Consider the following 72,089-nt stretch of genomic DNA (forward strand, 5'->3'; position numbering starts at 1 on the left):
ACCCCACCAAGAATGACAAGGCTGCATTACTCAAGGCTAGGGCCAAAGAGGCTAAAAAGGTTGCTTGTTTCCTAGAAAGCGCCAAAGCCTGCAGCAAGGGAAAATAGGTGTGGAGCACACCGAGGAGCACACCGAAGAGGGTGCTGATGAGCATGCCGAAGGAGATGCTGGAGAATGTGTGGGAGAGCACACTGATACGTCTCCAATGTATCTATAATTTATGAAGTTTTCATTAAATTATATTATCATTCTTTGATGTTTTACAATCATTCTATAGCAACTTTATATCATTTTTGGGACTAACCTATTGACATAGTGCCCAATGACAGTTGTTGTTTTATGTTTGTTTTTTACATCGCAGGAAATCAATACCAAACGGAGTCCAAATGCAATGAAACTTTTTGGAGATTTTTTTGCACCAGAAGACATCCGGTGGGACAAAGAAGTGCCAGAGTGGAGCCCCGAGGGGGGCACAACCCACCAGGGTGTGCCTGGGGCCCGGGCGTGTCCAGGTGGGTTGTGCCCACCTCGGTGGCCTCCAGCACCGCCTCTTTGCCCTATAAATTGCCAAATATTTCAAAAACCCCTAAGATAACCCTAGATCAGAAGTTCCGCCACTTCAAGACTCTGTAGCCACAAAAAACCAATCTAGACACCGTTCCGGCACTCCACTGGAGGGGGAAATCATCACCAGTGGCCATCTTCATCATCCCGGCGACCACCACGATGAGGAGGGAGTAGTCCACCCTCAGGGATGAGGGTTTGTACCAATAACTATGTGTTTAATCTCTTTCTCTCTTGTGTTCTTAAGATGGCACGATCTTGATGTATCACGGGCTTTGTTAATAGTTGGTCATATGGTGTTTTCCCCTCTCTATCTTGTTGTGAATTGAGTTTCCCCTTTGACATTTCATTTTATCGGATTGAATACTTTTATGGATTTGAGAACACTTGATGTATGTCTTGCTATAAATACCCATGGTGACAATGGGGTATCATATTGATTCACTTGATATGTGTTTTAGCACTCAACTCGCGGATTCTGGAGGTGACATTAGGGTAATCTATGCATAGGGGTTGATGCATGTTCTCGTCTTTGTTTCCCGGGTAGAAATCTTGGGGCACTCTTTGAGGTTCTTTGTGTTGGATTGAGTATTATGAACTAAAATTGTTTGATGCATATTGTATAATCATCTCACAGATACTCGCGATGACAGTGGACTATCTAGGTGACATTAGAGTTGGTTGATGTGTATCATATGGTGTTATTTTAGTATGAACTCTTGGTTAGATCAGTTAGAATGAATAAGTTGGTGTTATTTTAGTACGAACTCTAGGATAGATTGATCGGAAAGAATAGCTTTGAGGTGGTTTCGTACCCTACAAACAGTTTCTTCTCATGTTCTCCGCTAGATAAGAACTTTGGAGTGATTCTTCATCGCACGTGAGGGATGGTTATATGATCCAATTATATTATCATTGTTGAGAGATTGCACTAGTGAAAGTACAGACCCTAGGCCTCATTTTCAAGCATTGCAATACCGTTTGTTCTCCCTTTTATCAATTGCTACCTTGCTGTTTTTTATTGTTCTTATTACAAAAATCAATATCTACTATCATTACTATGCTTTTATTACCATCTCTTCGCCAAACTAGTGCACCTATACAAATTACCATTGTATTTGGTGTGTTGGCGACACGAGAGACTTTTTGTTATTTGGTTGCAGGTTTGTTTGAAACAGACCATCTTCATCCTATGCCTCCCGCAGATTGATAAACCTAAGGTCATCCACTTGAGGGAAAATTGCTACTATACTACAAAACGCTACGCTTGGAGGCCCAACATAAGTCTACAAGAACAAGTTGTGTAGTAGACATCACACACTGGTGAGACCACATAGGATGATGAACACTCTGCCGATCACGATGCTAGTGACACGGAGCACGCCGGCGGAACCGAAGGGGGTGATGAGGAAGAGGAGGATGAACTTTATGTTAATCCTTCCTGCACCAAGGCCGCCATCGTGAAGAAGCCGAGCAGGAAAGAAAGTAGCGCCCATTGATCCAGCAGGAAGCGATCTTGTCATAACAAAGGCGGCTGGCAAGGCTTCTCGGGTCTAGCCCACTAAATGTCAACCTCCTCGCGTTATCGCCTCCCGAAAAAACAAATTGTCAGCCACTAAAGAGGCGGGTGCTTTGTAGCCCCCAGCTTCTTCGAGGACAAATTGGGCTAGGAGCACTCTGCCACCATCTACCACCCCGGAGCTGAAGAGATGGTGCTCTATGACTTGTCTGTCCTCGGCGAGTCCAATGAGGAAGAAGAGTAAGCACTCCATCCTTGCATCATCAGATTTTCAGTCTCTATTGTCAATTCTGACTGCCTTGAATAACTTGGCCTTGCAGGGATGAGGAGTTGTTGGTGGAAAGGCACCAGAAGAAGGCTCGGGTCGCCGAAGAGAGTGAGGCGGCAACAAACATGAAGAAGACCCGACCCATTTAGATGTTGCCGGATCTAGCTCCAAGCTCCTGCCTGCAGGCTCCACCAATGGAACTACCATCATGGAGGATGACAAGGGGGCGGGGAGCAATCTTCCGAAGGGAGAGCATCAAGGATTGGACCCCTTAGTGACTCCCTCGACCTCTGCTCGTCCGCCAAGCGGCTCGCCAACAAGATCTACTCCTCCTCCAGAAGGGTGCCATGGTGAGCTTGTCCGCATCAAGGGTCCACTGGAACTAATGTTGCCCGAGACTGAGCAATGGCAACTGAGGTTGCCGGAGAAGAAACAAGGTCTCCACCGCAAGCCCATCAAGGTAAACCTTAGTCGAGTGATGTTTCATCCTTGTTGGCTTTTCTTTTTCGTCTTCTTAAACTCGATCAGAATCTTGAATTCTTTTTGTTCTTTGTTTTTTCCTTCTTCATCCTGTAGACTCAACACTATTGGAAGAGGAGGATCCCATGATAGATATGCCGAAAATTGCAAAGGGCACCGCTGATGAGGCCGTCAAGATTGCTGTTGAGGAGGCCACAATATCTGAGGCTAAGGAAACCAGGAAGGCTGCAGGAGGAACCCATGGGGCTCCGAGCAACACATCTGCTTCCCATCAACACGATGACAACCCACAAGTATAGGGAATCTCAACAGTTTTCAATGGTAGAGTATTCAACCCAAATTTATTGATTCGACACAAGGGGAGCCAAAGAATATTTGCAAGTATTAGCAGCTGAGTTGTCAATTCAACCACACCTGGAGAGTAATTATCTGCGGCAAAGTGATTAGTAGCAAAGTAATATGATGGTTTTGATAGTAGTAGCAACAGCAATAGTAACGACAACAGTGATAGAAATGATTTTGTATCAAGTGTAACAGTAACAATAGCAGTGGTAACTTAGCAAGAACAATATAAGAGAAATTTACAAAACTAGGTCCAGTTCATAAATATAATGTAGGCATGTATTCCGTAAATAGTCACATGCTTATGGAATGAACTTGCATGACATCTTTTGTACTACCCTCCCATGGCTGCGGGGTCCATATGGAAACTAAGGGATATTAAGGCCTCCTTTTAATAGAGAACAGGAACAAAGCATTAACACATAGTGAATACATGAACTCCTCAAACTATGGTCGTCACCGGAAAGTATCCCGAACACTACCTGAGGGAGTCCTAGATTAGGGGGTGTCCGGAGCGCCGGACTATACCTTCAGCCGGACTCCTGGACTATGAAGATACAAGATTGAAGACTTCGTCCCGTGTCCGGAAGGGACTTTCCTTGGCGTGGAAGGCAAGCTTGGCGATACGGATATGTAGATCTCCTACCATTGTAACCGACTTTATGTAACCCTAACCCTCTCTGGTGTCTATATAAACCTGAGGGTTTTAGTCCGTAGGACAACATATAGAACGACAATCATACCATAGGCTAGATTCTAGGGTTTAGCCTCTCCGATCTCGTGGTAGATCTACTCTTGTACTACCCATATCATCAATATTAATCAAGCAGGACGTAGGGTTTTACCTCCATCAAGAGGGCCCGAACCTGGGTAAAACTTCATGTCCCTTGCCTCCTGTTACCATCCGGCCTAGACGCACAGTTCGGGACCCCCTACCCGAGATCCGCCGGTTTTGACACCGACATTGGTGCTTTCATTGAGAGTTCCTCTGTGTCGTCACCGTTAGGCTTCATGGATCCTACGATCATCAATAGCGATGCAGTCCAGGGTGAGACCTTCCTCCCCGGACAGATCTTCGTCTTTGGCGGCTTCGCACTGCAGGCCAATTCACTTGGCCATCTGGAGCAGATCGAAAGCTATGCCCCTGGCCGTCAGGTCAGATTTGGAAGTTTAAACTACATGGCTGACATTCGCGGGGACTTGATCTTCGACGGATTTGAGCAACTGCCGAGCGCGCCGCACTGTCACGACGAGCATGATCTAGCTCTGCCGCCGAACAGTGGCCTGGAGGCCGCACCCGCATCGGCTTCGACCCTTAATTCGGAGCCAACTGCGTCGATCGAGGATGTGTGGTTGGACGCCGCCTCGGGGGCTGCGATCCCAAAGGTGATCGAGACGAACACCAGCCCCGCACTCCGCGAGACTCGTGACTCCAAGGAGCCGGACTCCTCTCCGGACTCCGAACCCTCCGCGCCCCTGCCGATCGAATCCGATTGGGCGCCGATCATGGAGTTTACTGCCGCGGTCATCTTTTAGCACTTGCCTTTCAGCGATATTCTGAAGACACTAAAGTCTCTCTTTATCAGGAGAGCCCTGGCCGGACTACGGTCGGCAAGGTTGGGATACGGACGATGAAGAAATTCAAAGCCCACCCACCACCCACTTTGTAGCCACTGTTGACGATTTAACCGACATGCTCGACTTCGACTCCGAAGACATCGATGGTATGGACGCCGATGAAGGAGACAATGTAGAACCAGCGCCTATTGGGCCCTGGAAAGCCACCTCGTCATATGACGTATACATGGTGGACGCACCAAAAGATGACGACGAGGAGCGGAAGGACGCACTGAAGGCTTGTTCCCTCGAGAAGCAGTCAAAGCGGCGACGCAAGCGCCGCCCCAAATCCCGCCTCAACAGAAATAACGATCACATAGACCCAGCGCTGGAGCAGGGCGAACTGCTGCTGGACAACGGCAATCCGGATAATCAAACCAAACAAACAAATTCTATCAAGGATAATGGTCCGGACAACATAACGCCAGACAGGCACCCGGAGCAGCAGAATGCCCGTAAAAGGCTTGTTGCCACCGCGAGGAGTCTTAAAAAGCAGAAGCAAAGGCTCAAGGCTGCACAAGACACACTCCAAATCAGATGGAGTAAAATACTCAACACAGCAGCGAGGTACAGCGACAATCGCCCCTCCAACAGCTACCCAAAGCGGAAGCTGCTACCTGAATTTGATGAGGAGGCCTCAGACCCCCCACAACCAAATATCAAAGCAGCCACCTGGCCGGATAGACGACCCCTCTACCCAACACAAAGCGGCATACAACGCCACTCACAATACAACACGTGACCCATGCGAGGGCTCGCACCCAAAGGACGGCGCAACAAGATCCATCTATGGACCACGCAAGCGCGCCCCAGCATACAATGCAACACAACAAACATCCGAACAACGCGGTACACCCAGCTACAGGGGTGCCGCACACCCCCTATGTTTCACCGATGAGGTGCTGGACCATGAATTTCCAGAGGGATTCAAACCCGTAAACATAGAGAGATACGATGGAACAACAGACCCTGGGGTCTGGATTGAGGACTACATCCTTCATATCCATATGGCTCGAGGAGATGATCTCCACGCCATCAAGTACTTACCCCTCAAGCTCAAAGGGCCAGCTCGTCACTGGCTTAAAGGCCTCCCCGAAAGCTCCATTGGAAGTTTGGAAGAGCTCGAAGACGCCTTTCGGGCAAATTTTCAAGGGACTTAAGTCCGACCTCCGGATGCGGACGATTTGAGTCATATAACTCAACAGCCCGGAGAGTTAGCCCAAAAGCTTTGGAACAGGTTTCTTACTAAAAAGAACCAGATTGTCGATTGTCCGGACACCGAAGCCTTGGCAGCTTTTAAGCATAGCGTCCGTGACGAATGGCTCGCCAGACACCTCAGCCAAAACAAGCCGAGAACGATGGCCGCATTAACAAGCCTCATGACCCGCTTTTGCGCGGGTGAGGACAGCTGGCTAGCCAGGTGCAGCACCAACGACCCCAGTACATCTGAAGTTAGAGATGGAAACGGGAAACCATGGCGCAACAACAAATACAAATGACGGAATAAAGAAGACAGCACGAAGGGCACGGCAGTAAACGCCGGATTCAAAAGCTCTCGGCCAGGTCAAAAGCCGCCCTCTAAAGGCACCAGGGATGAACTGTCCAGCCTCAACAAAATTCTGGACCAAGTATGTCAGATCCATAGTACCCCTGGTAAACCTGCTAATCATACCCACAGAGAATGTTGGGTCTTCAAGCAGTCCGGCAAGCTCAACGCCGTACACAAGGGGGAGGATACACCAAGTGAAGACGAGGACGAGCCTCCCAAGCAAGACACTGTGGAACAAAAGAAATTTCCACCAGAAGTCAAAACAGTAAACGTGTTACACATGATCAAGGGAAAAAACAACGCGGCACTCCCAGGAAAATATACCCAAGTGCCTGTCACCGCGAAGTCCTGCCACTGGTCGTCTCAACCGATCACTTTCGACCATCACGATTACTCAGCAAGTATCCGACGCGTAGGATGGGCTGCCCTAGTATTAGACCCAGTAATTGGCGGATATCACTTCACACGAGTCTTGATGGACGGTGGCAGCAATCTAAACCTAATATATCAGGATACAATCCGCAGGATGGGGTTAGACCCAACAAAAATTCGCCATAGCAATACTACCTTTAAAGGAGTAACGCCAGGCCCAGGGGCTCGTTGTACGGGCTCCCTCCTACTATAAGTTATATTCGGCTCCCCCGATAACTTCCGTCGCGAGCATTTAACCTTCCACATCGCTCCGTTCCAAAGTGGCTATCAAGCACTGCTTGGACGTGAAGCTTTCACCCGCTTTAATGCAATACCACACTATGCCTCCCTCTCACTCAAGATGCCCGGTCCACGTGGCATCATTTCAGTGAACGGAAATATCAAGCGATCTCTGCGCGCCGAAGAGAGTGCGGCTGCCTTGGCAGCCGCACACAAAAGGCGCCCGGACCAGTGAAAGCATCCAATAGGTCGTCAAGACCTCAGACACAACTAATCAAGTCTGGCGCCGCTATTTATACCGAATAAATGTTCACACCCCAATTTGTTAATACAAGGGGATCAACACGCACAGACAAGTGGCAATTTCTTCTCATTCTACATGGTTTCTTTAAAAACTATCTTTTTGCACGACAACTTTTTCACCTAAATTCCTCTCTTTTACAGACAATCATCTTGCTACACCCGTCCAGGATACGGCACAATAGAGACACAGGCGCAGACGTGCAGCAGGGACCCGCTCCAAGGATTCTTTTTAGATTAAGACCCTGCGTAAACCTTTTTTATTGTCTCTTGTTGATACATATCCACCGTTGAGAAGGATGCTGACGTCTTGGCATGTGGCCACGCCAGAACAATGCACGTACCTGGACACAAGGGGCTTCTTACAAAGGCCATTATTTAGGCCCGGTTTATACCACAAAGACCGAATACCTTAGGGAGTGTTCGGCGTCACGAGTTTGTCCCTATATGCATCAGCTCCGAATCATTGTCTTTGGTCAAATGTTGGGTTTGCCCGGCTCCTGTGTTTTGGTGCCTTATGTTCCGCTTTACCGGCTAAGGTAGCACCAGGAGAACTACTGCGATTGTGCCCTGGTTCATCCGCACGAGCACCTCAGTAGAGAAAGCCGAAAACTGATTGTCATGATATATTGTGAGACTGGTCAACCACTCGATGACCTGTTGGAATGTTAGAATTCCTCCGCCTTAACGAAGGGCCGTTTTCTGGCCAGGCATGTACGCACCCCGGGATCGGGAGAGTGCGGAGCCACCAGGGGCTATCTAGTAGCCCCACTGTCAAACTCCTATGGCTAAGTGAAAGTGCTAAAGCAATATAGTCTGGTTGCCTCGCTTGCTCCGCTATCACCTCCTTAATAGGACCAAGACGTTGGGTTAAGTGTGAATGCGTGTTTTTTGCGAGCACCTCCGCATTATATGCGTGGGGGTTGAAGCCGACGGCTGCAATCTTTCAGGTTATACACATGTATACATAAACGGCCGCCCAGGAGGCATCATATTACTTTCAGGCAAAAGTATAAAAATAGCCTTATAAAAATTTATAAAAGCATTTCGCTTACAATGAGATTACATATCACTCAAACATAATATTTTTTGAGCACTGGGTCTCTATCAAACGAGCACCCTCAAGAACTTCTTCAAAGTAGTGCTCAGCAGCCATTCGACCTATGGCCGAATCCCGCGCTGCAACAGTGGTAGCATCCATCTCCGCCCAGTATGCTTTAACACGGGCAAAGGCCATCCGTGAGCGCTCTATGCTCTATGCACGCCGACCTCTTCATCGCATTAATGTGCGGCACCACGTCAAGGAACTGCTGCACCAAGCTGAAATAGCTGTTCGGTTTTGGCCTTTCCGGCCATAGCTGATCCACAACAGACCTCATGGCGAGTCCGGACAACCTATTCAGTTCGGCCCATTCGGCTAATTGGTCAGTCAATGAAAGAGGACGCTCGGGAGAATGGAATTGTGTCCAAAACAGCTGGTCCACTTCATGGTCCGTCTGACCCTGGAAGTACTTGGCCGCATCGGCAGCGCTTGCCGCCAAATCCATATACACATCCTCCGAACTCCACAGCCGATCCAGAGAGGCATACCGTGGATCTCCGAACTTCCTCCGCAACATAAAGGATTTCCCAGCTACAATATCCCCGGCTTCCCGCAGCTCCTCCTTCTTCGCCCTCATAGCAGAGCGGATGTCTTTTCTCGTCGCAACAGCCTTCTCAAGGTCCGATGCCTTCGCTAGGTTTTCCTTTTCAAGAACCCGGCAACGGTCGGCGGCGGCTTTTAATTCTATGGCCATCTTGGCCATCTTATCTCGACTCTCGCCATGCGCGGCCTTCTCGGCTTTCAACTCTTTGGCCGCCTTCAAAGCAGCCGCATTACCAAACCTCGCTTGACCCTTGGCTCGGGCAAGTTCTGTCTGCAAGGCTTCAACAGTGGCAGCTCCATCTGCAGTCACAACATATTAAAGATAATGGCATCATGCTGCTCTTACTATGTGGCATTTACTAGATAATGACACTTACCCTGTGCCTCGTCAAGCCTTTTGTTAACAAGCTCGATGTTGGCGTCTGCCGCATCCAACTGCCGTTTTAAATGGGCAAACTCGGTAGTCCGGCTAGCCACCGGAGCTTCCATCACTTGCACATAGAGGCAGTATGGTTATTATCTGGGAATATGATCCTCTGTTCGTCGTCGTTTCCGACGACAACCAGAGTCTCAGGGGCTACTATCTACATAGGGCACACCTAGCATGTGCAGGACTATCATACATTATTTTACGTACCTCAAAGCCTGTCAGTAGACTCATAAAAGCTTCATGCAATCCGCTTTCGGCGGACGAGATTCTCTCCATCACCGTATTCATCAGCACACGGTGTTCATCTGAGATGGCCGCTCACCCCACCAACTCCCTCAGAACATCCGATCGCACACCAGACGGTGCCGGACTCTTTTGTCTGCTCTCTTTGGGAGCCAGACACTGGGAGCTTCGGGGGTCAATGGGATTATCTTCTGGCCTCACCGGACTCGGAGAGGCCCTCCGCGACGACACTTCGGGGTCGCCCGCTTCCGGAGCGGAGGAGTCCGGAGGAGGCGTTTCGCTCTCCATCGTCTCTGGAAGAAGATCCCCCGACGACGAGCTCATTTGAGAGGGGCTAAGGCCCAAACTGCAAAGATATATGCGGTGGTTATTTTCTCAGAAGAAAAAGATGGCATACCTATACTATTAAAGTATTTTAGGTCACTTACGACTCGCTGGAGAATTGATCCCCCCGCGGACTTTGTGTGGCAAAAGCACCCCCCAAGGTGGGACCCTTTGTGGGAGACTTCTTCTCCCGTTTGGAAGCTTAGGCTTCCGAATCCCTGGGCGCAGTCCTTTTCCTCCTCCGGTCGTCTTCCTTCATGGAGATGCTCGCTCCCTCGGTTAGAATGGGCAGCGTTGGGGGCCCGCGTCCGCCCGTATTATCCTCCCCGGTATCTTCCTTCAAGGGCTCCGGGCAAGGTGCGACCTGCAGCATCTTTTCCAATACCGGATTGTCCAAACCCTCAGGGAGGGGGCCAAACACCGAATCAACTTCACCTTTGTTAGCCAGTCCTGGTCAAAAAGAGAACTCTCAGAAATAACTTCGTAACAAATGAGAGATAGTATGTTCAGACGGAAGATTCCTTACCTGTTCGGCGGCGCGGTTACTGCTCAGGCCCATGTCCTCGGTGATTTCCGGACACTCTACCTGAGGTCCGAAGAATGACTTGTACATCTCCTTGTGCGTCAGGACGAGGAAATTTCGAATGACACGCGGTCCCTCAGGATTGAACTCCCACAAGCGAAGGGGCCGGCGTTTGCAAGGCTGGACTTGACGAACCAGCATAACTTGTATTACCACAACCAAACTAAAATCTCCATTGAATAGATCTCGAATGTGGCTTTGCAGTATAGGCACGTCCTTGGCTGGACCCCAGCTCAGACCTCTGCTGATCCATGACATCAGTTGTGGTGGAGGGCCCAAGCGGAAAACAGGGGCGGCCGCCCACTTGGCACTTCTAGGAGCCGTGATGTAGAACCACTCATGTTGCCACAATTCAGACACCTCTGGAATGGAACCTTTGGGCCATGGAGCTCCCGTCATCTTGCATATTGAGGCACCTCCACACGCTGCATGTTGCCCCTCGATCATCTTCGGCTTTACTTCAAAGGTCTTGAGCCATAGGCCAAAGTGAGGGGTAACCCGGAGGAAGGCCTCACACACGACAATAAATGTCGTGATATGAAGAAAGGAGTCCGGAGCTAGATCATGGAAATCTAGCCCGTAATAAAACATCAAACCCCTGACGAAAGGATTCAGAGCAAGGCCTAGACCTCGGAGGAAGTGGGAGACGAACACGACGTTCTCGTTGGGTTTGGTGGAGGGGAGGGCCTGCCCTCGGGCAGGCAGCCGATGCAAAACCTCGGCGGTCAGATATCTGGCATCCCTCAACTTTTTGATGTCTTCTTCCATGACGGAGGAAGGCACCCATCGGCCTTGAAGGCTAGATCCGGACATGATTGAAGGTTCGGAGCACCTGACCTGAACTTTGGGTGTTTGAGCTTGAGGTGGGGGAAGGATTCGATTGAGCACGGGAGGGAAAAAATAAAAGCCTTGTCCCTTTATAAAGAGGGTGAATATCAAGCGTCCTCTCCGTGGCCGTTTGGACTTGCCTATAGTCTAGGGGTCCTAGAAGCGGTTGGGTTACCCACGCCCTTATTGATGAGAATCCTGGAATAAGGGGACACGATCTCTGCTTCGACGAGACGTGCCAAGGAAACCGCCTCGCATGACACGCTGAGGTGGGACAATAAAATGATTCGAATAAAGGTTGGCCATGGTGCGATATCACACTGCGGAATACGTCAGCAGATTAGATTTGTGTAAATATTATTCTCTCTACGGCAATATGTGGAAACTTATTTTGCAGAGCCGGACACTATCTTTGTGTTCAAAATCTTCTATGAAGTACTTGGAGGAGGAACCCGCCTTGCAATGCCGAAGAAAATCTGCGCGCCGGACTCGTCGTCATTGAAGCCTGGTTCAGGGGCTACTGAGGGAGTCCTGGATTAGGGGGTGTCCGGAGGGCCGGACTATACCTTCAGCCGGACTCCTGGACTATGAAGATACAAGATTGAAGACTTCGTCCCGTATCCGGAAGGGACTTTCCTTGGCGTGGAAGGCAAGCTTGGCGATACGGATATGTAGATCTCCTACCATTGTAACCAACTTTGTGTAACCCTAACCCTCTCCGGTGTCTATATAAACCGGAGGGTTTTAGTCCGTAGGACAACATATAGAACGACAATCATACCATAGGCTAGCTTCTAGGGTTTAGCCTCTCCGATCTCGTGGTAGATCTACTCTTGTACTACCCTTATCATCAATATTAATCAAGCAGGACGTAGGGTTTTACCTCCATCAAGAGGGCCCGAACCTGGGTAAAACTTCGTGTCCCTTGCCTCCTGTTACCATCCGGCCTAGACACACAGTTCGGGACCCCCTACCTGAGATCCGCCGGTTTTGACACCGACACTACCACTCTAGGGTTTACGGATCATAACACGTAATAGGTGAATATAATTTGCAAGATCGGATCTAGAACATAGATATAATGGTGGTAACATAAATGGTTCAGATCTGAAATCAAGGCTCCCGGGCCCAAAGTGACAAGCATTAAGCATGGCAAAGTCATATCAACATCAATCTCAGAACATAGTGGATACTAGGGATCAAGCCCTAACAAAACTAACTCGATTACATGATGAATCTCATCCAACTCCTCACCGACCAGTGAGCCTATGAAGGAATTACTCACTCCCGGTGGGGAGCATCATGGAATTGGTGATGAAGGAGGGTTGATGATGATCAAGATCGAAGATCCCTCTCTCAGGAGGGTTGGCATAACCCACTTGGGCGCGCCTGAGGGGGGCGCCCTGGTGGGTTGTGCTCACCCAGCCCCCCTCTGGTGGTTCTTGGATCCAGTATTTTTCTTTTATTGTATAAAATTCTCCAAAAAGTTTCATTCCAATCCGAGAACTTTTATTTTTGCACAAAACAACACCAAGGTAGTTCGGCTGAAAAAGCGTCAGTCCAGGTTAGTTTCATTCAAATCATGCAAATTAGAGTCCAAAACAAGAGGAAAAGCATTAGGAAAAGTAGATATGATGGTGACATATCAACTCTTACGAACTATTTTGCTCTTGTTTACAAAAATAAGCTTAAGTAACACCCATGTTTTCAGCAAAGATAATAACTAACCACGTCAACAATAACTCTTAAAAATTATATTAACTCATATCAATGACATAATTAACTAGCGAGCAATAATAGAATATCTCAAATGACAACACCTTGTCAAAACAATCATGATATAATATGACAACAGTGGTATCTCGCTTGCCCTTTCTGAGACCACAAAACATAAATGCAAAGCACCTCCAATGTTCAAGCAGCAACTAAACATTGTAATTCATGGTAGAAAAGATCCAGTTATGATGCATCCAACATTAACTATACACAATGCATGAGGATGACAATAGTGCTCTCAGAATCTAGCGCTTATTTGAGAAGGTGATGACTCAACATAAAATTAAATAGATAGTCCCTTCGTAGAGGGAAGCAGGGATTTGCAGTGGTGCCAGAGCTCAGTTTTTAAAATTGAGGCAAATGAAATTTTGAGAGATGCACCCTTCCTATTTACTTCGCGACCATTAGTTATCGATATCTTCTTCCATTCTAAACACATTAGTGGCGGTTCCCAAGCGATAAAAGTAAAGGTTTACTCCCCCTCCACCAACAATCACACTCCACGGTTAGCCGAATCCTTGGGTACTATCCATACCAACATCAGTCCTGGGGGAGTTTTGTTTAATTATTTGTAATTTTATTTTGGGTCTTAGAATCCCTATTACCGCCCCTCTTGTGCAAGGATGAGTGAATAAACACTCATCATGAGAATAACCCGCTTAGCATGGAAGATACCGGCTACCTCCTTTCGCTCTATGAACAATCTAGGCACACAAAAATGGATATTTATTCGAAGTTTCTAGAGGTGGCACATGCAAATTTACTTAGAGCGGCAGGGTAGTACCGTGTATAGGTAGATATGGTGGAGTCATCTGGAATAACTTGGGGTTTAGGATTTTGATGCACAAGCAGTAATTCCGCAAAGGCTGGCAAATAGATTGGGAAGTGGCCAGCTAGAGAGCGAAAACAGTCATGAACATGCATTATGCATAATGAACATTGGATACTAGAATGAGTGGGATATGGAAACCATGAACATAAATTGTTGGGGAACGTAGCAGAAATTCAAAATTTTCCTACGTATCACCAAGATCTATCTATGGAGAAACTAGCAACGAGGGGAAGGAGAGTGCATCTACATACCCTTGTAGATCGCTAAGAGGAAGCGTTCAAGTGAACGGGGTTGATGGAGTCGTACTCATCGTGATTCAAATCACCGATGATCCTAGTGCCGAACGGACAGCACCTCCGCGTTCAACACACGTACAGCCCGGTGACGTCTCCCATGCCTTGATCCAGCAAGGAGAGAGGGAGAGGTTGAGGAAGACTCCATCCAGCAGCAGCACAACGGCGTGGTGATGATGGAGGAGCGTGGCAATCCTGCAGGGCTTCGCCAAGCACCGTAGAAGAGGAGAAGAACTTGGGAGAGAGGGAGGGGCTGCACCAAAGGCAAAAGGTGTGTTTGAGAGGCCCTCCTACCCCACTATATATAGGGATCCCAAGGGGGGGTGCACCAGCCCCTAGGAGATCCAATCTCCAAGGAGGCGGCGGCCAGGGGAGGAGTCCTCCCCCCCCAAGGCACCTAGGAGGTGCCTTCCCCTACTGGGACTCTTCCTTTAGGGTTTCCCCAGGCGCATGGGCCTCTTGGGGCTGGTGCCCTTGGCCCATGTAGGCCAAGGCGCACCCCCTACAGCCCATGTGGCCCCCGGGGTAGGTGGCCCCACCCGGTGGGCCCCCGGGACCGTTCCGGTGGTCCCGGTACAATACCGATGACCCCGAAACTTGTCACGATGGCCGAAACAGGACTTCCTATATATAAATCTTTACCTCCGGACCATTCTGGAAGTCCTCGTGACGTCCGGGATCTCATCTGGGACTCTGAAAAACATTCGGTAACCACATACAAGCTTCCTTTATAACCCTAGCATCATCGAACCTTAAGTGTGTAGACCCTACGGGTTCGGGAGACATGCAGACATGACCGAGACGTTCTCCGGTCAATAACCAACAGCGGGATCTGGATACCCATGTTGGCTCCCACATGTTCCACGATGATCTCATCGGATGAACCACGATGTCAAGGACTTAATCAATCCCGTATACAATTCCCTTTGTCTAGCGGTATTGTACTTGCCCGAGATTCGATCGTCGGTATCCCTATACCTTGTTCAATCTCGTTACCGGCAAGTCTCTTTACTCGTTCCGTAACACATCATCCCGTGATCAACTCCTTGATCACATTGTGCACATTATGATGATGTCCTACCGAGTGGGCCCAGAGATACCTCTCCGTTTACACGGAGTGACAAATCCCAGTCTCGATTCGTGCCAACCCAATAGACACTTTCGGAGATACCTGTAATGCACCTTTATAGTCACCCAGTTACGTTGTGATGTTTGGTACACCCAAAGCACTCCTACGGTATCCGGGAGTTGCACAATCTCATGGTCTAAGGAAATGATACTTGACATTAGAAAAGCTATAGCATACGAACTACACGATGTAGTGCTATGCTTAGGATTGGGTCTTGTCCATCACATCATTCTCCTAATGATGTGATCCCGTTATCAACGACATCCAATGTCCATGGTTGGGAAACCGTAACCATCTATTGATCAACGAGCTAGTCAACTAGAGGCTTACTAGGGACATGGTGTTGTCTATGTATCCACACATGTATCTGAGTTTCCTATCAATACAATTATAGCATGGATAATAAACGATTATCATGAACAAGGAAATATAATAATAACCAATTTATTATTGCCTCTAGGGCATATTTCCAACAGTCTCCCACTTGCACTAGAGTCAATAATCTAGTTCACATCGCCATGTGATTAACACTCACAGGTCACATCGCCATGTGACTAACACCCAAGAGTTTACTAGAGTCAGTAGTCTAGTTCACATCACTATGTGATTAACACTCAATGAGTTTTAGGTTTGATCATGTTGCTTTGTGAGAGAGGTTTTAGTCAACGGGTCCGAACCTTTCAGATCCGTGTGTGCTTTACAAATCTCTATGTCATCTCCTAGATGCAGCTACCACGCGCTATTTGGAGCTATTCCAAATAACTGTTCTACTATACGAATCCAGTTTACTACTCAGAATAATCTGGATTAGTGTCAAAGTTTGCATCGGTGTAACCCTTTACGATGAACTCTTTTACTACCTCCATAATCGGGAAAATTCCTTAGTCCACTAGTTACTAAGGATAACTTTGACCGCTGATCTGTGATCCATTCTTGAATCACTCTTGTACCCCTTGACTGACTCATGGCAAGGCACACTTCAGGTGCGGTACATAGCATAGCATATTGTAGAGCCTATGTCTTAAGCATAGGGGACGACCTTCGTCCTTTCTCTCTATTCTGCCGTGGTCGATCTTTAAGTCTTAACTTCATACCTTACAACTCAGGCAAGAACTCCTTCTTTGACTGATCCATCTTGAACAACTTCAAGATCATGTCAAGGTATGTGCTCATTTGAAAGTACCATTAAGAATTTTGATCTATCCTTATAGATCTTGATGCTCAATGTTCAAGTAGCTTAATCCAGGCTTTCCATTGAAAAACACTTTCCCAATAACCCTACATGCTTTCTAGAAATTCTACGTCATTTCTGATCAACAATATGTTAAAACATATACTCATCAGAAATTCTATAGTGCTTCCACTCACTTATTTGGAAATACAAGTTTCTCATAAACTTTGTATAAACCCAAAATCTTTGATAATCTCATCAAAGTGTACATTCCAACTCCGAGATGCTCACTCCAGTCCTCAGAAGGATTGCTGGAGCTTTGCATCCTTATTACCATCTTTTCAGGATTGACAAAACCTTTCGGTTGTATCACATACAACCTTTCCTCAAGAAAATCGTCGAGGAAACAATGTTTTGACATCCTATCTGCAAGATTTCATAAATAATGCAGTGACTGCTAATATAATTCCAACAGACTCTTAGCATCACTACGAGTGAGAAAATCTCACCGTAGTCAACTCCTTGAACTTGTCAGAAAACATCTTAACGACAAGTCGAGCTTTCTTAATGGTGACATTTACCATCATTGTCTGTCTTCCTTTTAAAATCCATCTACACTCAACAGCCTTACGACCATCAAGTAGTTCTTCCAAAGTCTACACTTTGTTTTCATACATGGATCCTCTCTCGGATTATATGGCCTCAAGCCATTTATCGGAATCCAGGCCCACCATCGCTTCTCCATAGCTCGTAGGTTCATTGTTGTCTAGCAACATGACTTCCAAGACAGGATTACGTACCACTCTGAAGTAGTACGCATCCTTGTCATCCCACGAGGTTTGGGAGTGACTTGATCCGAAGTCTCATGATCAATATCATAAGCTTCCACTTCAATTGGTGTAGGTGCCACAGGAACAACTCTTTGTGCCCTGCTATACACTAGTTGAAGTGACGGTTCAATAACCTCATCAAGTCTCCACCATCCTCCCACTCAATTCTTTCGAGAGAAACTTTTCCTCGAGAAAGGACCTGATTCTAGAAACAATCCTTTATTGCTTTCGGATCTGAGACAGGAGGTATACCCAACTGTTTTTGGGTTGTCCTATGAAGATGCATTTATCCGCTTTGGGTTCGAGCTTATCGGCCTGAAACTTTTCCACATAAGCATCGCAGCCCCAAACTTTTAAGAAATGACAGCTTAGGTTTCTCTAAACCATAGTTCATACGGTGTCATCTCATCGGAATTACGTGGTGCCCTATTTAAAGTGAATGTGGTTGTCTCTAATGCTTAACCCATAAACTATTGTGGTAATTCGATAAGAGACATCATGGTATGCATCATATCCAATAGGGTGCAGTTATGATGTTCGGACACACCATCACACTATGGTGTTCCAGGCTGTATTAGTTGTGAAACGATTTCCACAATGTCTTAATTTTGTGCCAAACTCGTAATTCAGATATTCATCTCTATGATCATATCATAGATCTTTTATCCTCTTGTCACGACGATCTTTCAACTTCACACTGAAATTACTTGAACCTTTCAATAATTCAGACTCGTGATTCATCATGTAAATGTACTCAACATCTACTCAAATCATCTGTGAAGAAAGAACATAACGATATCCACTACATGCCTCAGCACTCATTGGACTGCACACATCAAAATGTATTACTTCCAACAATTTGCTTTCTAGTTCCATTTTACTGAAACCGAGGCTTTCAGTCATCTTGCCCATGTGGTATGATTTGCATGCCTCAAGTGATTCAAAATCAAGTGAGTCCAAACGGTCCATTTGCATGGAGTTTCTTCATGCATATACACCAATAGACATGGTTCGCATGTCTCAAACTTTTCAAAACGAGTGAGCCCAAAGATCCATCAACATGGAGCTTCTTCATGCGTTTTATACCGATATGACTTAAGTGGCAGTGCCACAAGTAGGTGGTACTATCATTACTATCTTTTGGCATGAACATGTGTATCACTACGATCGAGATTCAATAAATTATTCATTTTAGGTGTAAGACCATTGAAGGTATTATTCAAATAAACAGAGTAACCATTATTCTCCTTAAATGAATAACCGTATTGCGACAGACATAATCCAATCATGTCTATGCTCAATGCAAACACCAATCTCGATGATAGAGGGAGCGCACGATATTTGATCAACCTTGGAAATACTTCCAACACATATCGTCATCTCACCTTTAGCTAGTCTCCGTCTATTCCGTAGCTTTTATTTCGAGTTACTTACACTTAGCAACCGAACCGGTATCTAATACCCTGGTGCTACTAGGAGTACTAGTAAAGTACACATCAACATAATGTATATCCAATATACTTCTATCGACCTTGCCAGCCTTCTTATCTACCAAGTATCTAGGGTAATTCTGCTCCTGTGGCTGTTCCCTTTATTACAGAAGCACCTAGTCTCGGGTTTGGGTTCAACCTTGGGTTTCTTCACTAGAGCAGCAGCTGATTTGCCGTTTCATGAAGCATCCCTTTTTGCCCTTGCCCTTCTTGAAACTAGTGGTTTCACCAACCATCAACAATTGATGCTCCTTCTTGATCTCTACTTTTGTGGTGTCAAACATCGCGAATATCTCAAGGATCATCATATATGTCCCTGATATATTATAGTTCATCACGAAGCTCTAGCAGCTTGGTGGTAATGACTTCGGAGAACTATCACTATTTCATCTGGAAGATCAACTCCCACTTGATTCAAGTGATTGTTGTACTCAGACAATCTGAGCACAAGCTCAACAATTGAGCTTTTCTCCCTTAGTTTGCAGGCTAAGAAAATCGTCGGAGGTCTTATACCTCTTGACGTGGGCACGAGCCTGAAATCCCAATTTCAGCTCTCGAAACATCTCATATGTTCCACGACATTTCAAAAAACATCTTTGGCGCCTCAATTCTAAACCATTTAGCATTACGCACTGAACTATCATGTAGTTATCAAAATGTGTATGTCAGATGTTCGCAACATCCACAGACAACGTTCGAGGTTCAGCACACTGAGCGGTGCATTAAGGACATAAGCCTTCTATGACGCAATGAGGACAATCCTCAGTTTACGGACCTAGTCCGCATAATTGCTACTATAAACTTTCAACTAAATTTTCTCTAGGAACATATCTAAACAGTAGAACTGAAGCGCGAGCTACGACATAATTTGCGAAGACCTTTTGACTATGTTCAGGATAATTAAGTTCATCTTATGAACTCCCACTCAGATAGACATCCCTCTAGTCATCTAAGTGATTACATGATCCGAGTCAACTAGGCCGTGTCCGATCATCACGTGAGACGGACTAGTCATCATCGGTGAACATCTTCATGTTGATCGTATCTTCTATACGACTCATGCTCGACCTTTCGGTCTTCTATGTTCCGAGGCCATGTCTGTACATGCTAGGCTCGTCAAGTTAACCCTAAGTGTTTTGCATGTGTAAAACTGTCTTACACCCGTTGTATGTGAACGTAAGGATCTATCACACCCGATCATCACGGCGTGCTTCGAAACGACGAACTGTAGCAACGGTGCACAGTTAGGGGAGAACACTTCTTGAAATTTTAATGAGGGATCATCTTATTTACTACCGTCGTTCTAAGCCAATAAGATGTATAAACATGATAAACATCACATGCAATCAAATAGTGACATGATATGGCCAATATCATATAGCTCCTTTGATCTCCATCTTGGGGCTCCATGATCATCTTGTCACCGGCATGACACCATGATCTCCATCATCGTGTCTTCTTGAAGTTGTCACGTCATCTATTACTTCTACTACTACATCTAACGGTTAGCAATAAAGTAAAGTAATTACATGACGTTTAAGTTGACACGCAGGTCATAAATAAATAAAGACAACTCCTATGGCTCCTGCCGGTTGTCATACTCATCGACATGCAAGTCGTGATTCCTATTACAAGAACATGATCAATCTCATACATCACATATATCATTCATCACATCCTTTGGCCATATCACATCACATAGCATACCCTGCAAAAACAAGTTAGACGTCCTCTAATTGTTGTTTGCATGTTTTACGTGGCTGCTATGGGTTTCTAGCAAGAACGTTTCTTACCTACGCAAAGACCACAACGTGATATGCCAATTGCTATTTACCCTTCATAAGGACCCTGTTCATCGAATCCGATCCGACTAAAGTGGGAGAGACAGACACCCGCTAGCCACCTTATGCATCTAGTGCATGTCAGTCGGTGGAACCAGTCTCACGTAAGAGTACGTGTAAGGTCGGTCCGGGCCGCTTCATCCCACGATGCCGCCGAATCAAGATAAGACTAGTAACGGCAAGCATATTGAACAAGATCAACGCCCACAACTACTTTGTGTTCTACTCGTGCATAGAAACTACGCATAGACCTAGCTCATGATGCCACTGTTGGGGAACGCAGCAGAAATTCAAAATTTTCCTACGTATCACCAAGATCTATCTATGGAGAAACTAGCAACGAGGGGAAGGAGAGTGCATCTACATACCCTTGTAGATCGCTAAGCGGAAGCGTTCAAGTGAACGGGGTTGATGGAGTCGTACTCGTCGTGATTCAAATCACCGATGATCCTAGTGCCGAACGGACAGCACCTCCGCGTTCAACACACGTACAGCCCGGTGACGTCTCCCATGCCTTGATCCAGCAAGGAGAGAGGGATAGGTTGAGGAAGACTCCATCCAGCAGCAGCACAACGGCATGGTGATGATGGAGGAGCGTGGCAATCCTGCAGGGCTTCGCCAAGCACCGCAGAAGAGGAGAAGAACTTGGGAGAGAGGGAGGGGCTGCACCAAAGGCAAAAGGTGTGTTTGAGAGGCCCTCCTACCCCACTATATATAGGGATCCCAAGGGGGGGTGCGCCAGCCCCTAGGAGATCCAATCTCCAAGGAGGCGGCGGCCAGGGGAGGAGTCCTCCCCCCCAAGGCACCTAGGAGGTGCCTTCCCCTGCTGGGACTCTTCCTTTAGGGTTTCCCCAGGCGCATGGGCCTCTTGGGGCTGGTGCCCTTGGCCCATGTAGGCCAAGGTGCACCCCCTACAGCCCATGTGGCCCCCGGGGTAGGTGGCCCCACCCGGTGGCCCCCGGGACCCTTCCGGTGGTCCCGGTACAATACCGATGACCCCGAAACTTGTCCCGATGGCCGAAACAGGACTTCCTATATATAAATCTTTACCTCCGGACCATTCCGGAACTCCTTGTGACGTCCGGGATCTCATCCGGGACTCCGAACAACATTCGGTAACGACATACAAGCTTCCTTTATAACCCTAGCGTCATCGAACCTTAAGTGTGTAGACCCTACGGGTTCGGGAGACATGCAGACATGACCGAGACGTTCTCCGGTCAATAACCAACAGCAGGATCTGGATACCCATGTTGGCTCCCACATGTTCCACGATGATCTCATCGGATGAACCACGATGTCAAGGACTTAATCAATCCCGTATACAATTCCCTTTGTCTAGCGGTATTGTACTTGCCCGAGATTCGATCGTCGGTATCCCTATACCTTGTTCAATCTCGTTACCGGCAAGTCTCTTTACTCGTTCCGTAACACATCATCCCGTGATCAACTCCTTGATCACATTGTGCACATTATGATGATGCCCTACCGAGTGGGCCTAGAGATACCTCTCCGTTTACACGGAGTGACAAATCCCAGTCTCGATTCGTGCCAACCCAACAGACACTTTCGGAGATACCTGTAATGCACCTTTATAGTCACCCAGTTACATTGTGACGTTTGGTACACCCAAAGCACTCCTACGGTATCCGGGAGTTGCACAATCTCATGGTCTAAGGAAATGATACTTGACATTAGAAAAGCTATAACATACGAACTACACGATCTAGTTCTATGCTTAGGATTGGGTCTTGTCCATCACATCATTCTCCTAATGATGTGATCCCGTTATCAACGACATCCAATGTCCATGGTTGGGAAACCGTAACCATCTATTGATCAACGAGCTAGTCAACTAGAGGCTTACTAGGGACATGGTTTTGTCTATGTATCCACACATGTATCTGAGTTTCCTATCAATACAATTATAGCATGGATAATAAACGATTATCATGAACAAGGAAATATAATAATAACCAATTTATTATTGCCTCTAGGGCATATTTCCAACATAAATATCATAGAGGCTATGTTGGTTTTGATTCAACCATGTATGAACATGTGCCAAGTCAAGCCACTCGAAACATTCAGAGGAGGATACCATATCATCATACTACATCACAATCATTTTAATGCAATTTTGACATCCAAGATAAATCATTATCCACTCCTAGCTACTTAAGCATGGCATGAGAAACTATAATCTCTAATTGTCATTGCTAACTTGTTTGATCATAATATGTTGAATCATGGATACTAAGTTAAAAATATTTACAAAAATAGAACAAGTTGAGTTCATGCCCGTTTCTCTCTGTCACGGCCAGTTCATCAAATATCGCCATTATTGACTTTCACTTGCACGACCGAATGATTTGAAAATAATAATACTGCAAGAGTGCCATGGACTAAGCTGGAATCTACAAACATTTTATTCAAAAGGATAAGACAAGGTAATTTGGGATCTTTGTTAGATCAACACTAATGCAAATGAGAGTCACTCAACATTTTCATCGCGGTCTTCTCCTTATGACTCACTAATGAGAAAAGAAATTCAGGTAAACACATTGAAATATTTTTGGAGTTTTTAGTTTTTCTAGAAGAAAGCAAATTAAAGAAGGAAAAACAAAAATGAGAACACTATTTACAGGAGAAAGCTCACAACAAGCAAGAAGAAGAATCGAGAAATCTTTTTGGGTTTTCTTTTAATACTACAACTAATTAAACTAGAAAGTAAAACCGAAAAGAAGTAGGAAATACTTTTGGGTTTTCTCATAGTTTTTAAAACACACAAGAAGAAAGCGAGAAAATAAATCTAGCAATGATAATACGATGAAAAAGGGTGAACACCGAGAACTAGAATGCAATGTGTGAACATGAATGTAATGCCGATGGAAATACGTACTCCCCCAAGCTTAGGCTTTTGGACTAGCTTGGTAATCACCATCCGTAGTAGCCATCCGACCCCATGTTGAAGTGTTGTGGAGCAGGCACCTGAGTGTCCCACTCCTGAGGCTCCTCCTCTTTCCCTGCCTGAGTGTTCCGGTAGGCCACGATGTTGTCTAGCATGATCCTGTATCCTCCCTGGCAATAGAATCAAACAAAGCAGGTGCAGGCAACGGAATAATATCACGGGTATCCTCACTGAAGAGCGTGTTGTAAGGAATATTATTAATAGAATAATTAATATCAATAAAATGGGGATATTTCATCACTTGGTGATCCAAATAGACCTTGGGTAAATGATGATCATGCTGGGAATCTGAATGTTAAAGTGGCTCGCTAGGCGAGTAGCATAAATACCACCATGAATTTTACCCTTAGTCCTGTTAAGGTGTAAGCGACGTGCACCAATAGCTCCTGGGCTATATGTGTTATCGCCGTATAGTGCACGGCGTAAGACATCGAAATCGGGGACACTAAGTGCACCAACCTTCTCTCTAGCAAGTAAACACTTCGCAATGAATAGGGCAAAATAATGCACAGAAGGAAACTGCAAGCTAGTGGCGGTGACACTCGATACCCCTCTCTCATCTTCCTCTGACAGAGTACGATAAAAGCCCTCAAATTCTGTAGGCCTAGGCTCTCTTATTTCCGCTTCAGAAGGGATCAATCATATATCACAAAATTCAGTAAGTGGTATTTGATGGGTTTCAGCATATAAATTAAACTGCACCTCAGGGGGGTTATTCCTACTTATGAAATGAAAACTTTGCACAAAGGAATTTTTAAGGAGGTGATATTGTTCACACTCAGCTACGATGAAGTTGGTGAGGCCAGCATTGGCAGCAAATTATGCAAACTCTTGATGGATTCCGGCTCCATCCATGAAGGGGTTATGCGGCCATTTGCACGGTCGCACTCCCGCCATTCTCCGAGTATGGAGGTCACTATCTGATGATTCCCCCGTGACTCCATTGGAATTCTTCTTGTAAGACAACTTCCTAAAGAAACTCATCTTATTCCTATGAAAAAAATTCTGAAATTTGTAGTCCATAAAAATTTTGTCAACAAAACTTCACAAAGTTGATAGCAACTACTCATAAGCATGCATAGAGGCTATACTGAGCATTCAAACTACTTAGAAATTAAAGAATTTAACATGCAAGCTCATCTACAGGCACCAAGAGTAGCTAATTATTAAAAATATAATCCACTAAAGCAAAAACTAGTTGGACCAATGGAGGAGTCACATCCCAAGTAGCAAACCCCCAAAACAGTTTTGGAAACGGAGCTTCAAGCAAAGAGATCGAAATCCGCGGGTTTGGGAGCAAGAACACGAGAGAGAGAGAGAGGGGGGGAGTGAGGGAGAGAGGGAGAGAGCAATGGTGAATGTTTTTCTGGAGGTAGGTGGGGACCACAACCCACCAGGGCACACCTGGGGCTGCTGGCGTGCCCAGGTGGGTTGTGCCCACCTGGTGCACCCCCTCTGATGTTATTTGCACTAAAAATTCAGAAATATTGAAAAAAAATCATATTAAATTTTCAGGACATTCTTAGAACTTTTATTTTTGGGTCATTTTTTATTACACGGAAAATCCAGAAAACAGGATAAACATGGAATTTTATTTTATTTAACTAAAAAAGGGAAAATAAAAGGTAAGGACGGAAGGTAGTGCCTACTAAATTCATCAACTTCATACCTCTAAAAAATCATCCATTAATAAGGTTGATCAAGTCTTATTAACAACCACCTTCAATTAGCATGAAACTGAAGAACTTCCATAAAACACTAAGTTACCTCAACGGGGATATGCATGTCCCCCACAAATAAGTATATCATATTTCTTTTTGGTAGTAGGTAGAGGTAGTTGAAAACTTCCAATAGTGAGTGTCGGAGATTTTTTGATAACATTAATACCATTCACTCGGAATTGTTTCTTCGGAAAGTGCACCGTACCCTCATTACCATTAATATGAAAAGTGACCTTGCTTTTATTGCAATCAATAACAGCACCTACAGTATTCAAAAAGGGTCTACCAAGGATAATCGACATGTTGTCATCCTCGGGCATCTCAAGTATAACAAAGCCAGTTAAGATGGTAAGATTTGCAACAGCAACGGGCACATCCTCAAAAATACTGATAGGTATAGTGGTTGATTTATCATCCATTTGCAAAGATATTTCGGTAGGTGTGAGTTTATTTAAGTCAAGTATTTTATATAAGGAAAAAGGCATAACACTAACACCAGCTCCTAAATCATATAAAGCAATTTTCACATAGTTTCTTTTTATGGAGCAAGGTATTGTTGGTATTCCCGGATCTCCAAGTTTTTTAGGTACTCCATCCTTAAAAGAATAATTAGCAACCATGGTGGAGATTTTAGCTTCAGGAATTTTCCTTTTATTAGTGATGTCTTTCATATATTTTGCATAAGGGGTCATCTTTAAGATATCAGTCAAGCGAGTACGCAGAAAGACTAGCCTAATAATTTCAGCAAAACGTTCAAATTCTTAATCATCTTTATTCTTAGTTGATTTGCGTGGAAAGGGGATGTGTTTTTGAACCCATGGTTCTCTTTCCCTTCCATGTTTCCTAGCCACAAAGTCTCTTTTATCATATCTTTTATTTTTAGGTTGTTGGTTATCAAGATAAACAGCTGGTTCTATTTCAACATCATTATCTGGTTCTTTATCATTGTTTGGTTGAGTGTCTCCATGAACATTACCATTATCTTTTTCATTATCACTAGGTGAATGTTCATTACCTGATTGAGTTTTAGCATCAGAAATAGAAACATCATTATTAGCTTCAGGAGGTTTTTCTATCTCAGGTTCACTAGAGGTATGCATAGTCCTGTCATTTTTCTTTTTTCTTCTTATTTTTAGAAGGACTAGGTGCATCAGTGTTAATTCCTTGAGAGTCTTGTTCAATTCTTTTTGGGTATCACTCAGGATAAAGTGGTTCCTGAGTCATTCTACCTCCTCTAGTCATTACCCTAATAGCATGATCATTGATACTATTGTTCATTTCATCAAGCAATTCTCTTTGAGATTTAGTAACTAGTTCTAGTTGCGTTTGAACCACAGAAGCTCGTTTTCCTACACCTCTAACATCATTAGTAATTCTTAATAAGAAGTCACACAAGCGAGCAATCATATCATAATTATATTTCAATTGTTTCATAACATTTGCATTGAAGTGATCTTATTTTCTAATGTAGTTATCAAACTCACAAAGGCATTGACTAGGATGCATATTATAAGGATTGTCCTTACCATTAAATTTCATTAAAGAATTTACCTCTACCACCTTGGTTGATGGTCTATCAAGCCCAAGTATTTCTTCAATAGGAGCTAAATTTTTGACATCCTCAGATTTAGTACCTTTTTCCTTCATAGATTTCTTTGCTTCTTGCATATCTTCAGGACTGAGATATAAGATACCCTCTTCTTCGGAGTGGGTTTAGGCAGTGGTTCAGGAAGAGTCCAATCATCATAATTTTTCAATATATTATTCAATAATTCTTCAGCTTGTTCAACAGTTCATTCCCTAAAAACACAACCAGCACAACTATCTAGGAAGTCCCTAGAAGGATCGGTTAGTCCATTATAGAAGATATCAAGTATTTCATTTTTCTGAAGAGGATGATCAAGCAAAGCATTAAGCAATTGGAGAAGCCTCCCCCCAAGCTTGTGGGAGACTCACTTCTTCAATTTGCACAAAGTTAAATATTTCATGTAAGGCAGCTTGTTTCTTATGAGTAGGAAAATATTTTTCATAGGAGTTGTAAATCATATCCTGGGGACTATGCACACAACCAGGAGCAAGAGTATTATACCAAGTCTTAGCATCACCCTTTAATGATAACGGGAATAACTTGAGAATATAATAGTAGCAAATTTTCTCATCATGAGGAAATAGGGTGGCTATATCATTCAGCTTAGTAAGATGTGCCACGACAGTTTCAGTTTCATAACCATGGAAAGGATCAGATTCAACCAAAGTAATTAACTTTGGTTCGACAGAGAATTCATAATCCTTATCATCAACAAGATAGGTGAAATAGAAAACTTAGGATCACATTTCATTCTAGCATTCAAAGATTTAACCTTCAGTTTGCATAATAATTTTGTAAGATCATCTCTATCATTGCAAGAAAGAAAGTCTCTAGTTGTCTCCTCATCCATAACATAACCCTCAGGTATCTTAGGCAATTCATATCTCGGAGAGCTAGATCTAATAAGTGTTTCAAGATTTTCAGTTTCAAGTACTTCATTAGTTTCAGCATTCTTGATAACTTTAGCTCTAGCAAGTTGTTCATCAAGAAATTAACCTAGTGGCACATTATCATCAATCAAGCTACTAGCATCATCATGAGTAGCATTCATAGAAATAGCATCATCAATAACTTGCAACATATCAAAATTAATAACATGTGGTGGTGTTGCAGTTCTACTCAAAATAGAAGGTGAATCAAATGTAGAGCTAGATGGAAGTTCCTTACCTCCCCTCGTCTTAGAGGGAAATATCTTAGTCTTGGTATCCTTTAGAATTTCATAGTGATAAATTGATAATACCAAGTGATTCAACATATAGCTATGCTCCCGTCAACGGAGCCAGAAAGAGGTCTTGATAACCCACAAGTATAGGGGAACGCAACAGTTTTCGAGGGTAGAGTATTCAACCCAAATTTATTGATTCGACACAAGGGGAGATAAAGAATATTCGCAAGTATTAGCAGTTGAGTTGTCAATTCAACCACACCTGGAGATTAATTATCTCTGGTAAAGTGATTAGGAGCAAATTAATATGATGGTTTTGATAGTGGTAGCAATAGCAATAGTAATGGTAACAGTGATAGCAATGAGTTTGTAGCAAGTGTAACAGTAACAATAGCAGTAGTAACTTAGCAAGAACAATATAAGAGAAATTCATTGGCATTGTATCAATGGATTCGTTGGATGATATTCATCATATAACAGTCATAAATTAGGGTGATACAAAACTAGCCCCAGTTCATAAATGTAGGCATGTATTTCATAAATAGTCATACGTGCATATGAAAAGAACTTGCATGGCATCTTTTGTCCTACCCTCCCGTGGAAGCATGGTCCATATGGAAACTAAGGGATATTAAGGCCTCCTTTTAATAGAGAAATGGAACAAAGCATTAACACATAGTGAATACATGAACTCCTCAAACTACGGTCATCACCGGAAAGTATCCCGAATACTGTCAATCTAGGGTTTACGTATCATAACACGTAATAGGTGAATATAACTGGCAAGATCGGATCTAGAAAATAGATATAATGGTGATAACATAAACGATTCAGATCTGAAATCATGGCTCCCGGGCCCAAAGTGACAAGCATTAAGCATGGCAAAATCTTATCAACATCAATCTCAGAACATAGTGGATACTAGGGATCAAGCCCTAACAAAACTAACTCGATTACATGATGAATCTCATCCAACTCCTCACCGACCAACGAGCCTATGAAGGAATTACTCACTCCTTGTGTGGAGCATCATGGAATTGGCAATGAAGGAGGGCTGGTGATGATGAAGATCGAAGATCCCCCTCTCTGCAGCCCAAAACGGACTCCAGATCTGGCATCCCGATGAAGAACGGGAGGTGGTGGCGGCTCCGTATCGCGAAACGAGATAATACTTCCTCTCTGATTTTTTTTGGAAAAATAGGTATTTATGGAGTTGGACTCATGGTCTGCGGGGCCACTAGGTGGGCACAACCCACCTGGGTACGCCTGAGGGGGGCGCACCCTGGTGGGTTGTGCTCACCCAGCCCCCCGCCTCCGGTGGTTCTTGCCCACTACAAGAAATATGCTCAATTGTGACCTTCTGGCAGTGACCGTGGAAGAAATCGTCATAAATCTATGACCATTTCGATCCAATTGGTCATGGCCTGTTTAGGAGAGTCGAAACCATAAACCATAGTGACTATTTTGGACAAAAAGGTCGTAATTGCCTTACACAAAATGGTCATAAGCAGACAACAGTGGTCGATAACATTTCTAGCTGATTACGACCAATCCAGATGGTCATGGTGTTGTAACATGGATGACTGGATCTCCACATCATCAATTTTACCTATGTGTCGTGTCATTTTTGCTTATGATTCGGTTGTAGCGTCAGTTCGTCCATAGATTGACTTGTTGACTAAAATGGGTCTACATTTACAGACGGGGCCAACTAACACAGTAGAAATGACATGTGGGACCCGTCCCACAAAGGTGAATAAAGCATAAAAGGCAAAAAATTCACTTTGCCTCATAGGTTTATATGCACCCATTGTCTAAATACATATTTTAAAAAGTTAAAAAAATTCGAGAAAAAATCCAGCATGTAAATCCGGACACTATATGTGTGTGCACCAAATTTCTATGAAAATTTTCATTTTTTGTGGCTTGTGTGAAAAAGACAATTTTCGATGGTTGATTACAGCTAGTAATATTCACAAGCCATTTGTAATCTTTTTTACACATGCAAAAAATGCCCTTGTTCACCGAAATTTTGTGTGCGAACATAGGATGTCCAGATGTACACACGAGATTTTTTCTATACATATTTCATAATAGGTGTATCTACATCTAAGATCCAAAATGCCACTCAAAGAAAAAAGGACCCGTCCCACAAAGGTGAATAAAGCAAGAAAGAAAGGCCACTGCGCCAAAACGCCACTCTCAAAGAAGAAAAAGGACCCGTCCCACAAAGGTGAATAAAGCAAAAAAGAAACCACACCACGTGATTCGAACTAGCTACCAGTCGAGTTCCCCTAAGGAGACAAACCACCACACCGTAACAAAGACACTGGTACATTCTTGCTCGTAACCTATTTAGGCCCGTTAGGATACTATCCGCTCTACCCCAGCATCTCCCGAAGCGGATGGAGCGCCAACAATATTGCTGGGAACGGCTCAGACCGCGCTCCTCGTGCGGAGCTGAGTTAGTAGACGGGAGAGATTCCGAACACGCCCTTAATGGGTAGTGTCGAGTGGGCTTGGGCCTTTGGTGGGACAAGGGCACCTTTTTTCTTTTATATTTTTCGTTTGCCGAGTGGGCCAAGTACTAGGCCGTGGCTTGTTTTTTGGTCTGTTTTTTGTTCGTTCATCCTTTTTTTACTTTTTTTTATTATTTATACTTCCAATTATTATATATATATATATATATATATATATATATTGAAAAACAAACTTCACATAAAATGTTTGAAAAAATGTTAACCAATCATTTGAAAATCTTACATGTGTATAAAGAAAATGATTACCATATATACAAAAAAGATACAATGTGTGTGGAAAAAGTTGATCATGTACTTAAAAATGTTAATCGAGCATTTAAAAAATGTTAAACAATTATATAATAACATAAATCAAGCATTTGAAAATGTTAAAATGTGTAAATAAAAAATATTAACAATGTATTAAAAATATTAATCTTGTATTTAAAAAATATTTAAATGTTCTATAAAAAAATGTTGACTATGTATTCAAAAAGTTCTAACCAAGCACTTGAAATTGTTAATTGTGAGGTAGCTGTAGTTAAAAATTGATCCAGTTACTGCTAAATCGGCAGAAATTTGTCAATTTGACGAGATGTGGATGGAAAGCTATTAACGTGCGACCATTTGGTTACTTTGACCTAAAATATGGTCTAATATTTTTGAAAAATCGAATGGTGCTATTTTGTAACAAATATTTGGTAGTTTATTAAAAAACAGTTTTTCGCACTCGGGAAATGAAAAATGAACTTTTTGTGCAAAATGAAAATGAAAACACCCTTTGGCAACATTGGTTCAGGAAATTGTACTTGGTTTAGCAAAAGAAATGTTATGAACAATCTTAATTGTTCCACATGTTCTGAATTTAGTCAGTGTTATTTCATTTTTGGTTGTCTTCTCTACTTAGAAGAAGTGATAAATATCTATAGTTAGAACAACTTTATTCACATTAATTCTCTAATCTAACAATTTCCTCATATATGATTTCAACAAATATATACTCCCCCCGTTCCATAATAAGTGTCGTGTCTGCAGTTCATTGAGATCCAGACATGTTGTTTTTATAGTTTCTCTTGCATGATGAGCTATATGCCTCATGTCTTTGCCAAGGTCGGCTTGCCTGGATGAGCATGCATGGATATGATTTTGATTAATAAATATTTAGGATATAATTGAAATTATATTCATGTTGATCTATTACTGCGAATGACTGTATCAACCATGTAATAGAACGACCCGTTTCTGTTTTTGAATTCCAAAGTATCTTTACATCGAGCTATTGAAATTCTATAAAAAACAAATCTTTCTCAAAACTGATGTAGGAAAAATTTCTATCGACTTACACTTTCCATATTCAAATGTAGTTACTTGTTTTTTACTTTAGATTCTGAACTATATGCCGCTTAAGATAGCATTTGTTTGTACTTTCCAAGGAGTAACAAGAAACAAGTTGCAACCGAGCCCCTCCAATATGGAGTCATCTAGGACATCCCGCCACCATATGCACGTCTTATGGTTGTTGCCAAAACTCTGAGTGAATTTGAAATAGGCCATGGACATGGATCACCAAAGTGAAAAGAATGCCACCGAGATTCAATCATAAACCGCGACGTTGCTAGAGTTTTTGGTATAATGCCAATTCTTTGTCCTCTATATAGCTATTCTTGCATTGATGCATGCATGAAAAAATATTTTAGTATTACCAATGATTTTGTATGTAAATTAAATTGCTAGCCCGTGCAGCAGTGATGACCACTAGCTTAATTTTCATTGGTTACTCATTTGTGACACGGATCAATGACGTGGCGAACATCCGACCATCCATGCCCAGGAAACCCACATCCATCCATCGTCCATCCAGCTATATTCGGATAAATAAAGCTATCCATCCATCCACTGCACCCAAGCCCCTCGTCACCTCCTCTGTCCCTCTCCCACGAGACTCTCCTCACCGCCGCCACCTACGGCAGTCGATCTTGGCCGAATCCGGCGGCCGCCGGCAACGCCCAGCACACCCACTGCCCTCTCCTTAAGGACACAACCAGAAAGACGCTCAATAAACAGATCGTCATCCTCTCAAAGCGGAGGGGTCAGCTCAAGCGATAGTCAGTTTCTAGTATTCTCTACCGTGTCGATGTGGCTTGTTTACCTCGTCCTTGCTACACTTGATCGCATTATATGATCTCTGCTCGAGGATCTGATAGAGATGGTTCATTCAAAATAGTAGAGTATATGATTCATGTTTTGTTATAGTTTGTTTGTTTGTCCCAGTCCTCTGTTTCATGGCTGCTATGTTTCCTTTCCTAATCGCATTGCACATATTTTTGGTACTCAAAATGTGACATTATTCAGTCAATTTCAGTCCCTGTCGCAGTCCAACAGGCATTGCTTTGTCGTTGGACACTGGTAATTAAGAGAGAGCATTGTATACTCTCTGATTATTTGTCTATTGATTGCTTGAAGCATCTATCTTACTAGCTTTTAGAATGGAGAAACTCGTGTCATTTCATATATGATCTGAATGAAATGATTAGGACTTGTTGCAGTGGATTTATTTGATATTGTATATTGTACTAAAGAAACAACATATGTGCTCCTGAAAAGTACTACGTTCTTGTCTCTACATGTTCCCATTTAAGCTACGTGCCTGATTTAAATTTCAACAATGGTTTGTTTTGCATGCTTACCTGTTTGGTAAACTTGGTGCCATGCTTATTTCATGTAGCTAATAGTAACCTACAAAAAAAATTGTAATTGCCAAGATTGATTTGTTCTGCTTTCCTGCTACAAACTTTTCGAATAACTACTACTTAATTAGTAGCATGTAGATTGGATTATTATTTTGTCAACATTCTATTCCAGAGATATATACAAAATCATGTGTTGGCCATCCCATGTAGCAATCACTTCTAGTCTGTATTGAGCAAACAGTGCACCGCACTGTAGCTAATCTCGTGCAGCAGTTGCCTCTCGGGACGCGGGTGTGCGTCGTGTGTACTTTAGATTTTCCAGTCTTTCTTTCAAAATGTCAGGTGTTGTATTAGTATCATGATGTTAGCTTCTTAAATTCTGCTACTAGGACATCTATTCTTGAATAGTTTGCTTATAAAGTTTCCTAGTCATTCATAACCAACTGCAATATATTGATGGACATAGTACTCTGCTCATGTGTAGATCTTTCTTTAAATGCCGGGCTAACATGGAAAGTGCTATGGAACAAGAGGTACCAGAAGGTGAAGAACCAAAGAGTGATGTTGTTGCTGACCTTTTCTCACTAAAGAATGGCCCTCCAGCAGATTCCCTCACTGGATGTGTTGTTTTGGTTGGTGCCATCTTATGTTACTGGTTACTAGTGCACAATATGGACATGTGCCATCTTATGAACATGGGGTAATAATACTAAGCTACTGGTTGTGTTATATTGGTTGGTGCATCTTATGAACCTATCGTGTAATGATACTGTTGGGCCTAGATTATTGAAATCCTGGAGAATTATATTATTATTATCATCATTATATTCTCATGTGTTGGCTGACTGCCAAATTGCCAATGTATTTTTGTTTTTGAGATACTGTTGGTTGTTGTTGGTCGCATTTCAATAAGGGCTGGATTGAAAAAATAAATTGTGTGAGTGGGTTGGACCGTTTGAAGGCCAAATATATTTTTTATGGAAAAAAATCAAAATGTTTTTGTTGGGTAGATAAAAGGGTTGGCCCAGTTAATGATGGATTAAATAAATGGGTTGCACACCACACCCCAAGAACTGATCTATTGGGCTCGGCCCATGCTTGTGGCCAAAAGTAAATTTAAAAGTGGGCTGAATTATTGGGCTCAGCCCATTAAAACAACTGATTTGGACCGATCCTACATGGTATCCATGTCATCGCATGTGCCAAGTTGGCTCGGCCACATCAGATCCTACGTGGTCTAGGCTCATTAGTAGTGATCATAATTTTCGTCAAAGATTTAATGACCAAAATTTTGGTCAAGGGCGGCCATGACCATAATTTCAGAGAAGGTCATGTTTGTTCGTTCTTGACGGTCAACTGTTGACCTTCCAAATTTGGTCAAAAAAAGGTCAATAAACGAAAACAATGACAAATTAACAACCAAAATGGGGAGTCATAATTGGCCATATTTCTTGTAGTGGCCTCAAGTGTTTTTCTTTTATTGTATAAAGATTCTCCAAAAACTTTCGTTCCAATTCGAGAACTTTTATTATCCACAAAAACAACACATTGGTAGTTCTGCTGAAAAAAAATGTCAGTCCGGGTTTAGTTTCATTCAAATAATGCAAATTAGAGTCCAAAACAAGAGGAAAAGCATTAGGAAAAGTAGATACGACGGAGACGTATCACGTAGGTGTTGAGATGGGAGAGGCCGCCAGCCATCCAATTATGCCCGCACTCAGCAGCACCTCCATTGGTGCCTCCTCATCAGCTGCAGCAATCTGAAGCCCCAGGCTAATCTGATGCCGGGAGGACTGCCCTTGAAGATGCATTTGCCGGGATCATCATCCCCTTGTCTCGCAGTGTCAAAGAGACAGACAATTCCGAGGACAACACTGCTGACCTTGCTTTCTTGGAATCCATGGTTGTTGGGTTCAAAGATGTGCAAGTACGTTATAGCAGACGCTGGGATAAAATCCAAGCAGAGCGGCAGGCTTGGAGTTGGCCAAGAAGAAGCTGGCCGAGAGGTTTGAGAACACCCGCAAATGGTACGAAGGGAAACTTCAAAGCATCAAGGGAGAAGAGGAAAATCTTGATGCCGGCAAGAGGGAAGGAGCAGCTCTGGGAAATAGGTTATTCAAGCAGGAAGCACAACTCAACGCAAAGGAGAAGGACCTTGCTGCTAGAGAGGAGTCGCTTGCCGCCCAACTACGCGGCAAGGACGGAGAGATCCATACTCTACTTGCACAGCGGACCCAGGAGCTAGAGCGGAAGCACAAGGAAGCCCAAGAAGCTGAAGCACTGGATCACGCCGGCAAGCTCGCGGAAGCCGTCAAGGTTGCAGAAGCTGTTGAGGTCATCAAGGCGGCGTTGGATGCAAAAATGAAGAAGCTTGAAGAGAATCTTGCAACTGCCAACAAGGAATCTTTGGCTCTCAAAGTAGATATGGAGAAAACAGCTCACACCATGGTGGGTCTGTAAACTTCATTATCCGCCAAGAACCAAGAGCTCATTGATGCCAAGAACGCCATTGCAGATGTGAAGTTGAAGCTCGCAACTCTGGAAGAGATCCTTGAGGAAAGCAAGGGCAGAGAGAAGGACTTGCTGGCAAGATGGAATACTAAGAAGGTCGCGCTCTCCAATGCTAAAAAGGCCTTCAATGAATTGAACAAAAATGCGGAACTCTAGACCACAGGCCTTGTCGACATCGCCGAACACCTCAGCTCGCAGCTGACCATCATCAAGATGGACAACTACGTCTTTACTGACGACGAGCATGAAGTTCCAAGTACCAAGCTGACGCATCATGAGGAAAGATCTGCTAGCTTCGCCAATGAGTCTCGCACATTCTGCCGCAACATCCTCTTGAAGGTACTCGTCAAGCTCATGTACTGGAACCCTGGCATCGACATCTCCATAGCCATCAAGAGCTTGCCGAAGGGAGCAGATACCAAGGCTGATGTAGAGCTTGTCGCGCCGTTCACCGACAAGGTTGGTGAAATCCCCAGGACTGAGGGCTAGCACTGGAACTAGCTCCTTGCATTGTATTTCCAGCAATGCATTCCATGTAAAAGAGAAGTTCATCTTAAGTTAGAACTACATTTGGCTTCTGATGTAATACAAATTGATGTTTGATGAATGGACGTGTGCTATCTTCCTTGTCTTACTCTGTCTTTCCATGACTTTTGTACCCTACGCTTGTCAGAAACTTGCCGGTGTGCACACTCTTATCGCGAGCGCTTGAGAAATGGGTCCTTTGCAGCTTGTCGGAAGTGCCACTGCCGGGAAGTTCACACTTGGCAGTAACAACGTAGCTACTTAAGTTGTTGAGCGGACTCGAAACAAAGTAAGAGCAAAGTTGATCATGTGCGGGGACCCTGACGTACACAGTTGAAGCCACCAATTGTGCATGCAAGGTGATCCCAAGGATCAATGCTCACTATATACAACGAACTAATTATGAAGAGTTTACATCCATTACGTGTCGTCTTACACAAATAGGACCATTATGGTCAAGTCTTACATAGTAAAGCCTCAATGGTTAAACACCAAATAAAATGTCAAAGTGGAAATCTTCGTCGATAACTTGGACCCATGCCATCTGCCTTAACCCTATAGGCATTTTGATTGGGAAAGCGTCCTACTTCACATGTTTGTCACTAAAGAACTCTTCTTCAAATTCCTGCTCTTCCATGCCTGGCCAATTTAATAGCCAGGGACAAGCCAATGAGTACTATTGAATGTACTCGCAAGCAACCCATGATTGAAACAGAATAATATGCAAGGCTCTATTACTAAGTTGGCATTTTTGCGGAAAGCTAGTTTTTTCTTATGCAAGTATGATCAATTTTGCTTAGGAATCATGTATGCGTCTACAACAAGTATCAACAAGTTATAGACATCAACATCAAGAAAGACTTATAGACAAAACAATCTCAGGCTCATCGTGACTTCCTCATGAATCTCATCACAACATTTCTGAACGCACACTTTTGTAAAATCCGGACATAGTTTAAGAAACACCACCCAACTGTCCTTGACCGTAGACATGGCTATTCAGATATTTTTACACTCTACAGAGGTTGCACACTTTACCCACAATATAAAGGAACTTTCGTGTCATCCACGACCCGCGGTACCTTAAGTACCCGGGGTAAGCACCCGATCACTACCTTTCTCTAGCTGTGACTAACATAGAGTCCACTCGATTGGTACCATCCACCGTGCCAACCATTCTCACAAATTTAACTCTGTCTATGAGCCATGCTCCCAGACTCACCACATAACCCATGCATGGGGGTACTAACGGTGTGTTCGGTGCCATGTCAAAACAATCATGGCCGCCTATCCAAGCACGACCCCATCTCGAGAGTGACCACATCACTCCCGCCACTAGTAATGTGGGCTCCATTCTAGCATGAACTAGGTAATCAATAATGCCCCGTCCCATACCAAGGTAGTGTGGTTGCGCATGTTCGGTTGGGAAGGTCGACAACTCTTAAATCTAATCTGTTTTCAAAAACAACACACTCCACTTGCCTAGGTACATCACTTCTTCACCAAGTAGTCGCCTATGTCATCATCTCCCAAGGGCATTAGTGTCACCCATTAGGGTTTCCGAAAGTATTTTTCCAACCACACTTGTTTCTTTCCATGCATAACCCTGCCCTAGCTTGCATAGCCAAGCTTCTACAAACATCTATCTACTTCCCACCAAAATAACTCTAAGCAAGGGTAGATTCATGAACGATGCAAGTATCAACGGAAACATGCAAACGGAGGCAATCCTAGAAAGGTTGCCACCACCAAGATATCATGCATTTGGTGCAACCGGAAAATGCAATTATGATAAAAAGAGGTCATCATGGTCAAAGGGCTGCTTGCTTGGCTCAGCAAAGTCTTCAATTCTTCTAGTCCTTCTCCAAGCACTCCGTCTACTTCGTCAACTATCATTGAAATCAATCACAATAAGCAACTTAACAAGGAAGAAAATAAGAGTGCTCTTAAAAATAGGAATTCCAGTTTTCTAGGACACCTCTGGTTATATGAAAAATAACCAAAGTGGTTCTACTGGATTTGGATCAACAAGGATTTTGAACATTTCAATTTGGTCGAATCAAGGGAAAATGAATCTGCAATGAGTCTACATAAATGTCTTTTTGTAAAATGAGAAAAGGCACTCATTAAACAAGGCATGATTTTAGAAACATTTAAAATTGGTTTCACTTGATTTGGAGTTGAAATGAATAACATATGGATTTTTAAGTTGACTTATGCGAATAAATGACATAGTCAATAGATCCAGTGGAAACTAGGCATAGTAAAAATGTTTACTATAGCGTATTAAATAGAGTAGGATTGTAGGAGAGTCTAGGATTTTGAATCATAAAATTTGGAGCTCATTTCAATTCTCTAGAGATTTTAATAGTTCTATGGAAAAGAAAAAGAAAAATGATTATACCTAAATAGGCCAAATTGGAGCAGTGGTAGCACACACTAGGCGCGACTTAGTGGCAAGGTGCAACTGGGCCGACCCAGCTGCTCAACCGCGCGCGGGGCTGCCGACATCGAAGGCGTACTCGAGGAAATACGTTTTCTCCAAGTGAAGACGGCTACCAGCTGAGCCATTCTCCACTTAAACAGGGCGAGGCCCACCCATCAGCGATTCAGCCTCACTGGCTGGCTGACAGGCAGGGCCTGCTAGCAGGCTTGTCTCCCACCTCCCACTCGGACAGAGCACATGCAGGGGAGGTGTCGGCAGCGACCGCCAGCGCTACCGGCCACCGTTTCCAGCGATCCGGCCACCGGCGTGCTCGGGGAGATGAGCCACATACACTTGGGTACCGCACGCTTGCCGGGGAGGTTCGTAACGGCGATGGCCTGGACAACCACAGAGAAGGCCGTTGGCCACCATTGGCCTCGTGTGCACGGTGTCCTATGGGAAGAATGGCGGTGATGGGGGTCCTCGTGGTGGTGATGTGAGGGTAATAGAGTGGCTAGGGGGAGACGGAGAGCTCTGGATAGCTCGAATTTTAGCAAAGGCCGGTGGTGGCACTTCGGCCAGGGAGGTGGATGGATGGTGCGGGGAGAGGAGAAGGTTGGTCCACGGGGTGTATTGGAGGGAGAGGGAGTAGAGGGTGTTCGGAGGGACGCTCGGGGAGGCCTTTTATGGCGGGGCAGTGGTGCGCTGCGGACGGCATCCACGACCACAAACTGGCGACGTCAGAGATTGGCACTCTGGGTCATGTCTACGGTCCTCCTAGGCGAGGTCCGGGGCTCAGGTGAATGAAAGGTAGAGCGGGGCGAGGCTGGGACGGGTCCCGCGCGTGAACAGGGAGTGGCGAGCTCGGGTGGTGCTTGGGCGAGCTTGCTAGGGGGAAACGACAGCGATGGAGAAAGGGACAAATAGCTAGGCATGTTGCGGATGCCGAGGCGACCTCAGGAGACATGGCCTGACGCCCAAGGTCGACGTGGAGGCTCATAATTGGTGTGTTATAGTGCGGTGGTGCACTATAGTGCGCTCCAGAGCATGCCACTGGCATGCCATGGCTTGGCTTTCATGGCCACTTATGTCCAAGAGTTCTAGGGTAGTAAACAAAGTGGAAGTGGCCCTGGGTGCTCTAGGGGGTGCTGGATAAAGACATGGGAGAGATGGAGAGTCCTGCAATGGGTGAACAGAGAGAAAAAGGTATGGTTTTACCCCTCAATGATTGATCTATGGGCAAGAAAAACATGGAGGTATAAGGTGACTAGGGGCCCCTTTGGTAACAAAAATTGTGCTTAATTGTAGTCCATTTGATGCTCCAGTCATTGATCACAAAAATATGGCATAAGGTGTTTGGTGATGACTTGAGGTAGCTAGAGGAATCCAATGGATTTGAAACTTAGCAGGAATGAGTTTGGGGGAAATTGGAGCTAGGACACAAATTTGTAACTCATTAGGAGAAGGTTGACAATGTAAACTATTTCATCCATAGTTTTGGTTAGAAGAGTTTTTGGCAAGGTTTGACCAAGTTACACTGTTCTCCATCTTGAACCACTTGGTCTAGGTAAAAGATTATAACATTTGGGCATGTGTACCAAGTTTGATCACATTTGGTGAAACTTGATAGTGCAAAGTTGTTCAAACTTGGAAATCAGCAGAGAGGGTTTTCAAAGGGTTTGATGATGTCCCGGCCAGCCTTCTCCACTGCTCCACTGCTCCACCCGTCTGGGCAAGTTTCCCACCTTTGCAAGCCCATGTCCAACCTCCTCCTGCGCATCGCGCCTGTCAGCCTCGACGGCGATGCCCCTCGACCAGCAGCAGTCGCCCAAGTCGCCATGTAGGACTGGCCGAGCGCGCCACAGGGTGAGTGCTCAACGTGGTTACGGGCGCGGTTGACGCTGCTGCACCGTCAGGTTTGGTAGAGGTTGTCAGGTTTGGGATGATTTAGTCTGAGTTGTTTGGAGGACATGATTTGGACAGGGATGATCAAATCGAAAGGGAGCAGTAGACGCCCCATGTGAGACTGATGAGAATCATGATATCAGATGTGTCTGCGCGCCCTACATCTCCTGTTCAATCTCTAAGAGAAAGTCATAGTTAGCAACAATTTTTACAGCTGTTCAGGTAATGACTACAAAAGTTCTTGGATAAAAATAGTTTCAGAAATTAGTTTTTTCTATTATTTTATCTCGTTTAATGGGACAGACAGGCAAGTCATCATTGAGTCAATTATTGTGTAATCTTCTGTTGTATTCCAATGGCATGTTCATAGTTATTGGTTACTGGTTTTACCTTTTTCACATGCTTTATTTAAAGAAAAACCAATTTCATTAATGAAACTGATCAGTTCATTAATCATCTCCATCATATTGTTTTATTTTAACAAGTATATTACATGAACCTAATGTAGAAGTAGGAAAGAACAAATGTCAGCTTATTATGACCTGAAAAAGTTTAGTAAAACCGGACTTTGCTGTGCATATGTTCTTTTATCTATTTTTACTTGTACAATCAGATCATGTGGGTTTACAAATTATTTTTGTAAGCTCGTTGTCGTTGTTTCTTAGTTTACTGTGAATGGATCCAATTCCTGAACTCATCCTCCCTTCCATACAGAAGAACTAACGCATTGGCAAGTCAGCGGTGACTAATTTATTATAGTGTTTTCACACCGTGAATGCCATACTATGCATGCACAAACATTTTAGTTGGAATGCTCACTACTTTAGTGTGATGGTTCAAGAGCTTTTTGTACTTGTATTGATCACCATCGTTTCATTGGTTGGTTCACATTCTCTGACAGATCAAACAATAGTTCTTCCATTTGTGTGAAGTCTATCTCGGATGACTAGAATGAACTAGCTATGTGGACCTCCTCATTATTGTTGTTGTTGATTGCTTGCAAATATTGATCATGTGTTTACCCTTTGAATTGCACATCATAACCGCACCATGATATAGTAATATGCCTTGCTCCTGCCCCTATTTGTGTAAATCTAACCGTATTCCCCTCCATTTTATGTTCCTTTTTATATGGTTGTTTTGTGTGTGTTAAGTGCTTGATCAAATTCTTATGTGAGGAATCCATTCATGGATGGAATTGGGAAAAATAATGTAGATTAACCGACGGATGTGCCTTTCTGGAATAGATTAGGTTAAGAATGTCACTCAAGATCCTGCTTGCCATGGGTTCTTACCATGCACTAGTGAAAACCATTTTTAATAGTTGAATAATGTATGTGGCTCATGTCTCGTAGTAACAGCCCAAGCCATGCGTCAGGTGTTGTAGTCCGATTAGAAATTATGTTGTGGTGTTACAAACCCCACCTCCACGTTCTTTACTGATCTTTTGTTGAATTCTAAACTTATTGCTCAACTTTTTGTTACTTGCAGGCAGGAACATGAGTGTGCATTCCTGGGAGTTAACAACTGACATAAATTGGATGGTTGATGCTCTTAATATATTGACGCTCTTATACTGCTGCTCACTATCAGAAGCTAAATAAATGGCACTTCTATTTTCTGCTTTCTGGATAAAACTAAATAAATGGTATGCTGCTGAATATTCTATTCATTTGTAGTCTGAGAATATGGGTGACACTGATATGTTTCTTTGACTACTGAAGTGTTGTCCACCAGTAGTTCGCGGGCAAAGCTCCAGGGCCATGTGAACTTGTATGAGTAAATAATCTTTGTGCTTCCATGTTTTTTAATTTTTTTAATAATATCCGATATGTTTCAACTTCCAACAATTTGCATCAGCCTTTTGCGGCTTAGGAGTTCTTGACATCCACTCCTAAATTGGCAGCCTCTGTTTGGTTATATGAGGAATGCATTATATTCTCTGATGATATTTTCAGATTTTAAAGAAATGGCAAGCACATCCCATAATCTTAATGCTTATTCTTTTTATTTTGGATGTTGAATCGTGGCACTAATATAGTAGTGAAATATATTCATCGTAAATACTGCAATGAATACACTTTCAAGCAATTTCTTAATCTTTCTTAGTTCTATCTATCCTCACCGTTGTTATTATACCTATGTGATCTGATATTGTTATGTGGATTCAGTGGCATATTCTGCAGGATCTTGCCTTAGCTCGAAGCTCATGTCACAACTTATGCATGCCTTTTAGGCATATTAGATGAAGCATGATGGCAGACAAGGTGCACAAGGCTTGAACTCTAGATCCATAGCTTCTTCTAGAAAGAAAATTGTTGGTAATTATCTAGGCAATTGGTAAGAAAATATGTTTTGATTTGTTAGCAAGAGTCTTTCAGTTTTTTAGTCATGCAGCAATAAAAAGTTGTATGACTCACTAGTGATAATTAGCCCTTGCATGTTGTAGTTAGGTCATTAATTACCCTCTCTATACCAACATTGACCTTCGGTTTACCAACGCTAAACCATGAAACTTTATTTCGCATGATTAGGTTTATACATAGTTATCATGTACCTTTGAGTAACTTTTTGTGCTTATGGAGAAGGCACACGAGAGAATAAGAAATTCCTGTGAAGAGCAAGATTGTATTAACATCAACTATTGATGGTGTAACAACGAAGTGATCAACTATTGGACTGGGAAAAGCTCCAGAATTGAAGACCAAAAAAACTAATGTGAAGAAGAGGGTTGTAGAAAAGGCTGAGGAGAAGGTCACATAAGAGAAGAAGAAACTTCGTGTGATCTTCGAAGATCAAAGATGGAGCTTTCAGGGTTGGTGCGTGTCATGTTTTCCCACAAGTTTCCAACCCTGAACCGCTGAACTTTTTGCATCTTGAGGGGTTGTAAAGCTCGCAATAGAGATGGACATTCAGAGGTTACATGTCGAGATGGACTGCAAATCTGTGGTGTGCATGTTCAATGACCCTGTGAAAAACTTGTCCGTTGTGGGGCCAGTGACTGAGGAGGTGAAGGAGTACTAGAATGGAGTTCAAGGGGAGGTTGGTTAGGCAACCAGCTAACAATGCAGCGCATGCACTAGCTAGAGAGGGAGTTAGCAACGATTTATGTAAGTTGTGGGCTTAAGAGCCTCCTGATTGTATTCTTCGATTTGTATCTACTGAGATCCCCGAACTATATGAATAAATAGCATGCATGTTTTACCTTAAAAAACATCAACTTATTTTGCAATCACTAGGGACTTGGGGGCTAGACAAATGAGGTCTTTATATTTGTAACTTGTATTTTGTGCGCTTGTGTGTGTAAGATCCACTATAGGAATCAGGCACTTTGCCGTCTGCCATGGCTGACGGCAAAGGCATTCCTGGTGGACGGCAAAGGTCTTTGTCGTCCGCCAGTAGACGGAAACAAGTCCGGCTGAATAAGCTATGGCAAAGGCCACTTTACTATCTCATGGCGGACGGCAAAGATGAAAGGGTCTTTGTCGTCCGCCAGCAGACGGCAAAGGACCTAGATGGCACATGTGGCGGCTTAGGGCCGTTAAGGGGTTAACGGCGTGATTTGCCATCCACTGGCAGACGACAAAGACCTTTGCATCTTTGTCGTCCGCGAGCGGACGGCAAAGTGCACAAATATGTCGTCCCCAGGTAGCTTCCACATGGCACTCTATGCCATCTGCTGGCAGATGGGAAAGATGCAAAGATCTTTGACATCTACTGGCGGACGGCAAAACTGCTAAATAGGCCAGCCTAGTGCACCCCAGATTGCACAAGTAGTTGCCATGTGGCAGCTTTGCCAACGGTTGGCTGATGGCGAAGCTCTTTGCCGTCTGCCAGCAGACGGCAAAGAGCCTATACAGCCCCTGTTTTTTCTATTTTTTCTTAAATTCATTAAATTTCACAGATATATATATACACACATTTGAGAATACTTTCAACAAGCATAACAACACATATACATACCAAATCATATCCCTGCCATATGGATATGACCATTCAACACATATACATACCAAATCAAAAGTCCATATGCAACATATATAGCTAGCCAACATATCCAACAACAAGCATACAATTGTTTCATCCATACATATATATATAGGTAGCAAGTTTCACATTCTTCATCCTACAAAATCAAAATAAAAAGGAAGCACAAGGAGAAGAGTAGACTCCATCAACGCAAGCTTCCTTATCGAAAGAAAAACTGCAAATTGGGAAAGAATAAAGTTAGAATAATAATAATAATAATAATAATAATAATAATAATAATAATAATAATAATAATAATAATAATAATAATAATAATAATAATAATAATAATAATAATAATAAGAAGAAGAATAAGACTAGCTAGAAGAAGAAGAAGAAGAAAAGACTAGAAGAAGAAGAAGAAGAATTTTTCTTCTCTTTCTTTTTCTCCTCTACTCTTCTTTATCTTCTTCTTCTTGAAACTAAGGTAGGTAAAATGCCATTTCTTAGCTAAGCTAGGTAAAAATGCTAAGTGTAGGTCATTTTAGAGCTAAGCTAGGTAAATAGGTCATTTTGGAGCTTAGTAAGGTTATTATGTCATTTTCGTGGAAAATAAGCTAAGTCTATGTCATTTTGGAGGTAACAAAGATTATCATGCCATTTTTTACCTAAGTATGTCATAAATGAACTAAAGACCTAAGTATAGGTCATTTTTGAGCTAACCTAGGTAGTTATGCCATTTTTTACCTAAGTAAGCTAATTATGTCGTAAATGAACTAGGTAAGCTAAGTATAGATCATTATTGAGCTATCCTAGGTAGTTATGCCATTTTTAGCTAAATAAGCATATTAAGTCATTTAGGAGGAAAAAAAATGCTAAGTATAGGTCATTTTATTGCTATCCTAGGTAAAGTATAGGTCAACTAAGCGTATTATGTCAATTTGGAGAAAAATAAGGTAAGTATAGGTCATTTTTTGTGGCAACCTTAATGATGATGCCATTTTTGAGCCAACTTACGTAAGTAGAGCTTATTTTTTGTCCAACTTAGGTAATTATGCCATTTAGGAGGAAAATAAGCTAATTTTGCATTTGTAAAGTAAAACACTAGAGAAAACTTACCCTCATCACAACAAATGTGATGAAGATCGCAACAAAGGTAACAATTGATCCAACAGCATAATGATACCAAGCCTCATTATCAATGCCATATTTTCTAATATTCTTAAGCTTCAGGCGCATTACATCCATCTTCAAGCGCATTGCATTCATCTTCATCTTGTGATCATCGACGACATCGGCAATATACAACTCCAATGTCATCTTCTCTTCTTCAATTCTTTTAATTTTTTCTTTCAAATACTCATTTTCCTTTCCAACTAAATTTAACTTCTCACAAGAGGATCGGTTTCAAATTCCGGTTCACATACCTGCTAGACTAAAATATCTCTGTGTCAACTTGATGGCCATAATTGTCATGAATGCGAAATGCAACAAATAGTTATGAAAGATAATTTACCACATCCGAATCATAAAGTGGGCGAGGGACAACGGGGACAAACATCAAGACCATGGCACTATGTATAAGAAACAATCATACAAAGTAATAAAATTATACAAGTAACTATATAAATCATACAATCATACAAGTAACCATATAAATCAAGTACAACATAAAAAATTGAATACCTAATAATAATCTGGATTGTCGGGTTCAATAAATGCTCCGGGATCAATAAATGCATCATCACTACCAGTAATGATGTGCTCATCATCATCATTAATAAATGCATCATCATGTGGAAGGCCACCTTTACATAATCGGTCAAGCATTGATAGGTCATCCGCATCAGTAACCTCTTCTAGTTCATGCTCTTCTTGTTCCGGCATAGGGGTGAAGTCGGGTTCATTGCCGCTGTCTACTTCAATGTTCTGGGGTGAAGTAGAGTGGTTCTTGAAACATTTTTTGGAAAGACGTGTTTCTTGGAAGAATTCTCCTTCATATGTGTCTGGGTTAATGTGAGGTTTATAATCCTCTTCATTGGGGGTAGGTGGTCTAACACCTAGCGGCACTTCATAAACGACATCCCAACCATTGAGATTTGGATCACTTTCATAGGCCCACGGTAGATAGAAAACTTGGGTTGCCTATTGAGCCATAATATAGACATCGGGAACATCCAAATGGGTGCTTTGTTTGATTTCCACTAGCCCTAAGTGTTCATGAGTCCTTATAGTCTCCTTCACCTGGAACCAATAACATTTGAAGACTACGATGTTTGGTGGGTTTGCACCATAGAATTGAAGTTCATAAATTGCTTTAGCTCATCCATATATACTCGGTATCTCCTTCACCGATAGCAGAGACACAACAATTTGTAGACTTTCGGTCGGCCATAGATAGCTCTTTGCCATAGGTACAAAAGTGATACCCGTTGATGTCGTATTTGTTAAATGAACGTACCTTAAAGTCAAAACCATTAGCAACTTGTCTCAATTCAGCGTCCACAAACTCTGAATTAGCCTACAAGTTTGATAAGGAAGGGACTGTTTCACTAACCGCAAATTATACGAAGAAATGAAATGGTCTAATTGAAATTACCGTTTGTTTGAACTAAGAGATGAAACCAGGATAGCCGCCTCCATGCTTTGCCAGAACCTCATACTCTTCGACGGAATCCTTTTGGATCACCTCTCCATACGAGAATTTGGCGATGTATCGACTGTATCAAATTTATCCGGGAATAAGAGCAGTTCAAAGGAATTAGAAGTTGTGAAACAATGTATCGAGAACTTACTCGATGTACGGCCGCACTTCTGTTTAGGTTGGTGAAGATATACAACGAAATGATCTGCCATTCTTCGAAATCCAACATTAAGGAATTAGAAGCACCGGCTGGTGCGACATCCCCTTTGAATAGGTTGTGGTTGGATCCACCCATTTTAGGGTCGTCAGCATTGTACCGAGGCTTCAGATTATGCAAATGACAATTTTTGGCTTCGTAGTGTGTTGTCACGAAGTTTGTCACCTCCTCAGTAATGAATGCCTCAGCCATCGATGCTTCAATTCTACGTTTATTTTTACATTTTGCTTGTAAGGTCTTCTGCATCCTCTCAGTTGCGTAGCACCAACGATTTTGAACGCCCCCCCCCAATCTTACCTTGGTTGGGAGATGCAAAATCAAGTGCTGCATTGGATTAAAGAAGCCCAGCGGAAAGATCTTCTCTAACCTGCAGATCAACTCCGGCGCCAACTCTTCCATTTCTTCTATCAGGCCAGCTGGCGATAGTTCTTTCGCACAAAGAACACGGAAGAAATAGCTCAGCTCTTCCAGTACCAGCCATTCATCCTTAGGGGTGAAGCCACACAACATCACCGGCATTACTCGCTCAATCCATATGTGCCAATCATGACTCTTGAGACCAAATATCTTCAATTTATCAAGACTCGCTCCCTCTTTAGATTCGCTGCATACCCATCGAGGAACATCAACTGTTGTTGCACCCACAAGATAATTTCCCTCATAGCTAGCCTTCCAAGATTGAACCATGCCTTTGGCTTCGTCCAGTTCTGCTTTCCTTTCAGTTATTTCATGTTTTGTAACGATCTATCACATAGCGCCTCCAGATCGACTCTAGCCTTAGTATTATCCTTTGACTTCCCATCTATGCCGAACAATGTACCAAAAAGTGCCTCGGCGATATTCTTTTCAGTGTGCATCATGTCGATGTTGTGTGGTCAAAGGAGGTCTTTGAAGTAAGGCAGATCCCACAAGCATGTCTAGTGAGTCCAGGCGTCTTTCGAATTATACCCCTTGAAATACCCTGGATGCTTTGGATCAGGTTCGAGAGCATTTACCTGATCCAGTGTCTCTTGGCCTATCAATGCAGGTGGTGCAGAGTTTTTGACAACTCTACCTTTGATGAAGTTCTTCTTGTCTTTTATGAACTTATGGTGAGGATCCAGGAACTGTCTATGCATGTCGAAGCAAGAAAACTTGTGACCGGTCTGAAGCCAACGAAACTCAAGAGCTCCCTTGCATGTGGGGCGCGGGAACCTTCCATGCACACACCAACCAAAGAATAGTGCATACGCTGGCAATTCATGTGTCGAGTACATGTACCAGACACGCATTATGAAGTTTTGTTTGCTAAAGACGTCGTATGTCTTGAACCTATTATCCCAGGCTTCTTGCAATTCGACCTTTAGAGGCTGCATGTACACATTCATATTCTTCCCCAATAGTTGGGCCCTGGAATTATCAACATCAGGAAAATGTTCTTTCTTTGCATAATCTGTCCGGGGGGAGATTGAGTGGAAAGACAAATACGGGCCAACAACTGTATTGTGCTGCCATCAGACCAAACACACTGAACCCATCTGTGCTGATGTCGGCTCGAGGATGCCTCACATCTACCACTTTGTCATCATGTAATGCATCTAAGCGCTTCCATGCTTCACTGTCCAACGTGTGCACCATCATCAGCTTCCCGTCTGCATCTAGTTGGGTTCTTTTGCCTATTTTGTGCCATGTCATCTGTCTGGCCGTCTCTTCGACCATGAAAAGACGTTGAAGTCTTGGTACGATTGGCATATACCGAAGAACATTAATGGGGATTTTGGTCTGCGTCTTCTCACCCATACCATTGTCTACCACAACATACCTGGATGACTTGCAAATGGGACAATAGTTCATGTCTGCATACTGAAGCCTAAATAAGGCATATCCTTTCTCACAGGCATGTATGTTCTCATAGGGCATCTTAAGAGAACGGAGGATTTTGTTTGACTGGTACAGGTCTGCAGGTAGTACATGGCCTTTGGGTAGAAAACGTCCAAATATTGTCATCATTGCGTCCTAGCATTCTCTGCCCAAGTTGAATTGAGCCTTCAGAGCCATTATTTGTGAGATCGCATCCAGCTGACAAAGCTCAGTGTGCTCGTGGAGAGGACATTTTGAAGACTCGACATTTCATTGAAGGCCTTTGCAGATTCCTCCATCTCATCGTCTGAGTCCCAAGCATCATCAAAGTCTTGCACCATGTCTTGCATCCCGGTACCATGCTCATCGGTGCACCGACGAAGCACCTCAGTTCTGGCACGTTGGGTAGACTCGCCATGAAATGTCCACACCATATAATCTGGCATAAAACCCCTCTTCTGGAGGTGTTTGCCCATTTCATCATCTATCCTCTTGTGCCAATTGTTGCACCCGATATAGGGGCACCATGTTGTCCTCTGGCCATTTGCAAATGCGGCTCTCAGAAACCCCTTGGTTTTTTTAACCATTCAATTTTCATGTCTTTCTGACTAGTATCACAGGTGTACATCCACGCACGATCACTCATCTTGCCTAGCTATTAGGACCTATCTTTAATGGAGTACCTAGACGCTAATATGTAAAGATAGGTCCTAATCCCACCCGAGTATGTGTAGATTGGGTTCGTTTTCCCATGCTCTACTCCGGATCTGACACAAAATTTCGGCAGCACCTCCCCCTTGTTCTCCTAATACACGTCTCGGCAATAAGCTGAGAGGATGTGTACCCGGAGAACAATAGGGAGGCACTGACGAAATTCTGCATCGGATCTGGAGCAGAGCATATGGGAAAATGAACCCAATCTACACATACTCAGGTTGTCCATGGATAACCTTGGACAATTCGAAAGAATCATGGTTATAAATTTGCAAATGCACGCATATTTATAGATGTAACCCTTTCGAACGGGAGACGCATAGTGGCCACACATACATGTGTCACGCATACTAATGATTGAAGACACTTATAGCTAGAAAGTTTCATCGGCACGAAGACCGGAACAAATAAAATGTAGGCGGGAGGAGAAGATGTCATTAGTGCTCACCCACGAATGCATGGGCGGAGCTCGTCGAACACTAGACCCTCGCAGCGACGAAAAAACTACACATTTAAATCGAAAGATGAGTAACATAGCAATTATGTTTTTTTCCATCAACCTAACTAAATAATTACAATAGGACGAGCGGGTTAGGGGGTTCCTCGCCATTGATGGAACCATAAATAGCAAGTATCATCGATGCACGATACATGTGGCGCTCAACATTAAAACTAGATCCACATCCCACAAGTGACGTCAGGCATGCAGTAATAGTTCTAGGGGCCGATGACGGTCGAACACCTTGGCGAATTTGTCTGGCAGCCTCTGCGATGAGGATTAAAGCCAAGTTTTGAAACTTCAAACAACCAAACCGACTTGAGTCAGTTTGGGTGTTTCAAGTTTCAACACTTGGCTTTTAATCGTCATCGCAGAGGCTGCAAGACAAATTCGCAAAGGTGTTCGACCGCCATCGACCCCGAGAACTGTTACTGCGGGATGTCAGACGCCGGCGTCACTTGTGGGACGTGGATGTAGTGTTCAACACCGACGGCCACATGTATCTCGCACCGAAAATACTTGCTATTTAGGGTTCCATCGACGTCGAGGAACCACCTAACCCGCTCATCCCCGAGTTTTCATCTTCTACTTCTACTTCTCTTTTTTCATCATCTTCTTCTTCTATTTATTGTTCTTTTTTATCTTCTTCTTCTTCCTCTTCTTCTTTTACTTCTTTTTTTCATCTTTCTTGTTTATTCTTAAAAAACAAAAAACCTAAACTAAACTATAAACTAAATGTAACCTAAACTAAACTAACCTAAACTAAACTAAAATAACTTAAACTAAACAAACATAAACTAAATCTAAACAAACAAAAAAACTCACCACGAGGAGGCGCGGGGCAGGCAGGGCGGCCGGCGACGGGGGTGCCGCAGGGCGGCAGCGGCTCGGGCACGGGGGCGGGGCAGGGTGGCTGGCGACGGTGTGGCACGGGGTGGCCGGGCGGCCGGCCAGCGACGCCGGTGGCAAGGGGCGGCAGTGGCTCGAGACGGGGCCGGGGCGGTGCGTGGCGGCCGACGACGGGGGTCGCGCGGTGCAATCGGGTGGGGCGGCCGATAACGGGGGTGGCGCGGGGCGGCGGCGGCTCGGGCAGGGGAGAGAGAGAGCGGGCAGAGAGAGGAGTGGGGTGTGCGCTGGCCACTTTTTAGTTAGGTCACAGCTCTTTGTCATCTGCTAGCAAACGACAAAGAGCCTAGCTAACGGATGTTAGGTTGGCCAGTTTCTTTGCCATCCGCTGGTAGACGGCAAAGAAGCATTGACGGCAAAGAAAGTGGTCGTTAGGTGGTTCTCGCTAGTGGGCCACCATCCCTCTTTGCCGTCTGCTAGCAGACGGCAAAGCTTCTATGTCGTCCGCTAGCGGACGGCAAACACCCTCTTTGGCATCCGCTCTTTCTTTGTCGTCAGCTTTCTGTAAGCTGGTGGCAAAGACCTTCTTTGCCCTCAGCTAGCCGACAATAAAGAGCTGGCTGACGGCAAAGATCCTGATTCCAGTAGTGATCTATGGAGCTCTTATTGTCAGCTTGAAATTGTATATGTGAACACACAAAAAGAAATTGTTTGGTGAACCTCATGCTCAAATCAACATGGAGCATACAATTTGCATTGTATCATTGTTTGATGAACCTGATGCTCAACTCAACATGGACAGGGCAGTATCATTCTTATGCTCAACTATTTGTTAAACTATACAATCTTGCCAGTAACATTGCATACAAATCCATAGAAGCATCCAATCCTGATAAATTCTCTTAATATCCATCATGTCTGAAAAATATATACTAAAAAACACCACATTGCAGATACAGGGAATAGAGTGGAAGCAGCTACAGCTTCACTCAGCAACTTGAATAGCAGAAGGCGACTGCTGGGGACGGGCAGGCTAAGTTGTCGCGTGAACTGGGGTAGACAGCGACTGGTGCAGGGTTTTTAGAAGAACATGGAGCCTCCTCCCCAGTTCCATTGGTCGAATGAAACCACAAAGTCGTTCATACATCAGCTCACTAAGAGGAGCAGTTCAAAATGGACGGAAAGGAAAACTGCAAACAAGTCTTAATGCTACAGATCAAGGAACATGACGGGCCTAGGGCCGGCCTGGCCCGACCATCAGGCTCAAAATCTAGGCCTAGGCCCGGCCCATGGGCAAGGTCGGTGTCGGTGTCAAAACCGGCGGATCTCGGGTAGGGGGTCCCGAACTGTGCGTCTAAGGCAGATGGTAACAGGAGGCAGGGGACACGATGTTTTACCCAATTTCGGGCCCTCTTGATGGAGGTAAAACCCTGCGTCTTGCTTGATTTATTCTTGATGATATGTGTATTACAAGAGTTGATCTACGACGAGATCGGAGAGGCTAAACCCTAGAAGCTAGCCTATGGTATGATTGTATGTTGTCCTACGGACTAAAACCCTCTGGCTTATATAGACACCGGAGGGGGCTAGCTAGGGTTACACAAGGTCGGTTACAAAGGAGGAGATATACATATCCGTATTGCTTAGCTTGCCTTCCACGCCAAGTAGAGTCCCATCCAGACACGAGACGAAGTCTTCAATCTTGTATCTTCATAGTCCAATAGTCCGGCCACAGGATATAGTCCGGCTGTCCGGAGACCCCCTAATCCAGGACTCCCTCAGTAGCCCCTGAACCAGGCTTCAATGACGATGAGTCCGACGCATAGTGTTGTCTTCGGCATTGCAAGGCGGGTTCCTCCTCCGAATATACCACAGAAGAATTTGAATACAAGGATAGTGTCCGACCCTACAAAATAAGTTCCAGATACCACCGTAGAGAGAATAATATTTCCACAAATCTAATCTGCTGACACGTTTTGGCAACATGACATCATGCCATGGCCCGGCGTTCATTCGAACCGTTTTTCTTTAACCAGCCCCGCACATAATGCGAGGCAGTCTCTTGACACGCCTTGTCAAAGCAGAGATCGTGTCCCCTTATTACGGGATTCTCATCAATACAGGCGTGGGTAACCCAACCGTGCCATTAATTACGGCGGCTGGGGGATAAGCGAGTTTTACCAGGCTAGTGGGGGCACATAGTTCCGGCCGCCCTTATAAAGGGATAAGGTTTAACCTTTTTCTACCCACGCCTTCTTCCTCCTTGCTCATCCATTCTTGCGCACTCGAGCTCCAACGCCCAAGTCCACATCCTTTGCCTCAACCTTCTCCAAACATGTGTGGAGCGGGAGGCAAGTGGATGGCTTCCTCCGTCATGGAGGGACACATCAAAAAGCTGCGCGGAGCCGGATACTTAGCCGCGAATATCGCGCATCGGCTGCCCGCTGCAGCGCAGATCGTCCCTACCCCGGAACCTCACAAGAGGGTAGTCTTCCTCCACCACTTCCTCCGCGGACTGGGGTTTCCCCTCCATCCATTCTTCCGCGGTCTTATGTTCTACTATGGGCTGGACTTTCATGATCTGGCCCCGAACTTCATCCTCAACATTTCGGCGTTCATCGTCGTGTGTGAGGCTTTCCTCCGCATCCGGCCCCACTTCGGCCTGTGGCTGAAGACCTTCAATATTAAGCCGAAGGTGGTGGGAGGCCAACAAGCGGAATGAGGTGGAGCCATGGTGGGCAAGATGCCCAATGTTATATGGCTTGAAGGCTCCTTCGTGGAGACCATAAAGGGGTGGCAATCGGCGTGGTTCTACATCACCGAGCCGCGCGACACCAACTGGGTGGTGGCCCCCGAGTTTCGATCCGGAATCACCACGCGGTTCACCTCCTGGAAAGAGAAGGGTCTATCCTGGGGTTCATCGGTGGAGCTGGACGGACCCCAGAAATGTACCCGGAATATGGCAAGCAAGAAGGTCAAGCCTGTGAACATAGTCCAGGTCATGCTCTTTCCCCGGATCCTCCCGTGCCAACAACGGGATTTCAATTTATGGGAGTTCGACCCGGCCCGGCACCAGACTCCAAGCGAGCTCTTCGACATGACGCACAAAGACGTCTGGAGGGTGTTGTTCAAAGGCGCCGAGGTCCCTCCCTCTCTCACCAAGGACCGCGGGCTCAGCACGAAGCGCCCTGCGAATCCGCTAAGTTTTGCACATCTGGTAGGAGTTTTACTTCCCATAGCTTAACCATGTGCAAGGTCTGAGCTCCCATGCCTTTGAGAGGACTGGGTGGGGGCATCGGAGAAGATCAACTGTCCGGCCCCTCTGCCCGAAGACACTGTGGACGCTCTCCTGACAGAGATGCTGACTCCGGCTCCTTACAAGGTGCCGGAGAAGACCAAGAAGAAGGCCAAGGGAACCCGAAAGAGTTCCCGGCGCCAGGTGGTATCGGACTCATCGTCCAATGACTTTGTGACGCACTCTTCCCACGAAGACGAGGAGGAAGATGAAGATGCTCCCCCTCCAGCCGGGGGAGACAAGAAAAGGAAGGCCGCCCCAACCGGGGGGCGAAGGGTCCAAGAAGGGAAGGACTCTCCTTCCGGACTGCTCCACCACCGCCGCCGAAGACGAAGACGAGTGGCTGCTTAGGGCCAAGCCCCTCGCGAAGTCATAAGCATTCAGATACCAGAATAACTCATAGCATACCTTTGTCGCACTGCTTCTCCTAACGCCAAATATGATTATGCAGACCGCCCCAAGCCCGTATCGACGTATCTTCGTTGGACGGCTCCTTGGACTCGTCGGGTATGGATAGCGATCCACTTCCGACCGCCACCTCCCCTTGCCCTACGAACAATGCCAAGGTACTGTCTCAAGAGGCACCGGGTCGAGGGGAGATAGTCCTGGAGGCGCCTCAAGGCGACCTTCCGGACTCTGGGAGCAGAGGGGGTAAGGCTCCCGAGGGCTCCGAGTTCGGCCTTCAGCCAAACACTGCGCCGGAACCTCCAATGGTTCCAGACTCGGGCAGGCGGCCTCCTTCCAAAAGGGGAAAGACGCCCATGCCGGTGACCTCTGTCCATCCAGAGGCACCGGACAATCTGCTGGGAGCGCTTCACAACGCTTCCATCGACGAAAAGCACTGCACTATTATGAGTGCGGTGATCCAGAAGGTTCAGTCCGCCAAGAGCAGACTGACTGAAGCCTGTGCCAGCCTTCTAACAGGCTTTGAGGTAAGTATTTGAAATATAGGAAAATTATTACCGCATAGACAGTAGCCCCTGATGCTCTGTTTGGTGTTCACAAAGAAAAGCCAAATAGAGGATCAAATAATATCTGCAGGAGTCTAATACTAGTATGTCTGTATGCGTATGCAGGCTTCGCTGCTGACCTCTGCCGCACTGAATGCGGAGGTTGCCGCACTGAAGCTGGACCTCGAGGGGTCTGAGAAAGAGCTCGGCCTTGCTAAGAGGCAGCTCGAGGAGAACAAAGGTAAGTAATACCTAGTCTATAGATATGTATATATACAAAAAGGATGCGATTGCAAAATGACAGGATCATCTTTAATTTTCTAGGGGCCACGACCGAAGTGGCAACCCTGAAGCAAGCGCTATCCGAGGCCAAAAACAAAGCAGCCCAGGAGCGCACCGAGCGGGAAAAACAAGAGGCACCGGTCGGTGAGGTGCAGCAAGAGCTCCACGCTCTCGTGATGTAACGCCCTCGATGCGGCTATATCTCCCACGTGTCGAAGCATGACTTAGAGGCATAACCGCATTGAAAGCAATGTCGCAAGTGAGGTAATCTTCGCAAACAACCCATGTAATACAATAGGAGAAAAGATACATAGTTGGCTTACAATCGCCACTTCACACAATTACATGAATAAAGCATTACATCATCCAGATACAATCAAGGTCCGACTACGGAACCAAAATAAAAGGAGAACCCCAAATGCGACAAAGGTCCCCGATCGACCCCAACTGGGCTCCACTACTGATCAACTAGAACGAAAAAACACAAAGGACAAGATCTTCATCGAGCTCCTCCATGAGCTTGGTTGCGTCATCTGCATGGTTCAACGGCACCTGCAAGCTGGTTTTGGAAGTATCTGTGAGCCACGGGGACTCAGCAATCTCACACCCTCGTGATCAAGACTATTTAAGCTTATGGGAAAGGTAAAGGTATGAGGTGGAACTGCACCAAGCAACTAGCATATATGGTGGCTAAACATACGCAAATGAGAGCGAGAAGAGAAGGCAAAGCACGATCGACAAACTATGATCAAGAAGTGATCCTAGAACAACCTACGTCAGTCATAACTCCAACACCGTGTTCACTTCCCGGACTCCGCCGGAAAGAGACCATCACGGTTACACATGCGGTTGATGCATTTTAAATAAGGTCAACTTCAGGTTTTCTACAACCAGACATTAACAAATTCCCATCTGCCCTTAACCACGGGCACGACTTTCAAAAGTTCAAATCCCTGCAGGGGAGTCCCAACTTAGCCCATGACAAGCTCTCACGGTCAACGAAGGAATAGACCTCCTCCCGAGACATTCCGATCAGACTCGGTATCCCAGTTCTACAAGACATCCTCGACAATGGTAAAACAAGTCCAGCAAAGCCGCCCGATGTGCCGACATCCTGATGGGAGCTGCACATATCTCGTTCTCAGGGCAACACCGGATAGGTCAAGCTACGAGTAAAACCAGCCCTCAAGTTTCCCCGAGGTGGCCCCGCAGGCTGCCCATTTCGGACCAACACTTAGACAAGCACTGGCCCGGGGGGGTTAAAATAAAGATGACCCTTGGGCTGGCCTAACCCAAGGGAAAAAGAGGCTAGGTGGCGAATGGTAAAACCAAGGTTGGGCCTTGCTGGAGGAGTTTTATTCAAAGCGAACTGTCAAGGGGTTCCCATTATAACCCAACCGCGTAAGGAGCGCAAAATCCGGGAACATAACACCGATATGACGGAAACTAGGGCGGCAAGAGTGGAACAAAACACCAGGCATAAGGCCGAGCCTTCCACCGTTTACCAAGTATATAGATGCATTAATTAAATAAGATATATTGTGATATCCCAACATAATCAGATCACAGACTTATGAAAACTGGAGCATGCTGAAACAGGTATCAAGTAGGCATGTTTACGAGCTCGATGCACTCACTAAAGAGCAAATCATGACAAGCTAAGCATACATCCATAAATAATACACAAAATGCAAGCTAGACATGGCAAGAACAATAGCATAGCATGCACGGATCAACTACAACATCCTCGGCAAAATCGCTAACAAGTAGACAATCTTCCCAGATTCACGAAGTAGCAAAAGTAGAGCTCAATTGACTCAAGCTAGGGTTCTCCATAATTGCGAACAAATACATGGATGGATAGAGCACTACAAGATTAACAAAACATCCTTACTGATCATCCTCAAAAGAGGCACAGACCACTAGGAAACAACATGAACATATGGCCATATGAAATAAACAGCTCAAGGACTTAGTGGAAATGCTAAGTCCTTGAAATCAGCATTACCAAGTGCCTCACTTTGCAAGCTTGTGCTAGTCACCACACACATCACAAAAATACATGGGTTGCACCTCTGGAAAGATGGCATGGCATATAACAAAAAACATGTAGAGCTCATGGGCATATCATGCACACAATAATCATGGCAAAAACGACAAATATCTAATTGGAGCAGCAGATCTGACAATTATCTCAAGTAGCACTCTTCTAACATCATTTCGGGCATCAAGATGAACTCAAATGAAAATGATGCAATGAGATGAAATGATGTACTCTCTGAGACGAACATTTTGATATGCTATATGCATGAATCGGAGCTACGGATGCAAAGTTACGATGCGATGAACATGGGCATTTGAAACATGGAAATCTCGGAGACTTAGTCAAATTCCACGTCTGCGGGTGAGCGCAACATAGTAACAATCGCCCACGGCGATGGATAAGTAAATGGCGGGGCCTCACCTGATTGGGCTTGGCCCAGGATGAAGGAGAGGTAGGCCGAGGCTGAGGTGGGCCGGACGGGACCCGCGCGATGCGGTGGGCCGAGGCTGTCGTGGAGGCCCACGCGCGGAGGGCAGCGAACAGGCCGCTGGGTGTCTTCGTCCCGATCTCTCGATCGAGACAGGGACCTGGCGGCAGTGTACGGCATCGGCGGCGATCGCCGGAGTACGCGAGGAGCGGGGACGAGGTCAGACGAGGTCGGGGCGGAGTGGATCTGGTCCGCGGCGGCGAGATCCGGGCGCGGAATCGCCGGATCTGGGGCAACGACGCGTCGGACGGCGCCTGCGGCGGCACTGCACAAGGGCGGCCATGGCGGGGCGGCGGCGTCGCGGTTCCCTGGTGAGGGACCACGGCGGAGGACGAACGGCGGCTTGGGCCCGATGCAGCGGGTGCGGGCAGGCGCCTGCGGGCGGCGATGGCGGCGTCCGGGCCTGCGCGGGCCCAGGATGGGCTCCGCGGGCTGCGGCGGGAGGAGAGAGAGAGACGGTGAGGTGGGGGCGCGCGATAGGCTGGCAGCGGCGGCGGGGTGATGTGGCACGACGCCATTGGCCAGAGCGAGGTGGAGGGCGGACATGTCCGGCGGCGGGGATTTTTGTCCGGTGGCGCGAGGTAGGGGAAGGCTAGGGTTAGACCGCAAATTTCGGAGGGGATCACTTATTTATAGGTAGAGGGAGTTAGGGGAGTCCAAATGAGGTGCGGTTTTCGGCCACGCGATCGTGATCGAACAACCGAGATGATGGAACAGGTTTAGGTGGGTTTTGGGCCACTTTGGAAGGGTGTTGGGCTGCAACACACACGAGGCCTTCTCGGTCCCTCGGTTAACCGTTGGAGCATGAAACGAAGTCCAAATGGTACAAAACTTGACAGGCGGTCTACCAGTAGTAAACCAGGGCCGCTTGGCAAGTCTCGGTCCAATCCGAAAATGTTTAATCCCCACACATGAGAAGAAAGGTAGAAAGGACCACCGGAGGAGAACGGAGCGCCGGAATGCAAAACGGACAACGGGGAAAATGCTCGGATGCATGAGACGAACACGTATGCAAATGAAATGCACATGATGACATGATATGCAATGCATGACATGCAAGCAATGACAAGGCAACAACAGTGAATAACTGGAGGACACCTGGCACATCAGTCTCGGGGCGTTACACGTGACGAAGCATGAGACGTTGGAGCTTGACTTGAAGACGCGAGAGTCCGAGCTTGCCGCGGCCCCTGAGAGTGCAAAGAGTGCCAAGGCTGAAGCCCAAAAGGCCCTCCAGGAGATTGATGTGATGAAGAAGATAGTGGCGGGTAAGGCATTCAATATGCAAAGCAAGCATGTGAAAGTAAATTACTTGTTACTTACCTGAGTCTGGAGCTCTCCAGGAGCATTCACATATTTGCCCCGCAGCATGTCGGATGCCGCATAGTTTTACCAGGCCGAGGAGGGAAGCTCAACGGAGAAGCTGTTCTGGTCTCAGTATACTAGGACCGAACACCCGATGCCTCTGAGCGACCAGCTGAAGCAACTAGTCGTGCTGCACAAGGCGGCCGAACAGGCCATGAAGGGCTTTATAGTCCGGATGTGGCCTGGCGACGCCCTTCCCAACAACTACTTCGGTCTGGTGAGGCGGCTTGTGGATGCCTGCCCATGGCTGGAAGTCATCAAGCGCTCCGTCTGCATCGAAGGTGCACGCCGGGCTTTCGCCCATGCAAAGGTGCACTGGGCCAAGATGGACGCCGTGAAGCTGGTGAAGGAAGGGCCACCGCAGGGCAAGGAGCATCGCCACCCCAAGATGTACTATGAGGATGTCCTAAAGGGTGCCCATCTTGTAGCGGACGAGTGTGCGAAAGATGTAATATTTGAATAAACTTGCTTGTGTGATCCTGTATTATGAAAACTTGTTCATATGCGTTATGCAACGTTTGTTTGAATTTAAAATATTACCTTCTGTTTGGCTGTTTATCAAATCTGAGAGATGGCTAGTCGTCGGCTTCTGCCCCCACGCCACGAGTGTTGGGGTGTTTGGGATAAACCTGAGCACTCTTGTTCCCATTTTTGGGTCCTTCGAGGGAGGTGCTCAGCACAACGAACAAGGCAATCGGACTATAATGGGTTATCACTCTCACTTAGCCATAGAATTCTATAATTTTAAATTTCGGCGAAGCCCCTAGTATTCGGAAGGCCGAATTCGGGGTGCTATACACGCCTTAAGCTAGACAGGGCCGACTCCTCGCTCTAAGCGGCATAAGTCTTTAGGGACTTGAAACCTCTCGAACAGCGACCAGTCTCTCGCCTTATCATGACAGCCAGTTTTAGCTTTCTCTACTGAGGTGCTTAGCCCAGCAGAACCGGGGCACAATCGCAGTAGTTCTCCCAGTGCTACCTTAGCCGATATAGCGGAACGTAAGGTACCAAAACATGGGAGCCGGGCAAACCCAACTATTGACCCAAGACATGATTCGGAGCTGATGCATATAATGCTATAAGTTCGGGGTGCCGCACTGTCGAAAGTGTTCGTACTTCTCACGCCGTATTATGGGGTATGCTTAAGCCCCTAGTGTATTGGCCATACCAGAGTGTACGGGTGCTAGATGTCATGAATGAACATATATATATATATAAAGGAAGAATGCAATAATAGTCTTAATGCTATGCATTGTTTATTCAAAAAGGTGCGTTAAAGCAGAATGATACAAGTAGTGCGATAAGCAAAAAGTAGGACTATTTGACATGTCCCTTCCAAGGGCAAGCTGAGGAATAGTATTAAAGCAAGTATTTCACTCGTTATCGTAATCCACCTGGGAGTTCCGTGGTGTGACGTAGCTTTCTGCCTCCTTGGTTGCTGTGTCATGTGTTCGGCAATCATGCTGCCAGATAGGGTTTCCAGAGATTAAAGTCCTAAAAGAGAAAAATAACAAAGCGGGAAGCCCCTGGTGCGGTTTAAGCCGCGTCTTGGAGCGTGTCGTAGTCGTGCCCCCCTCCCCACCTGTGCCCATGGTATTTTTAATGCGTAATTATGTACGCGTGGCACGGATTTCGCCGTTTGGCTGGGATCGGGGTGGGGGCCGCATTGCTATGCGAGCTTGGAACGTGCCAGGCGGTCCTGTTGCCGATTACTCTGGGCGCGCTTGAAGGTGTCCGGGTCCTTAATCGCCGAACTAGTAGATTGCCATAAGAGGCTGCTTTGCGCTTCTGCTGCGAGGGCCGCAGAGTGCTCCTTCGTGCGGAGAGAGCGCTCTATGTTTCCATTGACTGTGATGACCCCCCGAGGTCCTGGCATCTTGAGCTTGAGATATGCATAATGCGGTACTGCATTGAATCACGCAAATGCGGTTCGCCCGAGCAGTGCATGGTAGCCATTGCGGAACGGGACTATGTCGAAGATTAACTCTTTGCTTCGGAAGTTATCCGGGGATCCCAAGACCACTTCCAGTGTGACTGAGCCTGTGCAATGGGCCTCTACACCTGGTATGACACCTTCAAAGGTCGTTTTCGTGGGTTTGATCCTTGAGGGGTCTATACCCATTTTGTGCATTGTGTCCTGATAAAGCAGGTTCAGGCTGCTGCTGCCATCCATAAGAACTCGAGTGAGGTGAAATCCGTCAATGATTGGGTCTACACTACTAGGGAAAACCCTAGTAGTAGCGCGGATTTTGGGGCTATTAGCAGCGCGGGTAGCCGCGCTACCAATAAGGCGCTACAGCTAACTGTTAGTAGTAGCGCGGTCCATACATGCGCTACTACTCTGGACTGTATCAGCAACGCATTTTCGGAATGTGCTACTATTAATTAGCTGTAACAATTTCCTTGCCCCGCGCTACTGCTATATATTTCATCATTTCCCCCCAGCTTCCTACCCCGTTTCAGCTTCAATAAACAGCAATTTCCAGATACTAGGTACTACTAGATATCAATTTCATAAAGCATTATAGGTACTAGGTAGTACTCCCTCGGTTCCAAATTACTCGTCGTGGTTTTAGTTCAAATTTGAACTAAAACCACGACGAGTAATTTGGAACCGAGGGAGTACTAGATAATAATTTCATATATACTCAACATGCATCCTCAAGCAGTACAAGGTGATATCGACGACGATCATCATATGTAGTTCTAGATAATATCGACGACGATCATCATATGTAGTTCTACATGATATCGACGACGATTATCATATGTAGTTCTAGATGATATAGCCACACACACACATGTAGTTCTAGATGATATCGACGACGATCATCATCCTCAAGCCTGGGCGGTGGGTGTTCCTGATAGTAATTAGGATGGCATGTCCAACACGAAGATTCTTGCCAATGAGGAATCTCTTCCACCCAACCGAGTTTAAGTGTGTGCGACCGTCTGTGTCCATGCGGTAAGTACAGGTGGCGACGGAGCCCCTTGCGGTAAGGCGTACTCCAGCTGAGCCTTCTTCATCAAGCTCGATACCACAACTCACAGATAGGTTCTTTGGCAATTTCTGAATAAGAAAAACATATCAATTAATAAATAGCCTCGCACATACTCTTGCAAATAAATTTCTATTAAGTCTAGATTTCTACACTACCAAAAGACACAGTACTACGCATTTGTACTAACTAATCATGAATTCTACTAATAAGTATATATGGATTATCTACACTATTAATAGTTCATTGGATTCTACACTAATAAGAGCATGTGATCAGACTCTACACTAAAGCATATCATCGACTAGATTCCACAAAGCATATAATTGGACTCTACACTAAGCATATCATCGGATTCGCTAAGCATATCATCGAATAATTTGCATTTGTAAGTATAACAATAAAGCATATATATATCATCAAATTACTACAGGAAGTACATATAACATACCATTTCATGCCGATCGACCATGGTACTTGTCAGGCGGGTCACGAATGGCACCCCGACAAAGTCATCACGTGGCGGAATTATGTCCCATAGGTTGCACACCTCCTCCTCGCTCAGCCTCATTCTTTGAGCTATGATGGCTTCATGAAGTGGGTTCTCATCATCTTCATCGAGTGGGTCCTCATTATCTTCATCATCTTCGTCATCTTCCACCAGGTTGAGATAAATGACAGCCGGCTTGGGTCTTTCTGCTCTGAAGGAGAAGCTGATCAACTCACCACCAGTAAGACGCATCTGGGCAAGGAAACGGGCCCATCCATCTCCTCCAATTTGCGACATATTGCATCCTTTCCCGACCTCCATAGTGTACGGCCCCCCAGGAGCCTCAAATGTCATAGTGTCTCCTGTCAGCTTGTTGAATTTCAACCTCACATTGCATGGGACGATCTGTGTAAAAAAAGCAAAATGACACAATGCAGTAATGCCAACACTAAAAATAAAATAGTTGTTACATTTCATCTAATTTCTTACCGCCGCATGACGAAAACTCGGCTGGGAGTAGATGCCGAACAGCTTGCCAGTTGCAAGGCTGCTGCTGCACCTTGACTTGCATAGTCGACATAGTGGTGGTGGTGGTGGTGCCATTTTCTTAAAGCAATATGAGCAAAGGATTAATGATTCACTTCACAGGAAAGAAAAACAGTAGCATGTGATATTTTTGGTTCTTCCGCAAGAAGCAATTTTATGGACAAAGCATTTCGGTGGCACATATTGCCGAAAAACTTTTCACAAATATCTACCAAATAAGGGTACCAACTACCAAGACATTTCATCTCATCTGGCCCCTATTGCCTAAGATAATTGATTAAAAAACAAGTGGCAAATTTAACTAAATTGGCACCTACATTTTGCCAAAAAATAATTTATTACAAAAAAAAGCATCTATCTATCCATGTACAGAAAAATAACAATAAAATGATTCATACTAAATCAACTAAATCAACTAGCCTACTAAATCCACTAGCATACTAAATCAACTAATTCAAAATGTTCTAAATCAACTAAATCAACTAGCCTACTAAATCAACTAAATCAACTAGCCTACTAAATCAACTAAATCAAGATGTTCTAAATCAAGTAAATCAACTACATACTAAATCAACTAAATTAAAATGTTCTGAATCAACTAAATCAACTAGCCTACTAAATCAAAATGTAGCAGGGAGGAGGGGTTGTGGATGGAGGAGGGAGGAGGGAGAAGGAGGGGTGACTCGAGGAGGGAGAAGATAGTAGGACGGAGGAGGAAGACGGAGCGAGGAGGGGCCAGCCAGTAGCGAGTGGAGGGAGGACGGAGAAGGAAGGAAGAGCGAGGAGGGGCCGGCCAATGGCGACTAGAGGGAGGACGGAGGAGGAGGCTGGTACCGAGTCCAGCGAGGAGGAGGAGGTAGCGGTGGCGCAGATCGGAGGAGGGGCGATGGGGGAGGACCGGCATGGGGGTTGAGGGGGAGATCAAGTGAGTGTGAGTGGATTGGATAGGTCGGAGAGTGGGGGAGATGGAATGGCTTAGCAGTAGCGTGCTATAGCAAAAGGCGCTACTGCTAAACGACCTAGCAGTAGCGCCTTTCACAAAGAGCGCGCTACTGCTATGTGTGAGCATGTAAAAATAGACATCAAAAATACATTGATCATCAATGATATTTTTGTGTACAATCTGATTTGTCAATATGAGTCCTCACCAGTTTAGGAACTGCTGAAGACTCATATTGCGGCCACAAATTTTACACATCGAGTTCAATGAAGACCAAGTGGTTGTGAAAGTTTGAGAAGTAACATATTTAAGGTGATACAAACTCTCTTCACGAAGCGGGGTGGGACTAATTTTTTTAGTAAACTTAGCAGTAGCGGTTATTGTGTAAATACGCTACTACTATGGTCCGTAGCAGTAGCGCTCTTCATACAAGCACGCTGCTGCTAGAACTAGCCTGGCGGCGGCGTCGTGGCAATTATAGCAGTAGCGCGTCTTAGAGTGGGCGCTCTACTGATACATTCATTTCAGCAGCGAGGTTTGTGCGCGAGCGCTACTGCTAGTTAGCAGCAGTGCCTTATTTTAAAGCGCGCTGCTGGTAAGATTTTGTGCATAGGCTTTTCCCTAGTAGTTCTAGGACCAGTGCGGCGAATCCGCCATGACGGATACTAGTGGGGTGGTCCCTGCGATCGAAGGTGATCGGACAGGAGGACCATGGGTTGAACTTTGGGGCGACTGGCTCCAACGCATATACGTCCCTGAGCGCACGCTTCCGCTCCCTCTTGGGGATGTGGGTTGTGTATATCATGTTCACCGTCCTCACTTGTGGGGGGAACCTCTTCTGTCCTCCGGTGTTCGGCTGCCGGGGCTCCTCCTTGTCATTGCTATGTGACCCCTTATCTTTGTTTTCGGCATTTAACTTGCCGGCCTGCTTGAACACCCAACAATCCCTGTTGGTGTGGTTGGCTGGCTTGTCGGGGGTGCCGTGTATTTGACACGAGCAATCGAGTATACGGTCCAAACTAGACGGGCCCGGAGTGCTTCTTTTGAATGGCTTTTTCCGCTGACCGGGTTTAGAGCCTTTGAATCCGGCATTGACTGCCGTATCCTCGGTATTGTCACTGTTAATGTGGCGCTTATGTTTGTTGCGACGTGACCTGCCGTTGCCGTCCTTGGTATCCGAAGTACCATGGTTCTTTGATATGTTATTGCAACGAGCCAACCAGCTGTCCTCTCCTGCACAAAAGCGGGTCATGAGTGTCTTGAGGGCTGCCATAGATTTCGGCTTTTCCTGGCCAAGGTGCCGGGCGAGCCATTCATCGCGGATGTTGTGCTTAAAAGCTGCTAGGACCTCTGCATCCGGACAGTCGACGATTTGATTTTTCTTTGTTAGGAACCGTGTCCAGAATTGCGTGGCCGATTCCTCTGGCTGCTGAATTATGTGGCTCAAGTCATCGGCATCTGGTGATCGCACATAAGTGCCCTGAAAGTTGTTGAGGAATGCGGCTTCCAGATCTTCCCAACAGCCAATGGACTCTGCTGGAAAGCTGTTGAGCCAATGCCGAGCTGGTCCTTTGAGTTTGAGTGGGAGGTATTTGATGGCGTGTAGGTCATCGCCGTGGGCCATGTGGATGTGCAGGAGGAAATCCTCGATCCATACTGCAGGATCTGTTGTGCCGTCGTATGATTCTATATTTACGGGTTTGAAACCCTCTGGGATTTGATGATCCATTACTTCGTCTGTGAAGCATAAGGGGTGTGTGGCGCCTCTGTACTGGCTATATCGCGACGCAACTCAAATGAGTCTTGCCCGCTGTGTTCGGCTCGACCGGACTTACTTTTACTGTATCCAGCGTGACGATTATCGTCTCGCATAGTGGCGTGCCCTCATGATCTGTAGATCGATCTTGCATGTTTTTCTTCGTCCTCCAATACGTCTCGCGGGTCTAGCGTATTTCCCCATGCCTTTTTATTTGAATGGCATCGGGGTGCGGGATGAGCTTTTGGCTAGAATGCCTCTCTGTCACGGCCACGAGGTGGCCGATCAGCCGCGTCATACGCCGAGGATGTAGGTTTCGGTGCTTCCTCCTCCAGTCGGGGTGGCAACCTGCACTTTGGGTAACTCTTGGAGGGGCGTTCGAGTTTATATTCCTCGGTCACCAGGACTTCAGTCCATCTGTCAGCTAGCAAATCTTGATCAGCTTGAAGCTGCTACTGCTTTTTCTTAAGGCTATTTGCCATGGCTATAAGCCGGCGCTTGAAGCGCTCTTGTTCGACGGGATCCTCTGGCACGACGAATTCGTCATCGTTGAGGCTTTCCTCGTCTTCGGAGGGAGGCATGTAATTATCATCCTCCGCCTCTCCATCTGCCACTCTCTTAGGAGGGCTGGCTTCTCCATCCTCCTGCTCTAAATCTTGCTGGAGGGGATTGTTGTTGTCTTCGGCACTATCTGGAGTGCTATTATCTCTGGTGCCGGTATCACCGCTTTTGCCTTGGCGGGACTTAGAGCGGCGCCACTGACGCCGGCGCTTGGGTTGCTTCTTGGAGGGGTCATCCTCCGCTGTCTCGTCGTCATTGCCTTCTTCGGGTGTGTCCACCATGTATATGTCATATGATGAGGTGGCTGTCCAGTGCCCTATGGGCGGTGGTTCCTCTTCGCCTCCCGCATCATCCTCCATACCGTCGATGTCTTCGGAGTCGAAGTCGAGCATGTCGGTTAAGTCATCGACAGTGGCTACTAAGTGGGTGGTGGGTGGGCGGCGAATTTCTTCGTCATCTGCATGCCAATCCTGCCAGACATAGTTCGGCCAGGACTCTCCTCACAAGGAGAGAGACCTTAATGAGTTCAGTATGTTGCAAAAGGGCGAGTGCTGAAAAATATCCGCAGAGGTAAACTCCATGATCGGCGCCCAGCCAGATTCGATAGGCATGGGCGCAGGCGGTTCGGAGTCCATGGTCAGAGAAGGATCCGGCAGTTTGGCAACACGGCTCTCGTGAAAGGTAAGGTCGATATTCTGCTCGATCGCCGCTGAGGATACGGCTTCCGTGGAGGGGTCTATCCACCCGTCCATCGATGGCACGACTGGTTCCGAATTGAGGGTCAGAGTGGTTGCCGATGCGATCTTCTGAACACTGTCCGATGGTAGAGCTAAATCGTACTCATCGTGGTTGTGTGGCACAAAAGGCAGGGGCTTGGATCCATCGAAGATCAAGTCTCCGCGGATATCATTCGTGTAGTTTAAGCTTCCAAACCTTACCTGGTGGCCTGGGGCGTAACTTTCGATCTGCTCCAGATGGCCAAGCGAGTTGGCCCGCAGTGCGAAGCCGCCGAATACGTAGATCTGTCTGGGGAGAAAAGTCTCACCCTGGACTGCATCACTATCGATGATTGAAGGAGCCATCAAGCCTAATGGCGACGACACAGAGGAACTCTCAATGAAAGTACCAACGTCGATGTCAAAACCGGCGGATCTCGGGTAGGGGGTCCCGAACTGTGCGTCTAAGGCGGATGGTAACAGGAGGCAGGGGACACGATGTTTTACCCAGGTTCGGGCCCTCTTGATGGAGGTAAAACCCTACGTCCTACTTGATTTATTCTTGATGATATGTGTATTACAAGAGTTGATCTACCACGAGATCGGAGAGGCTAAACCCTATAAGCTAGCCTATGGTATGGTTGTATGTTTTTCTACGGACTAAAACCCTCCGGCTTATATAGACACCGGAGGGGCTAGGGTTACACAAGGTCGGTTACAAAGGAGGAGATATACATATCCATATTGCTTAGCTTGCCTTCCACGCCAAGTAGAGTCCCATCCGGACACGAGACGAAGTCTTCAATCTTGTATCTTCATAGTCCAACAGTCCGACCACAGGATATAGTCCGGCTGTCCGGAGACCCCCTAATCCAGGACTCCCTCAGTCAGGTCAGGCTTTTTCGGGTCGGGCCGTCCGGGCCGGGCTGCCCATGGCCAGAAATATTTAGGAGGACCAGATTAGGAAATCCTTAGTACTCCCTCCATTTTTGTATGCAAGGCCACTATCGAAATTAGAATTTGCAGCTATACAAGGCCACTAACACCAATCGAGATAAAATTTATGAGGTTTGCCTCGTACTAGCAATCGAGGACATTAATACCCCATGCATGCATGTGGGGGTGAGAAGGTTGGTTTTAGTGCACCACATTAATCAACCAACGAGGAGTGAGAGAGTTGTCTTGTTCTGCGTTGTAGAGAAAAATACACATTAATCAACACGTCAAGCGAGGAGAAAAGACTAGTTTTCAACATTGACTAAAGTAGCCATTAGTTTCTACCTTGGTACCTGTAATATGAGTTTGTGGCCTTGTATACAAAAATGGAGGGAGTACCCCGTAGGAGATTGGATTGTACGTACTGAATTGTATTGAAGCACTTACAAAGTCTGTATATCACCACGATAATGGAGGCGGGCCGGGCAAATGATGCCCTAGAAAACTGTGTCAATGAGCATGGCAGCACCTGCAGCTTCTGTGGATAGATGAACGGTAATAATACTAATAATAAGAAAATAAAAGAACCAAATACACCCTATATCCTGCATGTCCAGTTGGTCTATAGGATCTGTGTCAGCATTTATGCAGTGCGACATACGAAAATGTGTAGTGTAGATCCAAAATACAGGGGACGCACCTATGTGTATATATCCCTGCGGACGGGGAACGAACGACGCAGGTGTATATATATACATAACGTCCCTGCGGACGGGGAACGAACGGCGGCAACTGGTGCGCAGGGCGGTTGACAGACGGACAAACTTAATGATGTGGGTCGATGGTACATGTGTTAAGGGCATGTACAATGGTTGATAAGATAGTCTTATCTTAAGTCTTGCATGTAATTTAGAGATGATAAAAAAGTTGTCTACAATGGATCATCTCTTAGCCTTATCTTCAATAACTAGTCATTGCTAAAAATGTGATGAGACATATTGTGCTAAGAGATCATCTCTTGTCTTCTCCTAAATAAGAGAAGGCATGCCTTTTCTTAAGAGTTTTCTCTCAGCCACCTCATCATTTATCCTACGTGGCACTCCTAAGATAGCACCATTTACTGCGCCATATGGAGATCGTCTTGCCGTGGTTGAGGAGCGTGCCGGTAGTGAGGATGCAACATCCGCACAGTCGACGGGGAAAATCCATCCGCAAGCTCCATGGTGGACAAAAAGGTAATAATTGATCCACACTTTTTGCTTCCAATTGTAGTTACCCCCAAGGAGCATTTTTTAGGATGTAGAATTAGTCTCTTCACCAAGTCAACGGAGTGTCCAGTTCTAAAATCTTTTTTAGATGAAAGTCATGAGCCCGATTTTATAAATAAAGCCACCAGGCAAAGTTATCCAGACAAACAGACAAGTAGCCAAAGCCAAAAGGTGCACAAAGTAAATAAAGTACGGATAGAGGCTCCCAAGCAATACATTGCACGCAGGCCAGACCACTAAGAACACCGCAGCAAGGGGACCTCCAAGTTCCATTAAACTCCAGGTTGTCAGCGCGACAGGGAAGAAGCAGTAGCCCGAATCTTTGAAGTCATCACATCAAAAGCCTCGTGGTCAGTGTCCCTAGTCAATGATCTATACTTCTGCAAGAATATGCAAGATTTAAATAAGCAGTCAACAGGTTTAGCCGGGAAGGAGTGTTTGATAGTAAACTTGTTTCTAGTAGTCCACAGCGACCAACAAATCGCTGCAAACCCCACCTAGAAAACTCGTTCAGAGGTCCCAGACAAGCCGTTGGTCAGGACCCTAAGGAAGCAAAGGATGATGGGCTCTAAGATAAGTGAAGCCATGACCTGATACAACACCACACAAATTCGGCCAGGGAGCACTAGAAGAATATATGCTCCGTATCTTCGAGCACACCGCACAAAGCACACCTATCCGAACCAGGTCCGTTCCGTTCGCGAATCTGATCAGCAGCAGGCAACCTGCCATGAAACGCTTGCCATAGGAAGATTTTAATCTTAAGGGGAACTCGTGCGCACCAGATAATATTAAATTTAGACGTAGGGGACCTTGAGATTAGTTTGGAATATATAGACTTGACATAAAAGCAACCAGAGGCCGAATGGGGCCACACCACCGATCCCTCCCCCTCCAAGAGCAGAGGGATGCAGGCAACAAGTCGCTGCCAGTCATCCAACTCTTTAGGAGACAGAGTTGAAGGAAATATGTCCTAGAGGCAATAACAAAGTTGTTATTTATATTTTCTTATATCATGATAAATGTTTATTATTCATGATAGAATTGTATTAATCGGAAACTTGGTACATGTGTGAATACATAGACAAATAGAGTGTCCCTAGTATGCCTCTACTTGACTAGCTCGTTAATCAAATATGGTTAAGTTTCCTAACCATAGACATGTGTTGTCATTTGATGAACGGGATCACATCATTAGAGAATGATGTGATGGACAAGACCCATCTGTTAGCTTAACATAATGATTGTTTAGCTTTATTGATATTGCTTTCTTCATGACTTATACATGTTGCTCTGACTATGAGATTGTGTAACTCCAGAATACCGGAGGATCACCTTGTGTGCTATCAAACGTCACAATGTAACAGGGTGATTATAAAGATTATCTACAGGTGTCTCCAATGGTGTTTTTTGAGTTGGCATAGACCGAGATTAGGATTTTTCACTCCGTGTATCGAAGAGGTATCTTTGGGCCCCCTCCGTAATTCACATCACTATAAGCCTTGTAAGCAATGTGACTAATGAGTTAGTTACGGTATGATGCATTACAGAATGAGTAAAGAGACTTGCCAGTAATGAGATTGAACTAGGTATGAGTATACCGATGATCGAATCTCGGGCAAGTAACATACTGATGACAAAGGGAACAACGTATGTTGTTATGTGGTTTGACCGATAAAGATATTCGTACAATATGTAGGAGCCAATATGAGCATCCAGGTTCCGCTATTGGTTACTAACCAGAGACGTGTCTCAGCCATGTCTACATAGTTCTCGAACCCGTAGGGTCCGCACGCTTAACGTTCGATGACAATTTGTATTATGAGTTATGTGATTTGATGACTATCGTGGAATTGTCACGGCAGATGTCCTAGTGAAAGGACTTAATCGTGGAGCCATCGCAACTAGGAAGCTTAAAGGGGTTAAACGGGACAAAGGACACGAGAAGTTTATACTGGTACGGCACCTTGCGGTGAAGGTAAAGGCCTAGTCCAGTTGAGG

This window comes from Triticum urartu, chromosome 4 (genome assembly GCF_003073215.2).
Source record: "Triticum urartu cultivar G1812 chromosome 4, Tu2.1, whole genome shotgun sequence".
NCBI classification, from domain to species: domain Eukaryota; kingdom Viridiplantae; phylum Streptophyta; class Magnoliopsida; order Poales; family Poaceae; genus Triticum; species Triticum urartu.